Genomic DNA, 72089 nt, shown 5'->3' with positions numbered 1-72089 from the left:
AACACTTTATTATGGAAAATGCGGTGGGCACTATATCCCAAGAGTGTGGCAGGCACTATATCCTAAGAGTGTGACAGGCAATATATCCCAAGAGTATGGAAGCATGTCAGAGAGACGATATCCGGGTTAGCTACCGAGTGTGTCGGGTTTTGGCAAAATAACCAATATGTGAGCTCATGGCCAGTAGAACAGGCATGCATCATATGCATTTGGATGCTTTTTTTTGAGTTTGCAATTGTTTTGGTTTACCTAATAGCTTTGTTGTATTAACTGCTATCTATACTTGTGTTTTCCTTGTCTATTTTGCCTGTGTTTGTTTCTGAGAGATCTCTCATATGGCGGAGGTGTGATGAATGTTGTTCTATATATGGTGGTTAGGAGATGTGAAGGAAACAGAAAGTGAATAGTTATATTATAACTAGAATCCCTAGATAGATTATCAAAGTTTCTGGTTTAGCGTAGAAGTTTGATCTGAGTTGTCGAAGTTCTAAGAATGCCTCTGGCTTTCCCAGGACCTTATATATTATCTATGTGGGTACGTTTACCATGCTGAGAACTCCCGGTTCTCATTCCATACATATTTTATTATTTTTCAGATGCAGGTCGAGAGGTACCTCACTGAGCAATCTGGAGACTCGCAGCTAAAGCGAAGAACTATGTTTTGGGCCTTTACTTTTTGTGTCTAGATTGTGTATATTGTCTAGTTATGTATACTCTGGCCAGTCTTAGCTTTGCAGGTTGAGTCTGAAGCTTGATAATTATATCTTTGGAACTCTGCTCCTTATATATATATATTACTCTTTTCCTTTCGATCTTATTTATCCTTCTACGTTAATTCAAACAAGTATAATGCAATTTTTTGTTTCAGTTTTGTTTAACTTCTTTTTCAAGGTTCCTAGTTATAATTTTTTAACTATATTTATATACGTATTTTTATTTTAGAGGTCATAATATCTCGCCACCTCTAATTTACGACTTAAGCGTAAAGTTTTGTGTGGTAGGTTGTTACATGAGTATTTGACCATATAAAAAGAAATCAATGTAAATTTGTTAACAAGGTAAAATTTGAAATTACATTTTGTAAATAAAGTCAGAATATTATTTAAGAAAACAGAAACAAGGACATTACTAATTATCTAATTCAACTTAACTAACAATACTTGAATTTAGTAAAATTCTATGCAAGCTTTCAACATCAATTTATAACAAAAACCATCTTACACCAGATTAACAAATTTTTTAAACTGCAACTTGAGCTGCTGCAAGCCTTTCAATTGGAACCCTATAAAACTCTTCAAATTTTAGTTTAAAAGTTGAACATTGAAAATTATAATTTATTTTTAAACTAATAATCTGTCCTAAAAGAAGAGTATGAAATAGAATCAAGACCAATTTGAGCAAAGAATGCAATAGAAGATGGCTGATACCATGCTCTCCTCATATTCCAACCTTAAATAAATGAATTGTTAAGGGATAATATGATAATACAAACATCAATATGAACACTTTTTTTGTATTTAAATAACCGACTAAAGCACCCAACTCTATCATGCATCTCATCTTAGTATATAAATATTTATTATCTAACACAATTTAGTTTCTTTCTTCCATCTCATCTTATAACTTGTTGAAAATATTTTTGTTTTGATGGATATACAGTTTTTTTGAGTATTATATTTAAACTGAAATAGAAAAGTAAAATACTATCCATGCTACAAATAAATTTGGAGTTAAAAATATCATAACATTATATTATTATGAATAAATAACGGCAATGCCTTTCGTACATTTTCAAAATGTATGAATGATAAGAAATTAGAGTCCTAAGGGAGGCTTACTTTTAGTGTTGGTTGTGCATTCTATTGGTGAAGAATTGCAAGGAATTAGGCTACCATTTGGTGATATCATTTGCTTTATTTCCAATTGTTCTTCTTGCATCAAGTAAACATTATCGTAGACAGATACTTATAAAGCTTTCGCACAATCCTAGTATGTATAAATCAGAAAAAAGAAATATATTAGATCATAGCTTAAAGTAAGTATTTATCTTAGATCTTTTCTTTTAAGAGGATAGGGAGTACCATTTTGTGAGCCTCACTTTCCTTGTCCACTTATGAGAAGCACAATGTGAATCTAAAAAAATTAAAGAAATTAAAAAGCAAAAAAATAAAAAATAAAAAAATAGATATGAAAAACAGAAAAGTAAAAAAGCAGAACACATAAACCTATTATTTCTAAGTAAATCACACTGATCTAGATAAAAGAGACAACAACATTCAATAATTAGCATGTTACCATTTCAACTTGACCCTTTAACATGGTGTATTTAAAGGAGAAGAGAATGAAATTTGCATATCGAGTTTCAAGCAAACAATGGAATCCATTTTTAGATTTACAAATGTCTAGGAAAATACAAAGAAGTAGTACCTCATCCAACTCAATTATTAAACAAAAAAAGGCCAAAACATATAATTAGTAATCACAATTACAGGATTGACGCAATCAATTTTTTGAACAAAATGCACAACAACCACGATAACTAACACTCACAAATTTAATCAAAGGTATTAATAAGGCAATTATTAATCTTTTACCTATTATATATTAAAAAAATACAAATCCACAGATGGCAAAAATAACGTGATCACCATCTGAAACTTGTTATGTGTCTAGTTCATTCATCACTATATTCATTGTCACAAGAGAAATTCAGTGAATTTCCTAGACAAGATTTTACCTCTTAGTTACCTGCTACGACTGCAAAAAAATAAGATCATATAAAGTTCCTAAATGCAATGTAACTTTTAGATCTATAAAAACACAGCCGAGGATAGGGTATCAAAGCTCTCCATTGGTGTCGTCAACTTGCTGCCAGCTGCTCCTTCTTTATTAACGGCAGCAACACCGTTTCTCCTTGCTGCTACATCAACGGCCACCATTACCACTGGCTTATTATTCAAAATCTCTACTGCTCGACGAAGACCAATTCTGAACCTCTACCGCCACTCTACCATATCTGTCAGTTACTGCTTCCATCACCAGTGAGCTCCTTCTTCTTTCTTGCCAGTGATATCCTTATGTATTTTGAACCGCCACTCCATTTGTCCCTCAATCAGAGAGAGATGGAGCTTTCAAGAAAGAAAAAACAGAAAGAGAGATAGAGAAAGCCGAGGAAAGAAACAACTTTTAATTTCTTGAATTTAAATCTGTTTCCTCAAATACTGATTTTAAAATGGTTTAGATATAAACATTTGAATTTTGATCCAAAAAGAGAAAGATTGCGCTCAAAATCAATTCTTCCTTGTTTTAAAAGTTGAACTCTTACTTTAATTTTCTACTGTGCCACTTGACAAATAGACTGAACATTTGTCGATTAAATAAACTTTACACTTGTCGAAATAATAGATAAAGCACTAGTTGCTTATTGTATATTAATAGATTTTCAGATCTATGAAAACACAGCCAATGATAGGATATCAAAGCTCTCCATTGGTGTCGTCAACTTGCTGCCAGCTGCTCTTTCTTTATTGACAGCAGTAACACCACCTACTACTGTCACTGTTCTTTCTCCTTGCTACTGCATCAACGGCCACTGTCACTACTGGCTTGTTGTTTAGAATCTTTGTTGCTCAACGAAGACTGATTCAAAACCTCTGCCACTATCTGCTGCACCGACTACTGCCACTCTACCTTCTTTGCCAGTTAATGCCTCCATCACCAGCGAGCTCCTTCTTCTTTCTCGCCGGTGATATCTCTATGTATTTTGAACAGTCACTCCATTTGTACTTCAATCAAGAGAGAGAGAGGGAGTGCTTTCAAGAAAGAAAGAACAGAAAAAGAGATAGAGAAGCTAAGGAAAGAAATGATTTTTAATTTCCTAAATTTTAATATGTTTTCTCAAACACTAATTTCAAAATGGTTCAAATATACACAGCTAAATTTTGATCCAAAATGAGAAAGATTGCGCTTAAAATCAATCTTCCTTGGTTTGAAATTTGAACTCTTACTTTACTTTTCTATTGTGCCACTTGTTATACAAACAGACTAAACACTTGTCGAACAATGGATCAAACACTAGTTGTTTATTATAAATTAATAGATTTTTGGTTTTCTCTTATTTACTTAACACAATAAAGTATAAAATATTAACATGTGACATGTGACATTGCTAGTTACATAATGTGTTTTGCTAAGTATGATTTTAGTGTAGCTGTATGATAAATATAGGAGTTAATCAAACTAGCCTTCTCCAAAGTTAGGTTATATTACGATGCACTTTGAGTTTTAAAACCATACACCAGCCTCTGTTGAAATTTAATAGATACTTTATTCAATACTTTCATATTTTGCAAAGTTGGACAGTGGCCTCCCTTTTGGATATATAACACTAACCTCCCCTGTAAACATAACATTGAGGGAGGTTAGTGTAAACCTAACAAATCAAGGAATGTCTAAGTGTAATACTACATAACCTTAAGGGAATTTTGATATAATTTAGGCTAAACATAATACCGGCCATTAATGCCAATTATTCTTGCCTTTAATATAATTGCCTTTTGATTTAATCAATTATTGTCTGCATATCTACACATTAATCATATTTCAGTTCTTAAATTTTTTGTTCCTTGGTAAGCAAGTAATCGGTAATTTGGGTATTCAATACTTGCCTATTGGTTATACAGGTGTTTTTGAGCTCCTCATTCGTTACTATGATTTTTCCAGAAGACCTAGTGAAGCCACTTGTTATATGGCCTGCATCGATTCAGAGATTTCCAAGAGCATAGCATCTTCAAAAAGGGATAAATTAAACTCTATATTGATACCACGTATTGCCTGGGTATAAAAATATAAAGGAGGATGCAGAAGAAAAGGAAGATAGAATGTGGTTTAGATGACAATAGAATCTTGCCATTGGATTTTGTAAGTGGTAACATGTGTAAGACCCCAAACTTTTGAAAATTAAGTAATAATATATTTATGATTTATTTTATTTATTCAAGATATTATTTTCAGAGACTTTTATATTAAATGAATATTTTTTATGATTGATTTAAAGCTTTAGTGGTTGAGAAATAATGAGGATTTTATATGCTCTAAGTTTGAATAATTAGATTTTGAACATTATTTTATAATTTAAAGGAAATTAATTTGATTATCTTTAATTCTTGGATTAGAGTATTTATTTAAAACTAATTTGTAAATTGATGAACAAATAGTATTTTTATATATAAGTATTGTTGGATTAAAATTGATTTTTTAATTACTATATTATTCCTATTTTATTAGAAATTACTAACCTACCCTTACCCCTTTTTTTCCCAAATCAAAACCTTTATCCTAATACATCCACACACTCACCCACTTCATCTAACCTAGCGCCGTTACCACTCACCATTTCCCCTTATCAATGCAAACACAAACACACACGGCCCCATTCACACTCACTGAAGAAAGGGAGAACGAAGAGAGAGAACTGAGGGAGAAGAAGAGAAGTCGCGCCACCACTGCAACGCCACAATGCCATCGCCACCATTCCATTGAGTTGCCACTGTCATCGTGCGAGAGAGAAGAAGAAGCTGCTGAGGTGTCGTCGTTGCTGTTGTCCCTGAGAGGGAGGTGGTGCACGAATCCTCACACCTTCGTACAGCTGTACCAATAAGTATACTGGGTCGTCTAAGTAATACCTGAGCGAGTCAGGGTCGATCCCACGAGGATTGTGGTTTGAAGCAAGCTATGGTTATCTTGCAGGTCTTAGTCAGGCAAAATTAGAAGGTTGTTGGATTGAGGCTTAATTGCATTAAAGGAATATTGTATAAATTACTTTTTATATCAGTAATAGGAATATGGTTAAGGATTGGAGTTGCTTTGTCTTTCTGAATTAACTCTGGTATTATTGTCTTCTTTGCTTGTGAATGGTTTCTTCAATGGCAGACTGTATGTGATCAATGCCTCTATTGAAAGGTCGTCAATACTCCTCCGAATCTGAACCCCAGGGTTAGTGTGGATCCAGTATGCCTGAGGGTGAAGCTCGTACAGTCCATTCTCCTTAATGATCCTACTCAAAGCGCCACAGACAAGGTCGGATCTTCAAGATCAGAGAATGCTGTATTTTTTGGTTCTAGCCTCTACCACCGAGACCCTAATCTCCCCAAAAATCGGCTGAACTGGTGTCTCGAGAAGTCCCCAATGAAGTCATGGATGAGCTGTCTGAGAGATATATAATCAAGTTGGCAGTTCAATGCTTTCCACAGAAGTATTCACACGAACCCAACTAGACACAGGTGTTTGTTAGGAACGTTTGTCTTAGTATGATAAACAGATCTGATTGTCACTGATCATCCTATTCACCATGTTGAAGAACGAATATACATCGTAGAATTAATCAAACACGCATTGAAGAGAAACAGTAATACTTTTATTAATTCATAAGACTCAGCAGGGTTCCTCCCCTCAACCTAGGAGGTTTAGAAACTCATACTGAAAGAAAAATACAAAGATAAAAATGAAAATACGGCTGAAGATTGTCAAAAAGGTTTGAATAACATAAATCAAATCCCTTAAATACTAAACAAATGACTAGTAAGGATAAAATAGTCTTTTTAGTGCTAAAATCCACTTCTGTGGCCCACTTGGTCAGTGTTTGGGCTAAGCTTTGATGAGATCCATGTGCTATAAGGCTCCTAGGGCATTGAACACTGGCTAGGGGATCCTTTCTGGGCGTTTGGACGCTGGGCTCTACTCTTTGGGCGCTGGATGTTTGGAAGGGGGCAGGAAGCTGGCGTTGGACACTAGTTTTGGGCCTTCTAATCTAAAGCAAAGTATGGACTATTATACATTTCTAGAATGCTCTAAAAGTTAGCTTTTCATAGCCATTAATAATGCTCCATTTGGACTTTTTTAACTCCCGAAAAGCTCTTCCGAGTGCAAGGAGGTTAGATCCAGACAGCATCTGCAGTGCTTTCCCTGTCTCTGAATCAGCCTTTTGCTCCAAGTCCTCAATTTCAGCTAGAAATTACTTGAAATCGCATAAAAATACAAAACTCATAGTAGAATCCAAAAATGTGAATTTAACACTGAAACCTATAAAAACTTAATAAAAACTAAACAAAACACACTAAAAACTACAAGAAAATGATGCCAAAAAGCGTATAAAATATTCGCTCATCACAACACCAAACTTAAACTATTGCTTGTCCCCAACTAACTAAAAATACAGTAGGATAGAAAAGAAAATTAAGATACAATAAATTTCTAAGTTTCCAATGAAGCCCAGTTACAATTAGATGAGTGGGACTTAGTAGCTTTTTTGCTTCTGAATAGTTTTGGCATCTCACTATCCATTGAAACTTAGAATGGTTGGCATTTTTAGGAACTTAGAATCCAGATGATATTATTGACTCTGCTAGTTAAGTTCTTTTTTATTCTTGAACACAACTTTTCAGAGTCTTGTCCGTGACCCTAAGCATTTTATTTTCCAGTATTACCACCGGATACATTCATGCCACAGACACTTTAACTGGGTGAACCTTTTCAGATTGTGATTCAGCTTTGCTAGAATCCCCAGATAGAGGTGCCCAGAGTTCTTAAGCACACTCTTTTTGCTTTGGACCATGACTTCAACCACTCAGTCTCAAGCTTTTCACTTGACACCTTCACGCCACAAGCACATGGTTAGGGACAGCTTGTTTGAGCCGCTTAGGCCATAATTTTATTCCTTTAGGCCCTCCTATCAATTAATGCTCAAAGCCTGGGATCCCTTTACCCTTTCCTTTAGGTTTAAAGGATTATTGGCTTTTTCAATCTGCCCTCTTTTTCCTGCATTTTTGGGCAGTAATGGATTTTTCTGCTTTTTATTATTTTTTTCACCATTCTTTTGCAACATGCTTTTGCTTTTTCTTATGCGGCTTTTTCTTGCTTCAAGAATCAATTTTTGGATTTTTCAAATTATCAATAATATTTTTCCTTTTTCTTTATTCTTTCAAGAGCCAACATTCTAAAATTTCAACTTCAAATATGCACTATTTAATCATACATTCAGAAAATAAAAGTAAATGACACCACATCAACATAATTAAACTATTCTTATTATAAACTCAAAATTCATGTATCTCTCAATTCTTTTCAAGTAAAAAAAAATTCTTTTAAGCAAGGTGAGAGATATATGGCACATTTTACATCTTTAAGTCATCAATGCAAATGATCATGCAACAAGAACAAGAGAACAGACAAAACATAACAGAAAACAGAAAATAATAAAAGGAAAGGGAGTAAAAGAGAACGATTCCACCTTTAATAGTGGCAGCTAGTGCTCCCCCTTGAGGATCCAATGTGATGCTTGATCTCTTCAATGTCACTCCTTTGTCTTTGTTGTTCTTCCCTTATAGCCCTTTGGTCTTCCCTTTTGGCTCTTTGATCTTCTCTTATTTTATTGAGGGTTATGGAGTGCTCCTAATGCTCCACCCTCAATTGCTCCATGTTAGTGCTTAGTTCTCCAAGAGAAGTCTGCCATTGATCCCAATAGTTTTTAGGAGGAAAATATATCCCTTGAGGTATCTCAGGGATTTCATGTTGAGGCGGCTGCACAGGCTCTTATGCATGCTTTCTAGTTTGCTCTATCCTCTTCTTGGTGATGGGCTTGTCCTCCCCAATGGAGATATCTCCTTCTATGACAATTCCAGCTGAATTGTATAGATGACAGATGAGGTGTGGAAATGCCAACCTTGCATTGGTGGAAGGCTTCTCAGCTATCTTGTATAATTATTGAGAAATCACCTCATGTACTTCCACCTCACTTCCAATCATGATGCAATGGATCATGATGGCTCTGTCAATAGTCACTTCTGACCGGTTGCTAGAGGGAATGATGGAACGTTGGATAAATTCTAACCATCCTCTAGCTCTGGGCTTTAGGTCAAGCCTTCTTAGTTGAATGGGCTTGCCTTGAGAATCCCTTTTCCACTATGTTCCTTCCACACAGATATCTGAGAGCACTTGATCCGATCTCTGATCAAAGTTAACTCTCTTAGTGTAAAGATTAGGATCTCCTTGCATAAGAGGCAAGTTGAACGCCAACCTTGATGTGTGGAAAACGATCCAACACAAAACTCACCGGCAAGTGTACCGGGTCGCATCAAGTAATAATAACTCACATGAGTGAGGTCGATCCCACAGGGATTGAAGGATTGAGCAATTTTAGTTCAGTGGGTGATTTAGTCAAGCGAATCAAGTTTTGGTCGAGTGATTTGTGTTTAACAGAAAGTAAATGACAGTGAATGTAAAGGGGAGAGGGAAAATTGCAGTAAATTGAAGAACAGAATGGTAAATGTGCAGAATCTTAAAGAGCAAGAAAGTAAATTACTGAAACTTAAAGTGCAAGAAACTTAAATTGCAGTAACTTAAATGGCAAGAAAGATAAATTGCAAGAAAGTAAAAGGGAATTGAGGAGTGGGATTGCAAGATCTAGACAAAGAAGAAGTAAATTGCAGTAGTTGCTTGAGCAGAATTTAAATCAGAACAATAAGCATTCAAACAGAAAGAGAATAAAATGCATCAATGGTTCACAGAAGAACCAAGAGTGAATTATGATCTCAGGATCCCGAGGGCTTAGGTAGCAGAGCCTAAAACCCAATTTCCTTCCCAGATCTGAAATTACTAAGCAATTGACAGAAAATTAAAGAAGAAGCAGTTGAAGAACAGAATTTGAATTCAATTATGCAGAAAGAAAAGTGTCAAGAGCTTGAATGGGAATTGGGACAGAATTTCCCCAATTTCACACACCCAACACTCAGAAAACAGAAGAGTAGAACTGCCTAAGAGAAGTGAGGAAGGAGATCAATCGATTCTCCTTTGATCCTCTTGGTACTTGGGCAAATCTCTCAAGGAAGCTCAAAGGCAAAATTCTAAAGCTCAAGCAGAAATTCAAATGCTTAAAGTAAAGGTCGCTAAAGGTCCTAATTACATCAAACTAAGTCCTATTTATACACTTTCTATTCTTGGATAATGGGATTTGGATGGGCTTTTGGATTGGTGAAGAAATGAATTCAAAATAATTTTTAATTTGAATTTTGGCCCAAAATCCACTCCCAGGAGGCTGCCCTGCCCTTGTGGAGGGCAGGGCAGAAAATTGATGCTTGGTGCGGCCATGTGCGATTCTGGTGCGAGTTGGTGCGCGTCTGGCATGAGATTGGTGCGCCAGAGGCTGCCCTGCCCGCGCCAAGGGCAGGGCGGGAAGGTTGGTGCGCCAGAACGTGAAGCTTGCGTGCGCTTGGTGCTGCCAGATGAGGAGTGCGCGCGTACGCGCGATGCACGTTGGTGCGTGGGACACTGCCCTGCCCGCGCCAAGGGCAGGGCAGGAACGGGTTGATGCGCCAGGGAGTGTTGAGCGCTCGGATGGTGCTGCCAGGGGGCGTTTGGTGCGTGTGGTTGGTGCTTCTTGATGCGCACACTCACCATTCTGCCCTGCCCGCGCCAAGGGCAGGGCAATGATCCTTCCTTCATGGCCCGTGTTCGAAACTGGGCGGAGGCATGCACGCTAATTATTTTCTTGGTTTCTTGGCACGCTAGTGTGTCTCAAGGCTTGGCTTCCTCATGGTTCTTGGTTCGAACCTTGTGGCATGCATGGGAGCTATTTTTCCTTGGATTTCTTTCCTTGAGGTGCCCGATCCTGCTCTCCACAAGGGCAGGGCAGAGTTTGCTTCTCTTGGCTCCAAGGCACCATTTTGTGCTCTGCCCTTAGAGTGGGCAGGGCAGGGTTGCCTATGCTTGCTTGGTTACTTGATGCTGCCCTCCTGGAGAGCAGTCTGCCCTTGTGGAGGGCAAGGTTGCTTCTCCATTGTAATGCGGCACGCTTCCCCTTTCCTTTGCCACGCTTTCCTTTTCTTGCGTCACACTTCTTAGGCCACGCTTTTCATTTTCTTTCCTTTTCTTCACCTAAAATAAACCAAACAACCACTCAAAGTATCACTAAATTCAAGAGGCTTATAAATCAATTAAAATGCAATTAAAATTAGCTTAAACCTCATAATTTAACATTAATTTCATAGTGGTTGCTTGATTTAGAGAAGATGTGCATTTTCACTCCAAATCACTTACTTAGGATGCAAGAAAGTGCATAAATGCTAACAAAACAAGTGAAATTAGCTTGAAAAATGGGTATATGATGACTTGTCATCACAACACCAAACTTAAACCTTGCTTGTCCCCAAGCAAGCATCAAAACTAAGAGAAAATGGAATGAATAAGAAAGGTGTATATATCCTTATTATGCAGATAGCAGAACTTGGTCTATGGAGCATTTATGTAGACAATGACACTCATTTATTGTTGCTGCTGCATAATACACATTTTGCATCAAAAGTTTGCTAGACTTGCTGTTATAAGACTCACTTCTTACTCACTCCCTTGATAACTTTTCTTAGCTTACAAAGCTTAAACAAGCTTATTACTCTTTTATAGGTTGGGTGTCAAATGCTGCAGCATAGCCTTTGGCTTTATTTTCTTTTCTTTTGCTCAACATCCTTCCACCACAGACACTTAGCTTGCTTAATGCTCCTTAGGATCATTGATGCCCAGCATCTCTTTGGATCACTAAGTGCTTTGTATCTGAGTTGCTCTTTATTGTGGATTTTCAATTGGCCATCCCAAATCAGTTGATCTAAGTGACCGGGTTTCAAAATACCCCTTAGAATTTACTCATCCAAGCAGATCTCAGTACAAGAACACCACAGGCATTTGTCCTAAGGTTCAAACCATTGGTGTCCAACCTTTATTCTTTGTTTTTCTTGCCATTTTGGCTTTTTCTTTCCCTTTTTCTTTCTGTTTTTGGTTACCAAGGGTATTTCATTATTAATAGGGATCTCTGTAACAGCAAGGTAACTTACAATTGAATGAGCATGATATTATGCAACACTTATTTCATGAGTTATGCATTTAATCAAACATATGTGCCACCACTAACTTCCCTTCATACTCATGCAACATTGGATATTTTACTTTTCAATTCAAACCAAACTCTTTTATTTAAGCAATTGGGAAACAAAGCAATATTTAAAGTCAAGTGATGGATACAAGCATTATGCAGACTTGACATTTTTCTAGCTATTTATTAACTTAACTAAAATGAAAAGCAAAGAACAGAAAATGCATAGAGTAAATAAATGATGGAGGCATATCATGTTTCAGACATGCATCTCCTTATTAGAGACATGAAAGAGGAAGTATGAAAGAACTTTGCCACCTTCTAATGGTCATGGCTGCTGCTTGATTCTCCCTTCTTCTTTCTCTTCCCTGTCTTGGAGTAATCTTGGATCTCTTCTCCAGGACATCTTCTAGCCCAAACAGAATCTATGAGTCCTTTGAGCCCAAAAGTTTCCAATGTGTTGAAGGTTGACTCAGTGTATTGACGAGATTTTGCTTGTTGCTGGGCTAAGAATTCAGGGCATTGCTCAAATGGCTTGATCTCAGGATTGAGTGTTGGCAAATTGTGGGTCAAGTACTCCAACCTTGCTTGCATATTTTCATCATACTCCATTCTTTGTACATGTCTAACTTCTCCCAAGGTATGATGAACATTCTTCCATTGATAAAGGTTGTGACTGTATTCCGATGCTTTAGCTTGACTGAAATACAGCTTGTCATATGATTCCTTGAATTCTTTGTATTGCTCTTTTTGCCCTTCAAGGATCTGTGCTTGAAATTCTTGCTGCTGAGTCATCATTTGTTGTTGCCATCTCTCTTGTCTTTCCTCCATTTGATGCTGCCAAGCTTCTCGTGCTTCTTTTTCTTTCAAGAACTGCTCCATGAATTCAGGATGGGGCTCTAGATATTTCACTTGGCCCTCTTGATTCTGGCCTAGTTCGGCCTGCATAAGTTGGTTTTGACCTTGTTGAGCCTGCATGAGCTGCTGAGATAATTCATCAATTGATCTTTGCAATTGGCTCATATCAATGGCTTCATAAGCTTGATTTCGTCCTTCCTCTCTTTGTGCTCTTCTTTGTCTAGGAGCTACTACCCCCTCTTGATCTTCTTCTTCATTAATTCCCTCCATGCTCTTCTTGGTAATCCATTTTCCTACCTTCACCTTTGTCGTGTCCTCATCTTCAAAAACGACATGAGCTCTGTTACATAGCCTTAGGATGGTGCTTGGGTGTCCAAGGCCTTTTGACTTGCTTGTGCTATCTGCCATATCTTGAATGCTGTCAGCTATGAGTTGTGCAACATTGATCTCACCCCCATGCAATATGCAGTGTGTCAAGAGAGCTCTTTTGATTGTGACCCAAGAGGCATTTCCAGTAGGGAGAATAGACCTCCTCACTATTTCAAACCATCCTTTAGCCACTGGGGTAAGATTTACCCTCCTTATATGACTTGGAATCCCCTTTGAATCTCTCTCCCAATCTGTATTTTCCATGCATATCCCTTGCAGGATCTCATCAGGATTGTTTTCCCGTTGCAATCTAGCCTCATAGCTAAGCTCTGGATAGGTGATGGTTCTCAACTTGAGAGCTCTTGTGATAGCAGCAGGGCTAAAACTCACTTCAACCCCTCTGACATAGCTTGTGTAAGGAGCACTATTTTTATTTTCTTTGGCAGCATTTGCATAGAACTCCTTGATCATTACTGCACTGATGTCAGTCAGAGGAGCACACAAGAGTTCCCACCTTCTTTCTCTAGTAATTTGCTTCATGATAGGGTAGTCTCCTTCCCTCAAATCAAAGCCTTTCTCATAGATGACATTCTTTGCCACCATGAACCTATGATATCTCCCTTCATGAAATTGGGATCGAAATTTAGTTGCATCAAAGGTTGGGGGTTCGGTTATCATAGGCTCTTTTCCTGGCCTTCTTTGTGAGCTTGAGGAGGCCATTAGAATTAGAGTGAAAAGAAGGAAGAAGTGAGAGTAGAAGAAGAAATATGTGTTGTGTTTGGGGTGAACTTTGGTTCGGTTTAGATATGTGAGGAAAGGAAATTAATTGGTTTTGGAAGTGGAAAAGAATATGGTTTTACTGTGAAAATGGCTTGAATAAAGGAGAGTGTATGCCGTGTTGGTGCAACGGCTATTTATAGGCCATGTTTCCAAACTTTTCAACAAAACCACAATGAATGAGTGAGGAAAGGACCGTGAGTTTTCATGAAGGGCTGAGATTGGTTTGCTCATTCAAAGAATGCATGAAATGAACGGCTTGCATGCATGGTTGAGGCTTGATGAGGATCCTCCTCCCATTGGTTGCATGCACTTCGGTGTCCAATGTTGCATGCATGCAGATTTTGTTCCCCATGAGCACGTTCTCCTAGGCACATGTGACCTCCCTCACATGACTCCTCCTAGCCGTGGCCCTTCCTTGAGCTTTATCTTAATTCTTTTCTCCTGCAAGGATCAAGATAGCTAGCCTTAGATCATTAATATGGCCGTTGGCACTTAATTTGCATTAAAAGAAATATTAATTGTTTATTATTATGAAAAATATTTTTGTGGTTAATTGTGTCCCTTAATTAAAGATGTCAGAGGTTGGTGAACACCAAACTTATCTTTTATTTAGGGGATGGCTTAAACCTTTCTCACAATTGATGCATTTTTAAAACAGATTGATGTATGATCCCTTGTCTATATGGTTTTGAGTTCATGATTGGAAAATGATCCTCTGATTGTGCATACACCAAACTTAGTGTTTGGTCACATGCTTCATCAAAAGACTTATGCATATGCTCTAAAAGATAATACTCTTCTTTGAATAATGAACTTGGGTGTGCCTTAAGGCACACCAAACTTAGAAGTTTGCCATGTGCTTCAAAATGACATATGCATTTACCAGGCATGAAAATTCAAAACCACATTTAGAGGAATCATAGCTTATTACATAGAAGAGAAAACAGAAATCTTAAACCATGGGTTGCCTCCCATGAAGCGCTTTTTTATTGTCATTAGCTTGACATTAACCTCCCTTTAAGGTGGTTGATGTTGGTGATGTCTCAGCTTGTCACCTCTCACTGTCAACTTTCTCTGAGTGCTTTGATGCTCAATTTCCATATGCTCAAGAGAGAGAATTTGGTTGACAGTGTAATAATCTTCTGCTCCCTGCTGTTGGTATATTAATTGCACCTTATCACCCTTAGAGAATCCTTCAGTTGGGATTTTCTTGTTCTTCCACCCTTTGTGAGCCTTTTTCTTGTTCTTCACCTTTTTCTTGCTTGTTGACCTTCCTTTCTTGGCAATCACTTGAGTTGTGATGCTTTCCTTCTTGCTGATCACCCCTGCTTCCTTGTGAATCCCTTTTTCTTCTTGTATTTGTTTGTCTATCTGTTCCACTTCCTTTTCAGTGGATTGCTCTGAAAGAAGGTCATCACTCATTCTGCTTGTTTCTTCATTCCTTTGTGATGCTGGGAAGACTTTCAGGATGATGCTCTCCTCATGCATCCTGAGGGTTAACTCTCCTTACTCTATGTCCACAATGGCTCTAGCAGTGGCCAAAAATGGTCGACCAAGTATTATAGAGTCATTTCCATTCTCTGAAGAATCTAGGATCACAAAGTCTGCCGGATAGATGAACTTGCCAACCTTAACTAAAAGGTTCTCAATCAGCCCCTTAGGATAGATTATTGATTGATCCACCAATTCCAAAGTCATCTTTGTTGGTTTCACCTCCTCTATGCCAAGCTTTTTCACTAGAGAATATGGGATTAGATTTATGCTTGCTCCTAGATCACATATCCCTTTGTTAATGAGCAGGTTCCCAATAGTGCATGGTAAGAAGAAACCTCCAGGGTCCTCAAGCTTGGGAGGGAGTCCCTTTTTTATGAGTGCACTACATTCCTCATTGAGCATCACTGTTTCCTTCTCATTCCAATCCCTTTTCTTGTTGATGAGCTCTTTTAGGAACTTAGCATACAGGGGCATTTGCTCCAAAGCCTCTGCCAAAGGTATGTTAATCTCTAGCTTCTTGAAAGTCTCAAGAAATTTGTGGAAGTGCTGGTCCTTTGTTTCCTTGTGAAATCTTTGTGGATAAGGTAGTGGTGGTGTTGAGCTCTTCACCACTTGATGTTGTTTTGGAGTTGGTTCCTCCATGATGTGCTTGCCTTTCTTTAAATTCTGTGACTTGTTGTCTTCCTCTGTGAGCTTTTCTGAAGCACTCTTGCTTATCTTGTCTTTGTTGATGGTTTCATCCTTCTTTGTTGGCTCAGTGTCATTCTCCATAAGCTTCTTTGTTGCTCCTTGGTTATCATCTGTCAACACCCTTCCGCTTCTTAGTTGCACAACCTTGCATTCTTCCTTTGGGTTGGGAATGGTATCACTAGGTAGTGAACTTGATGGCTTCTCAACAGAGATCTTCTTAGAGATTTGTCCAATCTGCCTCTCTAGGTTCTTCATGGAGGCTTCTTGATTTTTGTTTGTCAATTCTTGGCTTTTCATTAGTTTCTCCATGAGTAATTCTAGATTGGTGATTCTCTGTGAATCTTGTGTGATGGGTTGGTTTTGGGTTGTTGATGGATGAAGATAGGTGTTTTGGTTAGCAGGGTGGTTATTGGTTGGATATTGGTTAGAATTTGGGTAGTTGTTTTGTGGTTTTCTGTAGGAGTTTTGGTTAGTGTTTGGCTGAGGGTTATGGTTTGTGTTTTTCCAATCGTTTTGGCCTGTGTTTCTTTGCCATGGTTGTTGGTTTTGGTTATGGTTGTCTCCCCATCTAAGGTTGGGATGGTTCTTCCAAGATGGATTGTAGGTATCCCCATAGACTTCATTTGTTCCAGGATTTTGGTTGTGCATGTATTGGACTTGCTCTTGCTGTTGCTCTTCTTGAGTTTCTTCACTTTGCACCCAAGTGGTTGGAGGTTGGCTTGTGGTCACTGCTGCCACTTGCAAACCATCAATTCTCTTAGCCATTTGTTCAAATTGTTGTTGAATCTGCTGCTGCATCATCTTGTTTTGAGCTAAGATTGAATCAACTCCTTCCAACTCCATGACTCCTCTTCTCTGTGATGGTTGGCGTTGTCTTTGATGAGCAAAGAAATATTGGTTGTTGGCCACCATCTCAATAAGGTTTTGAGCTTCCTCTGTGGTCTTCATGAGTTGTAAAGAACCTCCGGCAGAGTGATCAAGAGCTTCTTTAGCTTTAAGAGTGAGTCCCTCATAGAAGTTTTGCAACTTATCCCACTCAGTGAACATCTCTGGTGGACACTTCCTCAATAGAGCCTTATATCTCTCCCATGCTTCATATAAGTTCTCGGCCTCCATTTGAGTGAATGTTTGAACCTCTATTTTCAACCTTAGGACTCTTTGAGGGGGGTAGAATTTGGCAAGAAACTTGCTCACTAAGTCATCCCAAGTATTGATGCTTTCTTTTGGAAAAGTCTCTAGCCATTGAGTTGCTTTATCCCTGAGAGAGAATGGGAAGAGTAGCAACTTATAGTTGTCAGGAGGTACACCATTTGTCTTCACTGTGTCACATATTCTCAAGAACGTGGACAAATGTTGGTTTGGATCTTCCAAAGGCCCTCCTCCAAAAGAACAATTGTTTTGCACTAGAGTGATGAGCTGTGGCTTGAGTTCAAAGTTGTTTGCATTGACATTGGGAGGAAGAATGCTACTCCCACAATGCTTGGCATTTGCAAATGTGTATGAAGCCAAGACTCTTCTCTGTTGGTTATTGTTAGCTCCTCCTCCTGGTTGACTAGTATCTCCTTCCATATCTTGGAATTCTTCCTCAGATTCTTCTTCTTCCCCAACAATGAACTTCCCTCTTTCAGCTCTTCTTATTCTCCGAAGAGTCCTTGGATCAATTTCAGAGATGATAGGAGAGGATCTCCCTGTACCTGACATACAAACACACAACAATAAACACACAAACCCAGAAAACCAATGAGACTTCAATCTATTGCTAGAATGAGGTTTCGGTTAGTTTAAGCAAAAATTCAAACAGTTAGTGTGTTAGCAAGAGTTAAAATAACAGAAAAGAAAAATGCTTAATCTAGATCTCCACTTCACTTAATCATTGTCAATCTATTTCAATCCCCGGCAACGGCGCCAAAAACTTGATGTGTGGAAAACGATCCAACACAAAACTCACCGGCAAGTGTATCGGGTCGCATCAAGTAATAATAACTCACATGAGTGAGGTCGATCCCACAGGGATTGAAGGATTGAGCAATTTTAGTTCAGTGGGTGATTTAGTCAAGCGAATCAAGTTTTGGTCGAGTGATTTGTGTTTAACAGAAAGTAAATGACAGTGAATGTAAAGGGGAGAGGGAAAATTGCAGTAAATTGAAGAACAGAATGGTAAATGTGCAGAATCTTAAAGAGCAAGAAAGTAAATTACTGAAACTTAAAGTGCAAGAAACTTAAATTGCAGTAACTTAAATGGCAAGAAAGATAAATTGCAAGAAAGTAAAAGGGAATTGAGGAGTGGGATTGCAAGATCTAGACAAAGAAGAAGTAAATTGCAGTAGTTGCTTGAGCAGAATTTAAATCAGAACAATAAGCATTCAAACAGAAAGAGAATAAAATGCATCAATGGTTCACAGAAGAACCAAGAGTGAATTATGATCTCAGGATCCCGAGGGCTTAGGTAGCAGAGCCTAAAACCCAATTTCCTTCCCAGATCTGAAATTACTAAGCAATTGACAGAAAATTAAAGAAGAAGCAGTTGAAGAACAGAATTTGAATTCAATTATGCAGAAAGAAAAGTGTCAAGAGCTTGAATGGGAATTGGGACAGAATTTCCCCAATTTCACACACCCAACACTCAGAAAACAGAAGAGTAGAATTGCCTAAGAGAAGTGAGGAAGGAGATCAATCGATTCTCCTTTGATCCTCTTGGTACTTGGGCAAATCTCTCAAGGAAGCTCAAAGGCAAAATTCTAAAGCTCAAGCAGAAATTCAAATGCTTAAAGTAAAGGTCGCTAAAGGTCCTAATTACATCAAACTAAGTCCTATTTATACACTTTCTATTCTTGGATAATGGGATTTGGATGGGCTTTTGGATTGGTGAAGAAATGAATTCAAAATAATTTTTAATTTGAATTTTGGCCCAAAATCCACTCCCAGGAGGCTGCCCTGCCCTTGTGGAGGGCAGGGCAGAAAATTGATGCTTGGTGCTTGGAGTTGGTGCGGCCATGTGCGATTCTGGTGCGAGTTGGTGCGCGTCTGGCATGAGATTGGTGCGCCAGAGGCTGCCCTGCCCGCGCCAAGGGCAGGGCGGGAAGGTTGGTGCGCCAGAACGTGAAGCTTGCGTGCGCTTGGTGCTGCCAGATGAGGAGTGCGCGCGTACGCGCGATGCACGTTGGTGCGTGGGACACTGCCCTGCCCGCGCCAAGGGCAGGGCAGGAACGGGTTGATGCGCCAGGGAGCGTTGAGCGCTCGGATGGTGCTGCCAGGGGGCGTTTGGTGCGTGCGGTTGGTGCTTCTTGATGCGCACACTCACCATTCTGCCCTGCCCGCGCCAAGGGCAGGGCAATGATCCTTCCTTCATGGCCCGTGTTCGAAACTGGGCGGAGGCATGCACGCTAATTATTTTCTTGGTTTCTTGGCACGCTAGTGTGTCTCAAGGCTTGGCTTCCTCATGGTTCTTGGTTCGAACCTTGTGGCATGCATGGGAGCTATTTTTCCTTGGATTTCTTTCCTTGAGGTGCCCGATCCTGCTCTCCACAAGGGCAGGGCAGAGTTTGCTTCTCTTGGCTCCATGGCACCATTTTGTGCTCTGCCCTTAGAGTGGGCAAGGCAGGGTTGCCTATGCTTGCTTGGTTACTTGATGCTGCCCTCCTGGAGAGCAGTCTGCCCTTGTGGAGGGCAAGGTTGCTTCTCCATTGTAATGCGGCACGCTTCCCCTTTCCTTTGCCACGCTTTCCTTTTCTTGCGTCACACTTCTTAGGCCACGCTTTTCATTTTCTTTCCTTTTCTTCACCTAAAATAAACCAAACAACCACTCAAAGTATCACTAAATTCAAGAGGCTTATAAATCAATTAAAATGCAATTAAAATTAGCTTAAACCTCATAATTTAACATTAATTTCATAGTGGTTGCTTGATTTAGAGAAGATGTGCATTTTCACTCCAAATCACTTACTTAGGATGCAAGAAAGTGCATAAATGCTAACAAAACAAGTGAAATTAGCTTGAAAAATGGGTATATGATGACTTGTCATCAAACCTCACACTTTCCTGGCTGAAATCTAATATTCTTCTTCGGACCATGGTGCCCTAATTCTTTGGATTTGGGTTCACACTAGTGTCATGGTTTTTAGTAACCCATGCATTATCATAGAACTCTTGCACCATTAGAATCCCTACATCTTGAATTGGATTGGTTAGGACTTCCCAATGCCTTCTCCGGATCTCTCTTTGGATTTCTGGATACTCATTCTTCTTGAGCTTGAAAGGGACCTCAGGGATCACTTTCTTCTCTGCCACTACTTCATAGAAGTGGTCTTGATGGGCTTTGGTGATGAATCTCTCCATCTCCCAAGATTCAGAGGAGGTGACTACTGCATTTCCTTTCCTCTTTCTAGAGGATTCTCCAACCTTGGGTGCCATGAATGGTAATGGAAAGAAAAAAGCTATACTTTTCCAACACCAAACATAAACTTTGCTCGTCCTCGAGCAAAAATAAAAAAAAAGAGAAGAATGTAGTAGAAGAAGAAGAAGAAAATTGAGAAAGATAGAGAGAGAGAGGGCTCAGCCTTGTGGGTGTATGAGTGTATGAGAGGTGTATGTATGAAGGGTTATGAAGAAGGGTATTTATAGAATGGGGGTAGGTTAGGGTTCGGTGATAAGTGGGGTTTGGGTGGGAAATTTGAGTTTAAAGTAGGTGGGGGTTGGTGGGAATTATGATGGATTTGGGGAAGTGGAAGGGATGTGATTGGGCTAGGGTTTATAGGAAAGTGTGTATAGGGAAGTGTGAAGGTGGGTAGGAATAAGTGGGGTAGGTGAAAGATGATGTGGGACCCACTGGTCCTGAGAGGCTAGGGAATCCAGATTCTCTGCTTCTCTGCATTAGCCTTTGAACGCCCAGGGGCTGCTCCCTGGTTGGTGTTCAACGCCAGCAATACTGCCCATTAGGGGCATTGGACGCCCAGCCAGAGCTCCCTGGCTGGCATTCAACTTCAATCAACACTTCATCCAGAGTGTTCTGTTTTCACTGTTGTGAATTCTGTCTATGTTCTGACTGCTGCATATGATTATGACTCTAAAAATAACTGAAAGAAAAATAAAATAAAAGAAAATAAAAATAATTAATTAAGATTGGGTTGCCTCCTAACAAGCGCTTCTTTAACGTCACTAGCTTGACTGTTAGCCCCTTACAGAGGTGAGTATGGGATCAGATTTTTCCCCCTTATAGTGAACTTTCTTCCTGTCTTCTCATGAATGAGCTCTACATGCTCTAAAGATAGAACACGACTCACTGTATGTGGTGTAACTAGATTCTTGGTGAAGACAACTCTCATGCCAAGTGAAAGGCCTTCAGTTGGGACTTTCTTGTCCTTCCAGCCTTTAGGTACTTTCTTCTTAGTACCTTTGTGCTTAGAGCTTGTTAATGGCTGCCCAACACCAAACTTAGAATTAATGTCTGGGGGCTTAGTATAGTTCTACACAAAAAGAGAGGGTTGGAACACTAAGTGTTGCATAGTTATCTCTCTTTTAGAGGGAGAATTGGAATGAGGCATCTTAAACAAGATGGGATCCTCCTCTAGTTGTAGAGTCGATTTTCCCTTATCCACATCTATGATAACATTGGCAGTGGTTAGAAAAGGTTTTCCAAGGATGACAGAGTCATCCTTATTATTGAGCGGATAATTTGTATACTTTTTGGCATTGTTTTTAGTATGTTTTTAGTATGATCTAGTTAGTTTTTAGTATATTTTTATTAGTTTTTAGTTAAAATTCACTTTTCTGGACTTTACTATGAGTTTGTGTGTTTTTCTGTGATTTCAGGTATTTTCTGGCTGAAATTGAGGGTTCTGAGCAAAAATCTGATTCAGAGACTGAAAAGGACTGCAGATGCTGTTGGATTCTGACCTCCCTGCATTCGAAGTGGATTTTCTGGATCTACAGAAGCCCAATTGGCGCGCTCTCAACGGCGTTGGAAAGTAGACATCCTGGGCTTTCCAGCAATATATGATAGTCCATACTTTGCCCAAGATTTGATGGCCCAAACCGGCGTTTAAAGTCACCCTCAGAATTCCCAGCGTTAAACGCCGGAACTGGCACCTAATTGGGAGTTAAACGCCCAAACTGGCATAAAAGCTGGAGTTAAACGCCAAGAAGAGTCTCTACACGAAAAATGCTTCATTGCTCAGCCCAAGCACACACCAAGTGGGCCCGGAAGTGGATTTTTATGTTATTTACTCATCTTTGTACACCATAGGCTACTAGTTTTCTATAAGTAGGATCTTTTACTATTGTATTTTCATCTTTGGATTGTTTTGAGATCCTTTGATCATCTTTGGACATCTAGTTCTTAGATCATTTGAGGGCTGGCCTCACGGCCATGCCTAGACCTCATGCTTATGTATTTTCAACGGTGGAGTTTCTACACACCATAGATTAAGGTGTGGAGCTCTGCTGTACCTCGAGTATTAATGCAATTACTATTGTTCTTCCATTCAATTCCGCTTGTTCTTTATCCAAGATATCACTTGTTCTTCAACTTGATGAAGGTGATGATTGACACTCATCATCATTCTCACCCATGAACAAGGTGACTGACAACCACTCTTGTTCTATAAGCAATCAAGGCTCTAGTGAATATCTCTTGGATTCCTGATTGCACGATGCATGGTTGATCGCCTGACAACCGAGTGCTCGCCTGACAAAAGAGCCAACCATTCCGTGAGATCAGAGTCTTCGTGGTATAGGCAGGACCTGATGGCGGCATTCAAGAGAATCCGGAAGGTCTAAACCTTGTCTGTGGTATTCTGAGTAGGATTCAATGATTGAATGACTGTGACGTGCTTCAAACCTGTAACCTACTGGGCGTTAGTGACAGACGCAAAAGAGTGATTCTATTCCGGTAGGGGAGGGAACCAAACCGGTGATTAGCCGCACTGTGACAGAGTGCATGAGCATTAGTTTTCACTGCGAGGATGGGAGGTAGCTGCTGACAACAGTGAAACCCTACACGAGCTTGCCATGGAAAGGAGTAGGAAGAATTGGATGAAGGCTGTAGGAAAGCAGAGAGACGGAAGGGAAGGCATCTTCATTCGCTTATCTGAAGCTCTCACCAATGATATACATAAGTATCTCTATCTTTATCTTTATGCTTTATTCGATTATCACTATAACCATTTGAGTCTGCCTGACTGAGATTTACAAGGTGACCATAGCTTGCTTCATACCACCAATCTCCGTGGGATCGACCCTTACTCACGTAAGGTATTACTTGGACCCAGTGCAATTGCTGGTTAGTTGTGCGAAGTTGTAGTGATCACAATTTCGCGCACCAAGTTTTTGGCGCCGTTGCCGGGGATTGTTCTTGTGTATGGACAACTGACGGTTCATCTTGTTGCTTAGATTAGGTATTTTTCTTCAGAGTTCTTAAGAATGAATTCTAGTGTTTCAAGGTGATGTTCTTATCATCACCAAAGCTGATTGATCCACATCAATTTAGCTCTTGAATGCAATGTCCTGCTGAAGCTTAGCCGGCCATGTCTAATTCCTTTAGACTAAAGCTTTAGACTAACATTGCATGATTCCTGGAATTCTCATTAAGAATTTTGATACCTTTATTTTCCTTTTCACTTAATTTTCGAAAAAGCACAAAAAAATTACAAAATCATAAAATCCAAAAATATGTCTTGTTTGAGTCTAGAGTCTCAACTTAAGTTTAGTATCAATTGCATGTTTCTGTTCTTATTGCATTCATGCATGTGTCTTCATTAATCTTCAAGTTGTTCTTGATGATTTCCTTGTTTTGATCTTTGAATTCTCTTGACTTGAGTGTTTATGTGTCTCATATGCATTCTCATTAGTGTCAGTAGTATGCAAACTGCTAAGTTTGGTGTCTTGCATGCATTGTTATTTGATTTTAGTTGCATTTTCATTATTAAAAATCCAAAAATATTTTTAATTTGTGTCTTTTCAAGTCAATAATACAGAGAATTGAAGATTCAGAACATACTGCAAAGGAATCACACAGAAAAAGCTGGGCATTCAAAAATGCCCAGTGAAGAAGACAGACTGGCGTTTAAACGCCAGCCAGGGTGCCTGGCTGGGCGTTTAACGCCCAAAAAGGTAGTAGTTTGGGCGTTAAACGCCAGAATGTGCACATTCTGGGCGTTTAACGCCAGGATGGCACAAGGGGGAAGATTTTGTTTTCAAATCAAATTTTTTTCAAGTTTTCAAAGTTTTTCAAAATCAAATCTTTTTCAAATCAAATCTTTTCAATCAAATCTTTTTCAAAATCAATTTCTTTCCTTTTTCAAAGATACTTAATAACAATTAATGATTTGATTGAACATTTTTTGCCTTTTCTGTTGAGGAAGGTTTTATGTTTGATTCATATCTTTTCTTGTTAGGCAAGTCATTAATTTTTAAAATCATATCTTTTCAAAATGTTTTCAAATCATATCTTTTAAAATTGTTTTCAAATCATATCTTCTCAATCACATTTTTTTTAATCAATCATATCTCCTCAATCACATCTTTTTCAAAATAAGTTTTCAATCAAATCTTTTTAATTTCTAATTTCAAAATCTTTTTCAAAAATCAATTGATTCTTTTTCTATTCTTAGTTTTTGAGAATCAATTAGTGTTTTTCAAAATGTTTTCAAAATCTTTTACAAAATTTTCGAAAATTACTTCCCTTCTTCTCACATCCTTCTAATTATGGACTAACACTATCCCTTAATGCAAAATTCGAACTCCATCTTCTTTGATAAGTTCGAATTTTCTACCTCTGTCTTCCATTTTTCTTCCTCTGACATCTCAAGGAATCTCTATACTGTGACATAGAGGATTCCACATTTTCTTGTTCTCTTCTCTTTCATATGAGCAGGAATAAGGACAAAGGCATTCTTGTTGAAGCTGATCCTGAACCTGAAAGGACCTTAAAACGAAAGCTAAGAGAAGCTAAGGCACAACTCTTTGTAGGGGACCTAAACGAATTCTTCAAGGAAGAAGAAGCCATGGCAGCCGAAAACAACAACAATGCAAGGAAGGTGCTGGGTGACTTTACTGCACCTACTCCCGATTTCTATGGGAGAAGCATCTCTATCCCTGCCATTGGAGCAACAACTTTGAGCTTAAGCCTCAATTAGTTTCTCTAATGCAACAGAATTGCAAGTCCCATGGACTTCCACTGGAAGATCCTCATCAATTTTTAGCTGAGTTCTTGCAAATCTGTGACACAGTCAAGACTAATGGGGTTGACCCTGAGGTCTACAGACTGATGCTATTCCCTTTTGTTGTAAAAGACAGAGCTAGGACATGGTTGGACTCACAACCTAAAGAAAGCCTGGACTCTTGGGAAAAGCTAGTCAAGGCCTTCTTGGCAAAGTTCTTTCCACCTCAAAAATTGAGTAAGCTTAGAGTGGAAGTCCAAACCTTCAGACAGAAGGATGGAGAATCCCTCTATGAAGCTTGGGAAAGATACAAACAATTAATCAGAAAATGTCCTTCAGACATGCTTTCTGAATGGAGCATCATAGGTATTTTCTATGATGGTCTCTCTGAACTATCCAAGATGTCTTTGGATAGCTCTGCTGGAGGATCTCTTCATTTGAAGAAGACGCCTACAGAAGCTCAAGAGCTGATTGAAGTGGTTGCAAATAACCAATTCATGTACACTTCTGAAAGGAATCCTGTGAACAATGGGGTAAATCAGAAGAAAGGAGTTCTTGAGATTGATACTCTGAATGCCATATTGGCTCAGAACAAAATATTGACTCAACAAGTCAACATGATTTCTCAAAGTCTGTCTGGAATGCAAAATGCACCAAGCAGTACTAAGGAAGCTTCATCTGAGGAAGAAGCTTATGATCCTGAGAACCCTTCAATAGAGGAGGTGAATTACATGGGAGAACCCTATGGAAACACCTACAATCCTTCATGGAGGAATCATCCAAATCTTTCATGGAAGGATCAACAGAGACCTCAACAAGGTTTCAATAACAATAATGGTGGAAGAAACAGGTTTAATAGCAAGCCTTTTCCATCATCTTCTCAGCAACAGACAGAAAGCTCTAAGCAGAATACCTCTGACTTAGCAACCATGGTCTCTGATCTAATCAAAACCACTCAAAGTTTCATGACTGAAACTAGGTCCTCCATTAGGAATTTGGAAGGACAAGTGGGTCAGCTGAGCAAGAAAATTACTGAACTCCCTCCTAGTACTCTCCCAAGCAATACTGAAGAAAATCCAAAAGGAGAGTGCAAGGCCATCAACATGGCCGAATTTTGGGAGGAAGAAGAGGCAGTGAACGCCACTGAGGAAGTCCTCACTGGACGTCCACTGACCTCCAATGAGTTCCCCAATGAGGAACCATGGGAATCTGAGGCTCAAAATGAGACCATAGAGATTCCATTGGACTTACTTCTGCCATTCATGAGCTCTGATGAGCATTCTTCCTCTGAAGAGGATGAATATGTCACTAAAGAGCAAGTTGCTAAATACCTTGGAGCAATCATGAAGCTGAATGACAAGTTATTTGGAAATGAGACTTGGGAGGATGAATCCCCTTTGCTCACCAAAGAACTGAATGACTTGTCTAGGCAGAGACTGCCTCAAAAGAGGCAAGATCCTGGGAAGTTTTCTATACCTTGTACCATAGGCACCATGACCTTCAAGAAGGCCTTGTGTGACTTAGGGTCAAGTGTAAACCTCATGCCCCTCTCTGTAATGGAGAAGCTAGGGATCCTTGAGGTACAAGCTGCAAGAATCTCACTAGAGATGGCAGACAACTCAAGAAAACAAGCTTATGGACTTGTAGAGGATGTTTTGGTAAAGATTGAAAACCATTACATCCCTACTGATTTCATAGTCCTAGAGACTGGGAAGTGCATGGATGAATCCATCATCCTTGGCAGACCCTTCCTAGCCACAGCAAGGGCTGTGATTGATGTTGATAGAGGAGAGTTGATCATTCAAGTGAATGAAGAATCCTTGATGTTTAAAGCTCAAGGATATCCCTCTGTCATCATGGAGAGGAAGCATGAAGAGCTTCTCTCAAAACAGAGCCAAATTGAGCCCCCACAGTCAAACTCTAAGTTTGGTGTTGGGAGGCCACAACCAAACTCTAAGTTTGGTGTTGAACCCCCACATTCAAACTCTAAGTTTGGTGTTGGGAGGTTCCAACATAGCTCTGAGCATTCTTGAGGCTCCATGAGAGTCCTCTGTCAAGCTAATGACATTAAAGAAGCGCTTGTTGGGAGGCAACCCAATGTTTTATAATTAACTATTTTCTTTTGTTATTTTATGTCTTTTGTAGGTTAATGATCATAAGAAGTCACAAAATCTATGAAAAAAGTAAAAACAGAATGAAAAACAGGAAGAAAAACAGCACACCCTGGAGGAAGATGCTGCTGGCGTTCAAACGCCAGTAAGCCTAGCAGTTGGGCGTTTAACGCCCAGTCTGGCACCCTTCTGGGCGTTTAACGCCAGAAAGGGGCACCAGACTGGCGTTAAACGCCAGAAAAGGGTAAGAACCTGGCGTTAAACGCCAGGAATGGGCATCAGCCCGGCGTTTAACGCCAGAAATGGCTCAAAACGTGAATTTTGATGCCATTTGGTGCAGGGATGACTTTTCCTTGACACCTAAGGATCTGTGGACCCCACAGGATCCCCACCAACCCCACCACCCTCTCCCTTCTTCACCCATTCACCAATCACCTCCACACCTCTTCCCCAAAAACCCCTCACCTATCAAACCCCATCTTTCTCTTCACCACCCACATCCATCCTTCATCTTCTCACACCCTAAACACTACTTCTCCCCCTTTTGACCGAACCACACAACCTCCTCCATATCCTCCTTTTTCTTCTTCTTCTACTCTTTTCTTTCTTCTTTTGCTCGAGGACGAGCAAACCTTTTAAGTTTGGTGTGGTAAAAGCATTGCTTTTTGTTTTTCCATAACCATTTATGGCATCCAAAGCCAGTTCAACTGAGAAGGCATGACCTCAAGCCCATCACTAAGAAAAAAAAAAAAGATGGAGCAAACAAGAGACCCCTCACATCATGAGATCCCTGAGATACCTCAAGGGATGCACTTTCCTCCACAAGACTATTGGGAGCAACTAAACACCTCCCTAGGAGAATTGAGTTCCAACATGGGACAACTAAGGGTGGAGCATCAAGAACACTCCATCATCCTTCATGAGATTAGAGAAGATCAAAGAATTATGAGGGAGGAGCAACAAAGACAAGGAAGAGACATTGAGGAGCCCAAGCACTCCATAGGATCTTCAAGAGCAAGAAAGAGCCGCCATCACTAAGGTGGACCCGTTCCTTGATTTCCTTGTTATTTATTCTTCTGTTTTTCGAATTTTATGCTTATGTTTATCCATGTTTGTGTCTTGTGATCATTAGTGTCTTAGTGTCTATGCCAAAAAGTTATATGAATCCATCACCTTTCTTAAATGAAAACTGTTTTTATTACAAAAGAACAAGAAGTACAGGATTTCAAATTCATCTTTAAAACTAGCTTAATTAGATTGATGTGGTGACAATACTTTTTATTTTCTGAATGTATGCTTAAACAGTGCATATGTCTTTTGAATTTGTGGTTCATGAATGTTAAAATTGTTGGCTCTTGAAAGAATGATGAAAAAGGAGACATGTTACTGAGGATCTGAAAAATCACAAAAATGATTCTTGAAGCAAGAAAAGCAGTGAATACAAAAAAAAAAGAAGAGAGAAGGAGAAAAAGAAAAGAAAGAAATAAAGTTGTGATCCAAGGCAATAAGAGTGTGCTTAAGAACCCTGGACACCTCTAATTGGGGACTTTAGCAAAGCTGAGTCACAATCTGAAAAGGTTCACCCAATTATGTGTCTGTGGCATGTATGTATCCGGTGGTAATACTGGAAGACAGAGTGCTTTGGGCCACAGCCAAGACTCAATAAGTAGCTATGTTCAAGAATCATCATACTTAACTAGGAGAATCAATAACACTATCTGGATTCTGAGTTCCTAAAGAAGCCAATCATTCTGAATTTCAAAGGAAAAAGTGAGATGCCAAAACTGTTCGGAGGCAAAAAGCTACTAGTCCCGCTCATCTAATTTGGAGCTAAGTTTCATTGATAATTTGGAGTCTATAGTATATTCTCTTCTTTTTATCTTATTTGATTTTCAGTTGCTTGGGGACAAGCAACAATTTAAGTTTGGTGTTGTGATGAGCGGATAATTTGTATACTTTTTGGCATTGTTTTTAGTATGTTTTTAGTATGATCTAGTTAGTTTTTAGTATATTTTTATTAGTTTTTAGTTAAAATTCACTTTTCTGGACTTTACTATGAGTTTGTGTGTTTTTCTGTGATTTCAGGTATTTTCTGGCTGAAATTGAGGGTTCTGAGCAAAAATCTGATTCAGAGACTGAAAAGGACTGCAGATGCTGTTGGATTCTGACCTCCCTGCATTCGAAGTGGATTTTCTGGAGCTATAGAAGCCCAATTGGCGCGCTCTCAACGGCGTTGGAAAGTAGACATCCTGGGCTTTCCAGCAATATATGATAGTCCATACTTTGCCCAAGATTTGATGGCACAAACCGGCGTTCAAAGTCACCCTCAGAATTCCCAGCGTTAAACGCCGGAACTGGCACCTAATTGGGAGTTAAACGCCCAAACTGGCATAAAAGCTGGAGTTAAACGCCAAGAAGAGTCTCTACACGAAAAATGCTTCATTGCTCAGCCCAAGCACACACCAAGTGGGCCCGGAAGTGGATTTTTATGTTATTTACTCATCTTTGTACACCCTAGGCTACTAGTTTTCTATAAGTAGGATCTTTTACTATTGTATTTTCATCTTTGGATTGTTTTGAGATCCTTTGATCATCTTTGGACATCTAGTTCTTAGATCATTTGAGGGCTGGCCTCACGGCCATGCCTAGACCTCATGCTTATGTATTTTCAACGGTGGAGTTTCTACACACCATAGATTAAGGTGTGGAGCTCTGCTGTACCTCGAGTATTAATGCAATTACTATTGTTCTTCCATTCAATTCCGCTTGTTCTTTATCCAAGATATCACTTGTTCTTCAACTTGATGAAGGTGATGATTGACACTCATCATCATTCTCACCCATGAACAAGGTGACTGACAACCACTCTTGTTCTATAAGCAATCAAGGCTCTAGTGAATATCTCTTGGATTCCTGATTGCACGATGCATGGTTGATCGCCTGACAACCGAGTGCTCGCCTGACAAACGAGCCAACCATTCCGTGAGATCAGAGTCTTCGTGGTATAGGCAGGACCTGATGGCGGCATTCAAGAGAATCCGGAAGGTCTAAACCTTGTCTGTGGTATTCTGAGTAGGATTCAATGATTGAATGACTGTGACGTGCTTCAAACCTGTAACCTACTGGGCGTTAGTGACAGACGCAAAAGAGTGATTCTATTCCGGTAGGGGAGGGAACCAAACCGGTGATTAGCCGCACTGTGACAGAGTGCATGAGCATTAGTTTTCACTGCGAGGATGGGAGGTAGCTGCTGACAACAGTGAAACCCTACACGAGCTTGCCATGGAAAGGAGTAGGAAGAATTGGATGAAGGCTGTAGGAAAGCAGAGAGACGGAAGGGAAGGCATCTTCATTCGCTTATCTGAAGCTCTCACCAATGATATACATAAGTATCTCTATCTTTATCTTTATGCTTTATTCGATTATCACTATAACCATTTGAGTCTGCCTGACTGAGATTTACAAGGTGACCATAGCTTGCTTCATACCACCAATCTCCGTGGGATCGACCCTTACTCACGTAAGGTATTACTTGGACGACCCAGTGCACTTGCTGGTTAGTTGTGCGAAGTTGTAGTGATCACAATTTCGCGCACCACTTATCCTCTCCAATATCCAAGACAATGAAGTTTACAAGGATGTTGTGGGTTTCAACTTTCACTAAGACATCCTCTACTAAGCCATATGACTTCTTCATTGTCTTGTCTGCCATCTCTAATGAGATGTTTGCAGCTTGCACCTCAAGGATTACCAACTTTTCCATTACATAGAGTGGCATGAGGTTTATACTTGACCCTAGGTCACACAGAGCCTTATCAAAGGTCATGGTGCCTATGGTACAAGGAATCAGAAAGCGTCCAGGATCTGAAAGCTTCTGAGGTAGCTCCTACTGAACCAAAACATTGAGTTCTTTGGAAAGTAGTGAAGGTTCTTCCTCCAAAGACTTTGTACCAAATAACTTGGCATTTAGCTTCATGAGAGCTCCTAGGTACCGAGCAACTTGCTCTTCCCTAGTATCTTCATCCTCATCAGAGGATGAGTATTCATCAGAACTCATGCACTGTAGGAGTGCATTCAAAGGAACCTCTATGGTCTTTACATGAGAATGGGGTTCCTTGAGTTTTGGAATAGAGGGTTCTTGAGTGGAAATTGAGCATTCAGAGGGTGTGCTTTTGCTGGCGTTCAACGCCAGCTCTGTTAGCTCTTTGGGCGTTGAAAGCCCTTCCTGTGCACCCTTACTGGCATTAAATTCCAGTCCCTCTAGTATCTTGGGTGTTGAACGCCCAGCAGGGGTATCCTTGATGGCATTCAACGCCAGCTTTCCTGGGCGTATGGGCGTTGAACGCCCAGTGAGGGGTTCCTCACTGGCGTTCAGTGCCAGAATGGCTGCAAGTTTGGGTGTTGAACGCTCAGCCAGTGCTCTCTGGCTGGCATTCAACGCTAGAGTTCCTGCATGTTTAGGTGTTGAACGCCTAGCCAGTGCTCCCTGGCTGGCGTTCAACGCCAGCTCTGTTGCCAGGATGGGTGTTGAATGCCCAGTGAGGGGTTCTTCACTGGCGGTTAGCGAGTTGAACGCCCAGTGAAGGCTTATTCACTGGTGTTTAATGCCTTTCCATTCTCCTCTTATTCGGCCTCTACCTCCATGGTTATGACCTTGCACTCTTCTCTTGGATTCACCTTAGTGTTACTGGAAAGAGTGTCAGGAGGAGTCTCAGGGATCCTCTTGCTCAGTTGACCAACTTGTACCTCCAAGTTTCTAATAGAGGACCTTGTTTCATTTATGAAACTATAAGTGGTCTTAGAGAGGCTGAAAACCAAAGTGACTAAGTCGGAGAGGCTCTACTTAGAGGTTTCCATGTTCCCTTGAGAATATGGGAATGGTGGTCTATTATTGAACCTATTCTGGTTCCTTCCACCTCTTTGTTATTGAAACCTTACTGAGGTTTCTGTTGATCCTTCCATGAGAAGTTAGGATGATTCTTCCATGATGGATTATTGTAGGTGTTTCCATAGGGTTCTCACATGTAATTCACCTCCTCCATGGTGGGTTGATTAGGATCATAAACTTCTAATTCAGAAGAAGCTTCCTGAGTACTGCCAGTTGCAGTTTACATTCCATTCAAATGCTGAGAGATCATGTTGACCTATTGGGTTAATATCCTGTTCTGAGCCAATATGGCATTCAGAGTATCAACTTCATGAACTCCTTTCTTCTGAGGGATCTCATGGTTCACAGGATTCCTCTCAGAAGTGTACATGAATTGGTTGTTTGTAACCATCTCAATGAGTTCTCTAGCTTCTGCAAGCATTTTTTTAAGTGGAGTGATCCACCTGCAGAGCTGTCCAATAAAATTTTAGACATTTCAGACAGACCATCATAGAACACGCATATGATAGACCATTCTGAGAACATGTCAGGAGGACATCTACTGATCAGTTGCTTGTATCTTTCCCAAGCTTCATAAAGGGATTCACCTTCTCTTTGTCTGAAGGTTTGAACTTCCACTCTAATCTTGCTCATCATTTGAGGAGGAAAGAATTTAGCCAAAAAAGCATTAACCAGCTTTTTCCAAGAGTCTAGGCTCTCTTTTGGTTGAGAATCTAACCATATCTTAGCTCTTCTCTTATAGCAAAGGGAAAGAGCATAAGCTTGTAGACTTCTAGATTTACTCCATTAGTCTTTACAGTATCATAGATATGTAAAAACTCAACTAAAAACTGATGTGGATCTTCCATTGGAAGTCCATGGAATTTACAATTTTGCTGCAAAAGAGAGACTAACTAAGGCTTAAACTCAAAATTGTTAGCTCCAATGGCAGGTATAGAGATGCTTCTGCCATAAAAGTCAAAGGTAGGCATGGTGAAGTCACCAAGAACCTTTCTAGCATCACCTTCAAGTTCGGCCATATTTCCTTTTTCTTGTTCAAAGTTTTCTGAAAGGTTTCTTTTGGAGTGCTGTGCTCTATTTGTTATAAGCTTTTCTTCAGAGTCTTTTCAGGTTCAGGATCAAGATCAAAAAGGGGTTCTTTATCCCTGTTCTTGGTCATAAACAATAAGAGAAGAAAAGAAAGAAAGGAAGAAAGCTTTTTGTGCCAATTGGCAAAGAGCTTCCAGTTAGATGTAAAGAAAGAAGAGAGAAAGAAAAGTGAAAATGGAAGAAGAGAAAGGAGAAGAGTTCGAATAAATAAAAGTAAATAGAAGAAGAGGTATAAATAAATAAGATAAATAAAGATTAAAATATTTTTTTTTTATTTATTAATTATTTTCGAAAATTAAGTTAATAATTTAAAAGGAATTGAAAATTGATTAGTGAATTTTTGAAAATAGAAGAGAGAAAAGAAGAGAGAGTTTCGAAAATTAAGAGAGCAGAGAAGTAGTTAGGAAGTTTTGAAAAAGAAGAGAGAGAAGAGAAGTAATTAGTTAAGAAAATATTTGAATTTAAAATTAGATAAGAGATAAGATAAGAAAAGATTTGAAATTAGAAAGATAAGAAAAGATAAGATGAAAAATTAAAAAGATTTGAAAAAGATGAGGTTTGCAAATTGATTTAGAAAAAGATTAAATTTTGAAATTTGAAAATTGAATTCTTAAATTTTAAAATTGAAAAAGATAAGATTTTTGAAAAAGATGAGATTTTTAATTTTGAAAAGATTTTATTTTTGAAGTTTGAAAACTAAGATAAGATAAAAATTTAAAATTGAAATCTGAATTTTTATTGTTAGTTTTCGAAAATTATGTAAAAATAAAAATAGAAAAGATATTTTTTTAATTTAATGATGAAAGAGAAAAACAAGTAAAAGACAAAACTTAAAATTTTTAGACCTAAAGACACAAAAAAATAAGAACACTTTGAAGGTTAAAAAGAACACTAAGAACAAGACTTAAGAAACTCAAAGAACACAAGAACATATAAAGGACCCCAAACTCAAAATGTTTAGAAAACTAAACACAAATTTTCGAAAATTAAAAGAAAAACACAAGAAGACATCAAACTTAAAAATTTGACACAAGATTTAACTAAAGAAACTATTTTTAAAAAATTTTTTCAAAGAAAGACTCAAAAGGGACGAAAAGTACCAAGAGCAAAAACAAAAAGACTCAAAATAAGAACAAAGATTAAATAAAGAAAATAAAAATATTTTTAAAAAAGCTTTTATTTGAGATTTTTCGAAAAAAAGAAGAAAAAAATAAAAAGAAAAGACTCAAACAAAATAAAAATTACCTGATCTAGGGAGCAAGACAATCCGTCAGTTTGTCCAAACTCGAACAATCTATGACAACGGCGCCAAAGACTTGGTGCACGAATCCCACACCTTTGTAGAGCTGTACTAGCAAGTGCACTGGGTCGTGCAAGTAATACCTGAGCGAGTCAGGGTCGATCCCACGAAAATTGTGGTTTGAAGCAAGCTATAGTTATCTTGCAGATCTTAGTCAGGCGAAATAAGAAGGTTGTTGGATTGAGACTTAATTGCATTAAAGTAATATTGTATAAATTACTTTTTATATCAGTAATAGGAATAGGCTTAAGGATTGGAGTTTGCTTTGTCTTTCTGAATTAACTCTAGTGCTTGTGAATGATTTCTTCAATGGCAGGCTGTATGTGATCAACGCCTTTATTGAGAGTTTGTCAATACTCCTTTGGATCTGAACCCCAGGGTTAGTGTGGATCCAGTCTGCCTGAGGGTGAAGCTCGTACAGTCCATTCTCCTTAATGATCCTACTCAAAGCGCCACCGACAAGGTCGGATCTTCCGAATCAGAGAATGCTGTATCTTTGGGTTCTAGCCTCTACCACAAAGCCCCTAATCTCCCCGAAAATCAGCTAAACTAGTGTCTCGAGTAGTCCCCAACGAAGTCGTGGATTAGCCGTCTAAGAGATGTATAACCAAGCTGGCGGTTCAATGCTTTCCACTGAAGTATTCACACGAACCCAAGTAGACACGGGTGTTTGTCAGGCACGTTTGTCTTAGTATGACGAACAGAGTTGATTGTCACTGATCATTCTATTCATCATGTTGAAGAACGAATATACATCTTAAAATTAATCAAACACAGATCGAAGAGAAATAGTAATACTTTTATCAATTCATAGGACTCAACAGGGCTCCTCCCCTCAACCTAGGAGGTTTAGAAACTCATACTGAAAGCAAAATACAAAGATAAAAACGAACATATGGCTGAAGATTGTCAAAAGGGTTCAAATAACATAAATCTAATCCCTTAAATACTAAACAAATGACTAGTAAGGGTAAAACAGTCTTTTTAGTGCTAAAATCCACTTCTGAGGCCCACTTGGTGAGTGTTTGGGCTGAGCTTTGATGAGATCCACTTCCTAGGGCATTAAACGCTGGCTAGGGGTCCTCTCTGGGCGTTTGGACGCTGGGCTCTGCTCTTTGGGCGCTGGATGCCTGGAAGGGGGCAGGAAGCTGGGGTTGGACATTAGTTTTGGGCCTTCTAATCTGAAGCAAAGTATAAACTATTATACATTACTGGAAAGTTCTGGAAGTCAGCTTTCCATAACCGTTGAGAAAGCTCCATTTTGACTTCTGTAGCTCCAGAAAAGCTCTTTCGAGTGCAAGGAGGTCAGATCTGGACAGCATCTGCAGTGCTTTTGTCTGTCTTTGAATTAGACTTGTGCTCCAGCTCCTCAATTTCAGCCAGAAATTACTTGAAATTGCACAAAAACACATAGTAGAATCCAAAAATGTGAATTTAACACTAAAACCTATAAAAACTTAATAAAAACTAAACAAAATTCACTAAAAACTATATAAAAATGATGCCAAAAAGCGTATAAAATATACGCTCATCAGGAGGACGACGTGCGAGGAAGAGAGAGATGCGGTCAACGTCATCGCTATTTGCGTTTGGCCTTCACCACTATCACGTCCTCCAACGGCGCTGCTGCACGTGAGCTGGAAGAACTCGTCCTCGTCGTTCTACCGCTGGCGAAGCTAGGAGCCATTGCGTCGCCGTCGAGGAATCAGAACCGCAAGAGAGAGGGACCTTGTTGAGCTGTTGGAGGCTGCACCGCCATGCCGCTGGCTGCCGAGAAGCCGCACTGACATTGCCACTCCTCTACCGCCGCCGCTGCCAGAGTTTTTGGTCACTGGATATAGCGTTGTTGTCGCCGAGACCACCGCCGGGGTTGCTGCTGCTTGATTTAATCGTTCTTTCTTTGTTACGGTAAGCGTTTTTGTTCCGGAACCTTTGAAAATCAATATTCTGTTATGTTCAGTTAGAGATTCTAAGGTTTTGGTAATATAGGGTCAAGAACTGGTTATTGCGAGTCGCGATTGAAGTTGCCGCTATTGCGGGCCAGGAGAAAAAGAAGTTTTGTGTCGTGTTGTTATGTCGCGATCGAGGTAGGGGCGTTTTCCTTAAACTTATTTTATTCTAAAGAATTGTTATAAATCGATATTGATAAAAATAATATATTTTTGGTGATTGTGTGAGTCTTATGGATTGAATTGAGTTGTTTTGGATAAATGATTGATTAAATTGATTTTTGAATTGTGATATAATGATTATTGAGCATTTGAACGCGTATTGATAATTAAGGTTGAATTATTGTAGTTTATTGGGTTGGTTGTTCGAATTCTAGGTTTTTGTTGATTTCCTTGAGTTGAGTTGGAGCTGTTGAGATAATGATTTACTGGAAATGATTTGAATGACCGAGAGGTGTTGGTTTGGTTGTTGGGACCTTCGAAGGGTGGCAAAGTCCAAATTTTGGAATGAGATGCTACCGAAATTTTTATAAAACTCTGAGACTTTGTTTGAAGCGTTATTTAAAAGAAAATTTGACTTAAGAATCATATTATTTGATTTCGATTTATTATGGAAAGAATTATGTTTTTAGTTTGATTTATTGAGAAAAGAATTATGTTTTGAGTATGATTTATTAAGAAAAGTATTATGTTTTGAGTTTAATTTATTGAGAAAAAGGACTTTGTTTTGAGTTTGATTTATTAATAAAAGAATTATGATTTGAGTTCGGTTTATTAAGAAAGAATTTTGTTTTGAGTTTAGTTCATTAAGAAAATGATTATGTTCTGAACTCAATTTCATATGAAAAGAACTATGTCCTGAGTTTGATTATTGAATTCCATTTTTAGATATTTTGGTGAATTTACAGTATTTGAATTTGATTAGAAAAAAATGATTAAATGTAATAAGAGATGTGATGATAATGATCATGATAAGGAGAGATATTGATGATTGAGTACGATTATGATTATGAATGAAGTGAAATAAGATTGAGGATGAAATTGATATAAATGGAGTTTGATTGAAGTATAATTGCCTGTGTAGGTGCCGTGGTGTGATTCAACTTGCTCTGGGTTATGGTTTGAGTTTACATGGGTATATGCAGTGGTTCGCCCCCCATTTGCTCCTGGTTGAGAATGATATATGATTTAAAACTTTATCTGAGTCTTGAATTTCCCTGGATAGATGTAGTGGGTTGGCTCCACTTACTCCAGTTGAGATTCGAGATTCTGTTGACCCTTCGTCACAAGATGTGGCCAGACACTTATACCTTTCCAGACGTTCCTCCTTGAAGATGTAAAATTCCTCTTGGTAGATGCGTGCACGTTGGGACAATCCAGGGTTAGCTACCGGACATGTCGGGTTTGACTGTTAACCGATAGATGAGCTCATTGGCCATACGGCAGACATGCATCATTTGCATCTATGTGACATTGTTTTGGTGTGCATATTATACTTGGTTTGCCTTTGTGAATAATTTTTCTTAACTGCTAATTGCTATACTTTCTGTAATTGCTCTTTATTGTGTTTGAATTGCATTACTTATGATTGTGACTGTTGGTTCGGATTATGGTGGTTGAAGTGGGATTTGATTTTGTGTTGGGTCGAAGGCCGTGATGTGATATCGTTTTGGGACGGAGTCCGTGATTTGGTTATGTTTGATGAAATTGCTCCTTTGGTATATGTAGTGAAAGGTTACGAGATATTGTGTTTAATTGGAGTTTTTATAAATTCAAAATATGAATTTAGATTTTGGGTAATTAACTAATGATTTTCGAAAAGGTTTGGCTTTTTGGATGATTAACAGTTGGTTTTCAAAAAGATTCATAAGACGAGCGATGATCACTGCAATCGAAAAACAGTTTTCATTTAAATATTCTCTTATGACAATTCTTAAAACCCCTCTAATGAGAACTAGCGAGGATGATGTTCTCACCCCACCCCCTACAGGTTTTCTTTTTCAGTACAGACGAAGAGTTTAAGGAGTTTCTTTCGAGCATCAGATTGTATTCTATATTAATGTATATACAATTATAGTTTTCCCTCACCTTTTTTATTATATTTTGTAAGAAGGATAGGTGTTGTAATAATATGTATGTATATATATTTGTAAGTTACTTGTATAAGAAGTTTTGTATGTATATATTTATATATGTGCTTGTTTGATTGAATCAAAAAGTACTTTCCGGTTTTTCAAAGAAAACGATGACATGATTTCGAGTTTAAGACTCACATCTTATTATTAAATATAAGGAAGTTCCCGTAACATTCTCACTATCAGAGCGGCGTAGCCGGAAGCGTGACATTCTGACAGTAAAAGTGTTACAAGATACTACCTATGGTGTATCAAGTCGAGTTACCATATGTGGTCAACATTTTTATTTGGTTGTTGTAATCACAAAACAAATTAATCATCATTAATAAATTTGAATATAGTTGTTTACAGAGGATAAATGTCACCTTTACAGTAATGTCAAATGTTGTCTGATTGAGGTTCTCTCTCTCTATTTGAGGTGGTTAGGAACTGAATTATGTGACAAACTTTTAAACTGTTCTAAATAGATTAGGTTGTAGAACTGAATTGTGTGACAAACTTCTAAAGCTGCTCTAAATAGACTAGGTTGTACGTGGGAGGAAAGGTTGGAATTTTTTATTGTTTTTTTCAAAATTTATTGTCATCTGATTATTGGTTTAAGGGTTGTCTTATAATGAACATTAAAATAATCATGGCATGGTTTGTGGTTTTCTTTAAGAAAATTTTTTAGACGTCATAAAAATAAATGTGAGTTTAATTAACAATAGTTTACTGGTATGTAATTGCCATTAATAAACCTGACCAAAATCATTGGTGTATTTGATTTGATCAATATGACTGGATGAATCGAAGGACACTTGAAGAGCTGAAGTTACAATCAAAAAAGACTCTTGGGGTTGTGTAAGGATGATGAAGACTCATTATCATTAGGCAATAATCTAATACTCTAATTAGATGAGGATATCAAAAGACTGCTGTTTAGGCACAAATACTCTAATGACCTTTGTTTTTTGACTTTAATTTTTTCTTTTTTTTCTATCCTTTCTTGGAGTGTAGCTTATCACAATTCTTTTTTTTTTTGGCACGATAAATAAATAAGTTGCCATTGATGACTTTGAAATATAATTAAAAAGATATTTTAAAAAATAACTACCTTGGACATTTGTAAAGATTTTCGATGAATTTGATTAAATTACCATATAAAAGATTTAATTATTTATTGTTATTTATACTTTTATATAATGGAAATATAATATAGATAGTTAGTGTATAAATTTTCCTTTTTAAAATATTATTTATCATATATAATTTATAAAAAAATTCATTTTGTTTATTCTTAAAATTAAATTCATGACTTTTTAGTTTTAGTGTACCATATTTACTATCCTAACTAATCTCAAATTTATTATTATTATTTCATTTATAACAAAATAAATTAATAATCATGTTAATATCTACTAATATATTATATTAATAAATATATTATTTTTATATTGGTTATTAAAAGATTGATGAGATAATTAACTAAAATATTATATTATTATAATATATTTTATTATAAAAAATTATTTTGTAAAAATTAATAATTTTAATATACTGATAATATAATTATTTGATCAAACACCATCGTTAAATCATATCTAATTTTTTTAATAATTGTTAAGATAATTAATTTTGTTCACATAACATTACGTAATTATATATATATATATATATAATTTTTTTACCGACAATATATTAAATTATATTAAAAAGTAATTACTTTTAATTATATCTGTGTGATACTTAAAATTAAATTAAGTTTTATATAAAAATTGAATTTGTGTTGAAATTAATGTTTAGTATATTTATAATATTATCGTTTTATAAAATTTTTATGATTATTTAAATAGTAAGAATAAAAATAATTACTGTTATTTATGTGTGTAATATTTTATCCATTTCTAGTTTTTTTTTTTAATTTGTGTCTCTTTTTTTATATTTATTTTTTGAAAAAGAGTGTCACCTGTTCTGTTTAGTCACCAGAGCGATCTAAATTCTAAACCATAATGTTTGTTGTGTTGTTGGAGAGAAAGAAAGAAAGAAAGAAAGAAAAGAAATGTCTCGAAAAATCATAACGCTTTAGACAGGATAATTAGACAACTAGATCGGTATAAAATTCTGAAAATAACTCTGCTTTAAGCATGACATCAGCAAAAATGACATCTTTAAAGACTTTGTCACTCAGGTCTCATTTCATACCAATTTCCCTTTTCACTCCCTTCTTACAAAATTTTACTATCAAATTATCATTTTTTTTCCTTACCAATTCAAACTGTGGGTTGTTTGTTTCAATATCAATAGCACACAACTTTCAGTTCACATTGGAATCTCATTTCAGTGACTAATAATATCTTTATATGTTGAAATGTTACTTAGTTTAGGTTAGGTTATAACTATAAAAAGGTTTTAAAATAGCAATCGATTGTGACAAAAAAAATTCGTTGTTAAAAGCCACCAATTTAACTACTAATATAATATTTCAAGAACTGAAAAATGTTAGTTGTTAAATCGATTGCTAAATTACAATTAGCGACCATTTTCAAATCGGTCGCTAATAGCTACCAATAAAATTTTTATACTAGTGACCATGCTCACCTTCTCAAGCGGTTACTGAGCTACACTTCTCCCCTTGCACCACGGATGTGACCACCGCCGAAAGCACCGCACAACACAACACCCTCTCCATTAGCGACGTCGTTGTCTGAGCTCGCAGCGCCGCCGTCGTCTTCTGAACTCGCAGCCGTCATCGTCGTCTTCTGAACTCGCAGCGCCGTCGCCGTCGTCTTCTGAGTTTGCAGCACTGTCGCCGTCGTCTTCTTAGATCTCGGTGCCGTCGCCGTCGTCTTCACCAATTTCTTTACTAGTTGATTTGTTCAATTTGTTTACAAGGAGTTCAATTTGTTCCGTTATGACTATCCGATAACCTCCATTTGTTCAATTTGTTAAGGCAGTACTCTATTCCCTAATCCAAATTCCGATCCATTCTGTTAGGGCTTTTTCACCATATCTATTTTGGAATCTTCTGCAACCACAGAAATCTGCTAAAATGACTTACGATAGTTTTTCTGGTTCTTTTTTCTTCTGCAAAAAAACCTTGAATATACCGAGTTATTATGAAGCTTAAATTTGTAATATATCTCTTTGTTAGTTAGCTCCATATTTATCTAGAAGTTAGTTTAGTTAGTGGCAGGAATCAAAGATTGAGATCTCTCTGCGCATAGCAGAATCTTGAAGCTTCTTCTCTGTTCTTTCTATTCTCTCCTCACACATAAGCTCTGTTTTAATTTAGTAATTTATGTATTTGGTATTTAGTGATTTTGTGTCTTGCATGTCATTTTTTAATAACAGAAATTGCTAGCTGTAATAGATGAGGTTGAAGCATTGTGACCTGAATTGAAACTCCTTTGGAACAAATTGAACAATTGGAGGTAAATCCTAGCTGTAATAGCTGTAATATTATTCTACTCTCTTGCTCCTTGGGGCCGTTGCTTCTTTGCTCTGCTCTCTCTTGTTTGTGGTTCTGCTAGGAGAAACCTAAGGCATGCTTATAATTTTATGGTCCTAGTGCAACTTTTTATCAGTACTCTTCTGGTTTTTAATTCTGTCCCTTTGGAAAGCTTTAATTTCTGAATCTTAGATACTTCTTTGCTTCATCAGGGGTCTAGTGCCCTCATGGTATAATTATTGTTAGTGTATATAGTAGTATGTGGCTTCATAATTTGTCCCTTGTTGGATCTTGCTATTTTGTTATCATGATAATTATATTGAGAGAATTAAGGCATCTCTAGATATATATATATATGTTTAAAGCTATTCTGATTTTGACTAATTTGTTAGAATGCGAACTTCTGAATTTGTCTTTAAATTTATTAGCTGTTTAGATGACTCTGAATTCACTGTTGAATTTGTCTGTAAATAGGTGGTTTTGCTGGGTGGAAATTTTTGAAGTATGAGAATGTTGTTTTCCTCTATATTCCATGAACACCCTTCTCCTTTACATGCTTTTTTATTTTAACACTACATTTAGATTTGTGAGATCTTAACTTTAATGATGACATCACTGTTTTCTCTTAATCATCTGCTGAATGCCCGTGTTTAGTGATTAAGATAGGATATTTGCAAGAATATTATTAATTATTAATGTACAGTTCTATTTTGTGTCTACCTAACAAATTTTTTAGTTTGAACCTACCCTTATTTTCACCTCATTTGTGTATCCCCCAAAGTTTCTAAAATTTGTTTTAGATCCAGCACCTTTTTCTGGATTATTAGTTACACACATTGGTAGTTGGTACCTATTTGGGTTTGGAGAAAATTAAGATTTTGACTCAATCCCATTTACCATTTGACAATCCACTTTTGTATAATTCACTGCCCATTTTCTATTTTTCTTCATTCCATGTTTTTATCTCTGGTTTGAACATTGGATTGTGTTCAGTTCTCTTCTGTTCTTCTTTGACTGCAGAATATAGTGACTGAAATCAAAAGGAGGGTATCTGATTTGAACTGCAGAATATAGGGAGTTTCATTTAACAAGTTTCAGTTTTTTGTTCATTGCATCTGACATATTTTTAAGTGTCCCTGTCCTGTTTCACTGACTATTGTTTTCTCTCAGATCTATACTGCAGCTGTATCAGCAAAAAACTGGAAATGGTATGTTCGTATTTATTGTTTTCTTTCCCCATCTGGTTTTTTGGTGTTGGGCAAGAGGGATTGCAGGTTTTGGTCTCCAGTTACTGCTTTCTCATTAACTGATATTTTTACAGATGTACCTATAAAAACTTAACAATGAAAATTAATAAGTAGCACTTTTCTCAATCAAAGAAAGGAAAGGGGCTGGGGGTGGGTTCAGTTATAAAACCCTGTTTGTCTGTTTTTCTTATGATTTTGGCAGAGGATGCTCAGCTGACTCCTGTTTTACGTCTTGGAGCTGGAGCATGTACTGGAATAATTGCCATGTCCGCAACTTACCCAATGGATATGGTTCGAGGCAGGATAACTGTACAGGTACATCTTTGCCTTCATTTTTCTGTTTACCAATTGCTTGGTTTGCAAATCACATAGAGAGAAGATATAACATTGGTTTTCTTCGTGTTCTTTGTGCTCTACTGCTCTTAATATTTATAGTATGCTTTTTGTTGTATTTGCAGACAGAGAAGTCCCCTTACCAGTACAGAGGGATGTTCCATGCTTTGACAACTGTGCTTAGGGAAGAAGGCCCACGTGCTTTATATAAGGGTTGGCTTCCTTCAGTCATTGGAGTTGTGAGTAATCTTTTCATTTTTACTTCTTTACAAAGTTGATGATTACAGTCATGATCATAATGGCAAATATGACAAATCTTAATATTGTGCTTGGGCAATTCATGCAACTGATATAATTAACTCCCTAAAGTTCCCCACCCCCTCCTCTCATGCTGTAGTGGCTGTAATGCTGTTATTAGAATTAATGCTTTCTTATTTTTTAATTGTTTTTCCAGTTTTCCAGGTTCCATATGTAGGTCTAAACTTTGCTGTTTATGAGTCTTTGAAAGATTGGTTAGTTAAATCCAATCCATTTGGTCTAGTGCAAGATTTGAGTTGAGTGTGACAACTCGCCTGACATGTGGTGCTGCAGCTGGAACTGTTGGGCAAACTGTTGCTTATCTCCTTGATGTCATTTGTCGAAGAATGCAGATGGTGGGGTGGAACCATGCTGCCTCTGTTGTACTGGCGATGGAAGGGTAAAGGCCCCACTTGAATATACTGGCATGGTTGATGCATTTAGGAAAACTGTTCGGTATGAAGGAGTTGGTGCATTATACAAGGGTCTGGTGCCCAATTTTGCAAAGGTAAATCTTCATGTTAATATGCTCATGAATCATCTAGTTTTGCAAAATCTGGTTGCTATATCCAACTTGATTGTAGATTTACTTTGTGCTGCTCACTTTGTCACATGATGACTTGGTGTCAGTTGTGTGATTAGCCCATCATTTGTTGGTGTTTCCCCACTGGTTAATACTTCAAACTTAACAAGCTTCTACCCAGTTGCATTGTCTCTACTTATCTGAAGTTTCTGTAGTCTGATTCAAGAAATGATATGTTGGCCTTGGATTTTCCACCCTTATCTACTCACTAGTGCTGTCCTATTTTGAAGAGTCATGAGTTATTTATAACTAATTTGGGTTGCAGTCCGTAGCCACACAAATCAATGAACAAGTGCATAGCAGCCTCTTTGTAGGATGTGATAAACTGAAGAAATTGTAGTATTTCGATTTGTTTAATGCCTTACTAGATGGTTGGTGCTTATGGATGATCTCAATTCTCATTTACACTAGCCAATTTTCGAAGGCCTTAATTTTCCCGTGTTGCTAAAACCATTTTTCAACTCTATATTGCAGGTCGTCCCATCCATAGCAATTGCATTTGTAACATATGAGGTGGTGAAGGACGTTTTAGGAGTGGAGCTCAGAATATCAGACTGAAGGATATATCAGTTTGCTGTTTGGGGGTTTTTGGTAGGCAAGGGGATGCAGAGATGGCAAATTAGGGCTATTTTCTTGTTTTTCATCTCTCTACAGATGAGTTAGGAAGCATTTGAGATAGGGTCTATAAATGAATTCCCTTGTTTCCTATTGGTATTTCCTTGGGAACATCCTGTAGCATTAGCTTCTTATTCATCTTCTCTGGCAATAACTGTTGTGGAAAAACAATACGACGACTGAACGACATATGTGCTTGGCTTTTTCTGCACGAGTGAAGAAAGCATTTTTACTGCTGGAGTTTCGGTCACTGATTACTGGATGCTCCTCCATAGCTCTCCAGAGTGTATTCGTTATTATGACTTGCTTTCTCGTGCGAATTTTTAAGCTGCCAGACTTACACAAACAATAACCCTGGCTTTTTTTTTTCTTTATACTTCATGTTTGGTTTTAGAATAACGTAATATTAGTTTGCTTTTATTAGTAGTTGATTGCAATTGGTGCTTTTTGTTATATTTCTGTAAGTAATCGTCTTGATTCCTCGTTTTGCTCATTCAATATACAAATGGTCCAGGTTTGTTAACTGATTGGGTGGAAGAGTGTTCGAAATGTAAGCTGAATCCTTCCTTCATCGCATTATTGGTTCTAGTGGAAGAAATCTATATACTGCCTTTTGAATCTAAATTGTGGCAATTATTTGTATAGGAGTGGCTATATATGCCTAGAATGTAAACATGATAGAATATATCTTATGTCTACAATACCAATTGTTGGGATCAAAACCGATTACTATGTTCCATTACAGATTTTTGTTACTTTGAGTTTAGTATAAATGTATAATGAACGGCTTATCTGATTCTAGGACTTGGGCAACGTATTACCGTGTATTTGAATGAACTTGGTTTTCATTCAAAGATAATTTATAGTTGTTATAAACCCAACATAGTTTTTAACTTTTACATTTTAGCCGAAAATAACAGAATTAAAACGGTAAGAAGCAGTCTAAGAGAGACTTCTTGTGTGCACAAGAAATGACATCTGGAAAACAATGCAAGGAGACTACCGTTGCCATAGCCTAGGTACAAGACTTCCCTATCTCCTTCATCCATTTTGTGATCAATGGCTTCTAAAACAGACGGTGTTGGTGTTCCTGTACGAATATGTACGAAAGCACTGGCAAAAGTTTTGCGAACGGTTCTCTGTAATCGGAGTTCATTTGTATAAGTGTAATCCACGCCCACGTACAAGTAGAACGATACTTTTCTTCACATTTTTCTTCCATGCCTGAATAAAAGATAACAAACATACCCAGTCTTTGACGTGAATGACTTGATGCTACAATTTCTACGTGTTATAGTACTGAGTTTCCATTTTATTAAATCCCCATAATCCTAGACAAATAATTAGCTTCCTTATTATAATACTCTCATTTTTTGAATATATATATTTGGATTTCATATTCAGATATATTAATTAATAGAAAGGGTGAGAATGGCAGGTACCTGGAGTCTCTAATGGTAGTTTGAAATCTTGATGGAAAGGATCTCCTGCCAAGCTTAGGATCATTTCTCTTGTCTTGTATTCTTGATAGGGTGCATGCCTTGGCCACAGGAACCTGCTCCCTTTCCCTTCTGATGTGCGTGCTTTCCTTGTCTTCGTCTTCCTCTCCTTCTCCTTCTTCAATGCACTCATCGGTTGAAATGTATATTAAGGAAAGGAATACAAGCAGCATGTTCAGCTCCGCTAGGGACGTGTTTGGCTGCTGCTGCGTTTGTGTTTGTGAATGTGAATGGAACTCTCCATCTTTCTCTTCTTCCATCCCATAATCTTCCTCGGTAATCACTCTTTCTTTCTCTGCCTCTCCCATGTTTACAATTTGTTTTACTATATGCAATTGTTACTTATTATTGTAACGTGTGCTTTATAACGTTCATGCCTAATTCAAACTTGTTTTCTTTTGGAATAAACAGGTCATGATACAACAATGCATGCCCACCAAAAGGCAGATCCTAAATTGAGTTACAAGAAATATGGATAAATTTCTTTCTCAAATCCATGGTTCCGATTTTATATTCTCCTATTTCAGAATGTGAGGTACTTATCAATCACTTCCTTTGGTTCATAATAATCCAACACAAACGAGGGGGAAAAACGGGGCAACAAAACAGCTAAACTACTCGATTTTTTATTTTTATATTAATACTTTGGATTTTTTATTTAAATTAAAAATATATACTATTTACTGATTTAAATAAATGTACAACTATTTACTAAAATACATTTTGAGTCACATTCGGATGCAGTAGGAAAAACCACACTAAAAGGCGTATCACGGTTGCATTACTACCATGTTGTGACACGCCACATGCTAGTCATATCTCGGATGCACTCGAGATATGAACAAAACTATATCTCGGATCCGGTGCATCCGTGATATGACCAAAATTAGTTTTTACCCATTGCATCCGAGATATGCATAATTAGAGTGATCAGGGACTGAAAAAAATTAATTTTTCTAACAGAATTATCGACGGATTCTCTTTTCCGTCTGTAATTTATGCTAATCCATTTTTTTTGTTTTTCGACAAAAAATTCCTCTGAAATTCCCTCTGTATTTCAGTGGGATAAAATCAGTCGGAAATATCCGTCTGTAATAACTAGTTTTCTAGTAGTGTGTACGGAGTGTGGGGATTCGTGCACCAAGATTTTGGTGCCGTTGCCGGGGACTGTTCGAGTTTGGACAACTGACGGATTATCTTGTTTCCTAGATCAGGTAATTTTTTTATTTTATTTGAGTCTTTTATTTTTATTTTCTTCTTTATTTTCGGGAAAAATCCAAAAAAAAATTTCAAAAATATTTTCCTTTTCTTTGTTTAATCTTTGTTCGTGGTTTGAGTCATTTTGTTTTTATTCTTAGTAATTTTCAAATTTTCTTGTGTCTTTTTCTAAAAATTTTCAAAATTTATATCTTTTGTTTAAATCTTGTGTCAATCTTTAAGTTTGGTGTCTTCTTGTGTTTTTCTTTTATATTTTTCGAAAATTTTGTATTTGGTTTTCAAAATTTTGAAGTTTGGTGTCTTTTACATGTTCTTATGTTCTTTAGGTTTTTTGAGTTTTGTTCTTGGTGCCTACTCAATCTTCAAAGTGTTCTTATGTTTTCTTTTTATTTTGATCTTAAAAATTTTTAAGTTTGGTGTCCCTTGGTGTTTTTCTTTAAATTTTTGTCTTAGATCCAAAAATTTTAAGTTTTGTGTCTTTTACTTGTTTTTCTCTTTCTTCATTAAATTCAAAAATAAAAAATATCTTTTCTATCTTAAAATTTACTTAATTTTTGAAACTTTCATTGAAAATTCAGATTTTAATCCTTAGATTTTTATCTTATATTATCTTAGTTTTCAATTTTCAAAAATCAAATCTTTTCAAAAAAAAAATCACATCTTTTTCAAAAATCTTATCTTATCTTTTTTTTTTCAAAATTCAAAAAAATCTTATCTTATCTTTTTCAAAATTTAAAATTTAAGAATTCAAATGTCAAATTTTAAAATTAAATTGTTTAAAAAATCAATTTCAAATCTCATGTTTCTCAATTCTTTTCGAATTCTTATCTTATCTTTTATAATCTCAAATTTTAAAATCAAATCTTTTTCAAATCTTTTTAATTTCTTATCTTACCTTTTCTTATCTTTTTTTATTTCAAATTTTTAAATTGAAATCTTTTCTTTTCTTATCTTATCTCTTATCTGAGTCTATTTTCAAATCTTTCTTAATGAATTACTTATCTTCTCTCTCTTCTTTTTCAAAACTTCTTAACTAACTCTTCTCTCTCTTCTAATTTTCGAAAATTCTCTTCTTCTTCTTCTTCTTCTTCTCTCTCGTTTATTTTCAAAAATCAATAACTAACTTTCAATTCTTTTTTAATTAATTAACCTTAATTTTCAAATTGCATTATTAAATAAAATAAAACAAAAATATTTTAATTCTTGTTTATCTTTTCTATTTATATTTCTTCTCATATTTACTTCTATTTATTCGAACTCCTCTTCTCCTATCTTCCAAGTATTCTTCTTCCCCTTCTTCTTCTTTCTTTACATCTCACAGGGAGTCCTTTGTTCTTGAATATAGAACTCCCATTTGGCTTTATTTTTGTCGTCTTTCTTCATTTCTTACTTATGACCAGGAACAGGGATAAAGAACCTCTCTTTAATCCTGATCCTAAACATGAAAGGACTTTAAAGAAAAGCTTACAACAAGCTAGAGCACAACACTCCAGAAGAAACCTTTCAGAAAATATTGAACAAGAGATTGAGGACATGGCCGAACTTGAAAGATATGCCAGAAAGGTTCTTGGTTACTTCACGATGCCTACCTCTGACTTTTATGGTAGAAGTATCTCTATTTCTACCATTGTAGCTAACAATTTTGAGCTTAAGCCGAAGTTAGTTTCTCTTTTGCAATAGAATTTCAAGTTGCCTGGACTTCCATTGGAAATCCACATCAGTTCTTAGATGATTTCTTGCAGATCAATGATACTGTTAAGACCAATGGAGTAAATCCTGAAGTCTACAAGCTTATGCTTTTTCCCTTTGCTGTAAGAGACAAAGCTAAGATATGGTTGGATTCTCAACCAAAAGAGAGCTTAGACTCTTAAGAAAAGCTGGTTAATGCGTTTCTGGCTAAATTCTTTCCTTCTCAAAGGATGAGCAAGATTAGAGTGGAAGTTTAAACCTTCAGACAAAAAGAAAGTGAATCTCTCTATGAAGCTTGGGAAAGATAGAAGCAACTAATCAGGAGATGTCCTCCTGACATGCTCTCAGAATGGTCTATCATAGGTGTGTTCTATGATGTTCTATCTGAGATGTCCAAAATCTCATTGGACAGCTCTGCAGGTGGATCACTCCTCTTGAAAAAAAATGCCTGCAAAAGCAAGAAAACTCATTGAGATGGTTGCAAACAATCAATTCATGTATACTTCTGAAAGAAATACTCTAAACCATGGGACCACCTCAGAAGAAAAGGAGTTTTTGATGTTGATACTCTGAATTTCATATTGGCTTAGAACAAGATCTTGACCCAACAGGTCAATATCATCTCTCAGCATCTGACTGGGATGTAAACTACAGATGGCAGTACCCAAGGAATATATCCTGATGTGGATGCTTATGATCCTGATCAACCCACCATGGAGGAGGTGAATTACATGGGAGAATCCTATGGAAAAACCTACAACTCTTTATGGAGGAATCATCCTAACCTCTCGTGGAAAGATCAACAGAAGTCTCAATAAGGATTCAATAATAATCAAGGTGGAAGGAACCAAAATAGGTTCACCAACAGACCACTTTTTCCATCTTCTCTAGGGAACATAGAAGCCTCTAAGCAGAGCCTTTCTGACTTAGTTACTCTGGTTTTCAACCTCTCTAAGACCACTCATAGTTTTATGAATGAAACAAGGTCCTCCATTAGAAATATGGAGGTACAAGTTGGTCAACTGAGCAAGAGGATCCCTGAGACTCCTTCTGACACTCTTCCCAGTAACACTGAAGTAAACCCAAGAGAAGAGTGCAAGGCTATCACCATGGAGGCAGAGGCTGAATATGGGGAGAATGGGAAGGCATTGAACGCCAGTGAGGAAGCCCTCACTGGGCATTTAACATCCACAATGGCAGCAAGCCTGGCGCTGAACGCCAGTGAGGAACCCCTCGCTGGGCATTCAACACCCATCTAAGCAGCAGAGCTGGTGTTCAACGCCAGCCAGTGAGCACTGGCTAGGCATTCAATCCCCAAACCGGCAGAAACTCTTGCATTGAATGCCAGTGAGGAACCTGATAAACCCATATTTTATGATATATTTTGTGCTTAATCTGAGTGATTTATTCAATCCTTCACCCACTTATTCATATTAATTGTATGGTTTTACTTTTCCTTCCTTATTATGTGATGTATGTGAAAAACATATTTTCTATGCTTTAAAATTAATTATTTTAATTACCTTTATTTCTATTCGGTGCCGTGATTAGTGTGTTGAGTAGTTTCAGATCTTCTAAGGCAGAATGACTTAAAGGATGGAAAAGGAAATGTACAAAAATGAAAGGAAAGTACAAAACTGAGTTTTGAAGAAACTGGCATCCACGTGATCGCATGGACGACGCAATCGCGTGCCAAGAGCGAAGAAGCATCGACACGGCTGCATGACTGCCGCGACCGCGCGACTTGAGTGAATCGCATACAAAGCGGACGCGTGACCCACGCGACCGCGTGATAAGAAGAACTGCATGTGACGCGGTCACGCGGACGCGTGACCCATGCGGACGCGTGACAGAGGCCACGCACCAGAAATTGCAGAAAATGCTCATAGCGGATTCTGAAGCCCTTTTTGGCCCAAATCCAAGTCCAGAAGTCATAGACCAGAGGTTATGAAGTGGAGGAATGCATCCATTGAGGGAGTCCCAGAATTTTTAGTCACTTTCCATGATTTAGGTTTAGTCTTGAGAGAGGTTCTCTCCTCTCTCTCTCTTTAGGATTTAGGATTTAGGACTTCTCTTAGTTTTAGGAGTAACTCTCGATCCCAGGTTCAATATTCCTTTTACTAATTAATTTCTCTTCTATTTTTGTTTACTCTGAAGCTTTTATTGTGTTTGATTGATGTTGCCTAATTGGCTGTTGATATTGTCCATGTTAGAATTGACATTTTTATTTAATGATATTTGATGTATTTCAGTTTATGATTGTTCCTTTTTATTATCCCCAATTTGAAGACAATTTTTATTCCAGTAGATTTAACTTCTTTTCCTTTTGGTCTTGGTTGAGAAATCAGTAACTCAGTAGTTATGTCAGCTTAATAATTGATAATTGTTATCTTTGCTAATTGGACTGAACTTCAATAATCCCAACCTTTTCTTAGGAAATAAATAGGATTCGAAGGTCAACTAATTTATCCCTTGACTTTGAAAAAAAGCAAAGGTTAACTAAGTGGAATTAAGATTCAACTTTCATTATTATTGCTAAGAATAACAAAGTCTGGACTTCCAATTTCTCATATCTTGCCAAAGGTTTGCTTTATAGTATTTATTTATTTTAATTGTCATTTAAATTATTTGCCATACTTATTCCTCATTCTCAAAACCCCAATTTTACCTTTTTCATAGCCAATAATAAGAACATACCTCCCTACAATTCCTTGAGAAGACGACCCGAGGTTTAAATACTCGGTTATCAATTTTAAAAGGGGTTTGTTACTTGTGACAACCAAAACGTTTGTACGAAGGGATTTCTGTTGGTTTAGAATCTATATCTACAACGCGAATATTTTTATAAAATTCTTTACTAGCAAAAATCCTAACGTCAAATGGTGCTGTTGCCGGGGAATTGCAAACGTGTGCCTTATTATTGGTTATTGTAAATATTTAAAATATATATATATATATATTTCTTTTACTTGTTTATTTGTTTTCTCTCTTCCCCCTTATTTCTGATAACTACTATGAATTCTCACTCCTCTCGCTTTGAGTTTGGTTCTAACTTTGTTGAAGGAAATAGAAACCACTGTAGGAATATGCATCAAGGTCAGACCAATCAAGGATGGATGGAGTCAAGAGGATCTAATCAACCCTTTAGACAACAACACCCTCCAAGATATCATGGACAACGACCATTCTACAATGCATACCCAGCTGAAAGATATGATGGACAACCTTGTAACTACCAACAAGCCCCACCCCGTGCCTATAGACCATCCTCTCAACATAACCTCGAACCACCACACTCACAAGCTTCTTTTCACCTTTCGCCACCATACGATCCTTATCTGCCCCAACACCAATCCAATTACTCCCAAGAATCACCACTCCCCCATACACTATACCCATATCAATCAAAGCCAGAATCACAGGTTCACCTTGAAGAATCAATGAAACAATTTATTGCAACCATTCATCAACTGGAGCAAGCAATAGTGGAGGAGTTAAAGCAATTATCTTCCAGACGTTCAGCCCCTCAACAGACCCCCATGGCTTTATGTGGAGAATCCAATGAAGAACGCAATACAAAGAAGACGTTAGAAGCTCTAGTGAGCAGCATAGAGCATAACTTCATACTGGAACAAGTAGAGGAAGCTGTCATTGCAGAAGAAGAAGAGTTGGTTGAAGATTTAGGAGATACCAAACCGCCACTTGAACCCAGAGTTGTGGAGAACTCCGTCAAGGATGTTACAATTGATGCTAAGGAGGATTTTGCACCGCCTCCACTGCAACTATCTTATGAAGAACTGAACGGAATAACCCAGGACACAGGCTTCCTTGATGATGATGATCACGAGTCCTGTTCTCTTAGTGACGACCTTGCATCCACAAGTGATTTCTCTGAGACAGAAGAATCTTTCCTGAGTGAACATGAAGATGATGCTGAGGTAGATTTTTCTCAACTTCCAATTTATGACTCGAGCGATGATGAGGGAGAAATTGAAGACTCTGATCAAGATATGGTTGAAGTGGAAGAATTTACAGAAGATTATAAGGGAGTAGAACTTATAGAACCACTGGAAACACCTATCCCAAGGCCATTACCGCCCAACACAAACTACAAGTGGGTAACACCTTTGCCTTTTATCTTTACTTTTCCACTTGAATATGGTTTACTTGAAACAGATGGCCAGCTTAGAGCTCTCTGCGGTTTTAAGAGGAAAAGGGATATGACTCACACTCAGCGCTGGTATGAATGATTCAATAAGGGTTCGCACTTCAACTTGAGGTGCAAGAATTGGTGTCAAGCTCAATTTAAAGGATCTCGAAAGCCGTTTGGTCACTGCAGTGAGAATTCGGATTACTCATCACCCGACTGGACCAATGTAGATCAAGACAAAGATGGGTGTAGAAGAAAAGTTTGGGATCCTGGAGTCTATTCTGACATTCAATACTCCAGGAGCCTGCAAGCTTGTTTGAACTCACACAAGGGCTTTACGTACTTTATTTAGGACCCCGGAGGATGCTGGCATTCCAAACACTGGTGGAGATTTCTGGACAAATTCAAACATAAGCCACCATAGCAGGAAGCTCATCCAATGTCCAACTTAAGGACTTTAACTAAAAGTGCTAGGTGGGAGACAACCCACCATGGTATGATCGTCCCTTTTTCAATTTCCACTTTTGTCTATTTTGTTTGTCCTTGAGTTTTGATTGAACCTGGAAACTTACATAACATTCATTGCATCTGCATTCATATTAGCATTGCATTTTGCATTCCTACATAAAAAAAATGGTACACGACGCAACCGCATGCCCCATGCGATCGCGTCAAATCGCGGAAAATACTACGCATGCGACCGCATCACCCACGCGGCCGCGTGCCCTGGAGATCAGTGTATAAACCCAACGTCCAGAAAGTTGGGCTGGAATCGTGCGGCCCTTGTGCATTTTGCACAAAATGGCCCACGCGATTGCATGCCCCATGCGTTCGCATCACATGCACATAACCAATCCCACGCGACCGCGTGAACGACGCGATCGCGTCGCATGGATTGCACAAATCCCAAAAGGAGACAGAGAGTTACACTGAAATGACGTTGGAATTGTGCGTCTAGCACAAATTCCAGCGACGCGATCGCACGACCCACGCGATCGCGTCATCCCCTCTTCTACCCCTCCCATGCGATCGCGCGACCCACGCGATCGCGTCATTCCCATTTTCTTAAACAAATGCTTGCCATGCTTGTTCTGTTTCCAAAAATAAAAGAAAAGTTTGAACAAAAGTAACTTGGCTCAATTAGTGACAAATCAAGTAGAATTAAGTGGTGGTATGCATGCTTGATTGTTTAGTCAGCTCACTGGAAATTGAGTGTAGAATTGTCATTTTTGTGTAGAAGTTTGAATACTGTCTATGGATCTTGATGAATAAATGTCTTTGGCCATGAAAAAGAAAGAAAAAGAAGAAGAAAAAGCCACTGAAAAAGGGCAACCAAAAAGAAAAAAAAATTGAGAAAATAAGCTAGGCACCAATGGTTTGAACTTCTGAGACAAATGCCTGTGGTGTTTATGTATTAAGGATATGCTTGGATGAATAGGTTCTGAGGAGTGTTTCAACACTTGGTAACTTGGGTTAACTAACCCGGGATTATCAACCAAAAGTCCATTATCAAGAGCAACCTAATTACAAAACATTTAGTCACACAAAGAGGTGCTGGGCACCAATGTCACAAGAAGAAATGTGAACTAAAATGCCTGTAGTGGATATGTGTAATGCACTGATAAGAAAAAGAAAATGCCAAAGGCTTGTGCAACACATGACACTGAGCAAATAAGGAGCAAAGGAGCTCTAAGAAAAAGAAAAACAAAGAAGGGAAAAGTGCCAAGGACATAAGAATAACAAGAGGCCATAGCAGTGTTTGATGAATGCAATGAAAAAGTGATAATCTTACCTGATAAGAATGAAAAAGTGATGCTGCAACTTTCTGCATAAAACCCTTCTGATGAACTTCAAATGCTTGCTAATATAGCCAATGTAATTGCTTTGTGTTTCATACTTTCTTCTCAAATAACTCAGGACTTGCTTAGGGACAAGCAAGTATTAAGTTTGGTGTTGTGATGCCAAGGCATCTTAGGCTAGTTTCACTAGCATTTTTCTGTTAGTTTTAGTTGTTTTATGCATTTTCTTGAGCTTAAAGTAACCAAGAATGGTTAAATGAACAACAAAGCAATGAATAATCCAAACAGTATGATTTTGATGCAAATTCCATGAGTTTTTAGTTATATTACTTGAATGCTATGAATGGAAGATTTCTCATGAAATTTTGCAAGACTTTGATGCAGTTGTTTGGATGATTTCAGGGAAGAAGAGGCTAGGCAAGGAAGCAACAAAATCAATAAAGGAAGCTTGAATATCACATGTGGAGTTTAAGTTCCAGTTTAAGCTTAAACTGGAACTTAAACTACCAAACCATATAATGCTGAAAGTGGCGTTTAAGCTCTAGTTTAAGCTTAAACTGGAGCTTAAACGCCAGAATCATGAAAGCTGAGAAAAGATGAAACTGGCGTTTAACCTCCAGTTTAACCTTAAACTGAAAGTTAAACGCCAGAATGAGAATGGCACCAGGGACCATTTCCATGTTTAAGCTCCAGTTTAACCTTAAACTGGAGCTTAAACGTGTTCGACCCAAATTATGCACCAGGAAGCCATTTCTACGTTTAAGCTCCAGTTTAAGCTTAAACTGGAGCTTAAACGTGTTCGGCGTTTTTGCTCCTCCAGGGTTGCCTTCTCATTTCCACGTTTAAGCTCCAGTTTAACCTTAAACTGGAGCTTAAACGTGTTCGACCAGAATTTGCCTCCAGGGTTGCAATCTTCATTTCCACGTTTAAGCTTCAGTTTAACCTTAAACTGAAGCTTAAACGTGTTCGATTATTTACCCTCCAGGATTGCTTTCTTCCATTTCCATGTTTAAGCTTCAGTTTAATCTTAAACTGAAGCTTAAACTACAACTTAAACGCCACCTTTTGAAAGGGTTTCTGGGCCAAATATATTGAAGTTTAAGTTAGCATTTGAGCACAAACATTAACTTAAACATACTCTGGTATGAAACCCAATTGAATATCATGGTTTATGGGATTGGGCCTGAAGAATTGATGAGTCTGGAACTTCAATTTGTTGAGTCATGTGTCATTACTTGATTATCACTAAATTGGCTCAATGAATGTTACAGAATTGGATCAGCAGCCTCATCAGGATTATGGATCATAAACCCAAAGCAAAAGGAAATCAAGGAAAGGCCTCAAAGCCCAAGAAACACAACAGAAGCTCAATTTAGAAAGTGTATAAATAGGATAGAATTTAAGTTAGACAGAACCTTTGGAATTTTTACTTTTGGAACTTTCACACTTTTGTAATTGAATTCAGAGCTATGACTCACTAAACCCCTTTCATTGGGTTAGGGAGCTCTATTGTAATTCAATGAATCAATAATAGTTTTTATCTTCTTCTTCATTCTTTTCTCTTGAATTTTGTTAGAAAGCTTCTCGATCTAATTCCATTGGTTAGTTGTCTTGGGAAAGAAACTTATCCATAATTGGAATCCTTCGGAACCTTGGGAAAGGAATGGAGGATTCATGCTAGAGAAGCTTTCTCACAGTGAATTGGATTGGGGTTTGGATGGATATTGTGACATGTAATCCTACCAAATTGTGGTTCATGAAACTGTGTGGTATAATCAGTGATCGAGCATCATCTCTTCTTATGAACATTTAAACCAAGGGATTGGGAATTTGTTTGTTTTTAGAGAGAATTGGTGAGCCAAGGGATTGGGATCCAATCATATAAGATTGCCAAGCAAAATTCAATGAATGCATTGGTTGAGGAAGAGATAAAAATGTCTTGATTCGGAGATCTCAATATCTCCTGAAACCCAATGAATCCCCCATTTCTGATCTACACTTTCTCTTTACATTCTGCAATTAAATTCATGCAATCACCCGATCCCCTTTTAATTTCAGCACTTTAACTTCTCGCTCTTAAATTCATGCAATTTAAGATTCCGCAATTCTCATCTAAATCTTGATTCCGCTCAACTAGAACAAACTTCTAATCCGAATTGCTCATTCAACCAATCCTTGTGGGATTCGACCTCACTCTATTGTGAGTTTTTACTTGACGATAACCGGTGCACTTGCCGGAAGGAATTTTTGCCGATTGTGCAATTTCCTAAAATCGTAGCTATCAAGTTTATGGCTAGATCAAGTTTATGGCGCCGTTGCCGGGGATTGGTTTTCGATTGACAATTCTCAAATTGGAAGTTAACTAGATTGAGCATTTTTCTTGTTTTGTTAATTTAGTTCAAGTTACTTGTTGAATTTTAAATTTCTGCACTCTGTTATTTGCTTTCTTTCTTTATGGCCTTAAATTCAAGCAACTAACTCACTGACCCACTAACTATTTGAATTAATTCCTCAACTGCTCTAACCATACTCTTCCATTAACCAAGAGTATTTCACTTGCTTGTTGCCTATGCTGTGTTCTTGTATGACAGGTAGGAGAGGAAAGACATCAACTCCTCCATATACCGAACCAGAGAGGACCCTTCATAAACTTAGAAGGGAAGCAAGAGGGAAGAGAGTACTGAGAGAAGAAGAATCTGAAGGAGAATCTGAGGACAATTTTGAGGAAGCTCTAGATCTCAACATGGATAGAGAAGTTCACAACCATGAGAGAGCTGATGGAAACAATGCCATTCCCGAGAGGAGGGTTCTTGGTTCGTACATAAACCCAACCTTTGGGAATTATGGTAGCAGCATTCAGAAACCACCCATTCAGGCCAACAATTTTGAACTCACACCACAGCTAATATCACTGGTGGAGGATCATTGTTCATTTGGTGGGAGTGCTAATGAAGATCCAAACCAACATCTCACAAAATTCCTGAGAATTTGCGACACTGTGAAGTCCAATGGAGTCCAGGAAGATGCCTATAAACTGCTCTTGTTCCCATTTTCACTTAGGGACAAGGCAGCTAAGTGGCTAGAATCATTCCCAAGGGGGAGCCTAACAACCTGGGATGAGGTGGAAAGCAAGTTTCTGGCACGTTTCTAACCCCCACAAAAGGTCAATAGGCTTCGATCAGAGGTTCAGACTTTTAGACAACAAGAGGGTGAAACTCTCTACGAGGCATGGGAGAGATTCAAGGATTTGACAAGGAAATGCCCACCAGACATGTTCCATGACTGGGTGCAATTGCATATTTTCTATGATGGACTTTCTTATGAATCTAGGAAGGCTGTAGACCATTCATCAGGAGGTTCATTGAACAGGAAAAAGACTGTGGAAGAAGCCATTGAAGTGATTGAGACAGTGGCTGAGAATGAGTACTACTATGCTTCAGAGAGACACAACACTAAGGGAGTCATGGAGCTGAACCATGTTGATACAATTTTAGCCCAAAACAAGGTGTTTGCCAAGCAACTAGCAGAGCTCACCAGGAACTTAAAAACAAATCAAGTGGCCGCAATACACGCACAAGATCAAGAGGAAGTAAGCAATGAAGGAGGTGATTGGGAAGAGGCCAACTATGTGGGAAATCAACAAAGGCAACCATATGATCCACATTCCAACACTTACAACCCAGGCTGGAAAAACCACCCAAACTTTGGGTGGGGAAACCAGCAAACCCAACCACAAAACCACAAACCTTACAACCCCAACCAACATAACAATTCCACATACCAAAACTTCAACCAAAGATCATACCAAACCACACAAAACACTTACTCCCAACCACCATATCATGGCCAAAATAATCAACCTGCCCAACCTAATCCGAACCAACAATTTCAAGATCAATTAAACAGGATAGAAGGAATGCTTGCAAACATGGGTCAGGACATAAGTGAGTTGAAAAGCTTTAGGGATGATGTGAGATCTACCTTAAGCAACCATGGTGAAAAACTCAAGAGGATGGAGTCTCGAGTAGGAGAGCTATCTCAACAGGCCCCCAAGTCAACTGCAGTGTACCCTAGTGACACAGAAAAGAATCCTAAAGGGGAACAAAAGGGAGTGAGATGGGAAGAATGCAAGGCCATCACCATATTGAAGGAAGTCTCAGAAGAAGAAGGAATCAGACCCTCAGAACAGGAGCCAGAAATCTTGAAGGAAGGTGTGGAAGAAGCTAAGCAGGAAAGTGAAACTGAGCAAGCCAAAGAACTGCAAAATAAAGGCATGCTGGAAACATACCAACCAAAAGCACCATTTCCTCAGAGGTTAGGAGGAGGTGAAAAAAGGAAAACATATTCAAGGTTTTTAGAGACATTTAAGTCTCTCCATATCAATATTCCCTTCCTTGAGATTCTCCAGCAGATGCCTACACATATCAAGTATTTGAAGGAATTGCTGAGCAAGAAAAGAGTTTTGAAGGGAGGACAAACTGTAATAATGAACAAAGAATGCAGTGCACTCATCAAGAAGGACATAGTCTCTAAGAAAACAGACCCAGGAAGTTTTCATATCCCCTGCATCATAGGGGAAACAAAAATTGATAGAGGATTCTGTGATCTAGGAGCTAGCATAAATGTGATGCCTCTGACTCTTATGAAGAGGCTACAACTGAATGAGGTGAGATCCACTGATGTAATCATACAATTGGCTGACAAAACTCAAAAGCAAGCTGAAGGGGTAGTTGAGAATGTGCTGGTGAAAGTGGGAAATTATTTCTTCCCCACAGACTTTGTCATTTTGGACATGGAGAAAAGTTACCTACACCCTATCATTCTGGGAAGGCCATTTCTAGCCACTGCTAGAGCACTCATAAATATAGAACAAGGAGAGCTAATTTTGAGAGTACATGATGAACAGCTCATTTTCCATGTTTTCAAACCTACATCTGAGCCTGAACCAGAACCTGAAAAGCCTAAGGATGATAGTAGCCATCTGTGTTTGGAGGAAAGCAATCCAGCAGCTAAAACTTTGAAACAGTCCTTGGAAGGCAAACAAGAATTGCAAGAGTTAAAGCCACAAGAATCAATAGAAACAAATTAGAAGGATCCTCCTGGCATAAGGGTCAATGAAGAAATCCTCAAGAGAGAGGGAAGAATTGTAAAGAAATTGCCAAGAGGGTGGAGGAACAAGAAAATTCCCACTGAAGGTTTCTCTCCGGGAGATAAAGTGATACCAAGTCATTATCTGCCAATCCCACCTGGCCTCAAACCCATTCCTTCCCAGCTCCCTCAAGTGTTCACAATTAGGAAAGTTCTTTCTATGGAACATTTGGAAATTATGAAGGAATCAAATGGGGACGTTTTCATAATGAGAGGAGAGGACATCAAGCACTACAATCCACCCTAACAAGGGACAACCGTCAAGCTAGTGACGTTAAAGAAGCGCTTGTTGGGAGGCAACCCAACCTGAGGTAATACTCCTTTGCTGTTTCTTTCATTTGTTTCAATAAAAAGGTGAAGTAGTTTCTGTGCATTGCAAAGAATTAAGTTTGGTGTTTCACACCAAACAATGAATTCGTGGATCAATAATTCAAAGGGGAATGTGTGACTCTAAGTTTGGTGTTCCACCATACGGATCAACTGAACACAATAACCTTTGAATTATATGAAAGGAACAACCATTCTAAGCAATCACAGAAATGCTTAAAATCCTTAGCAGCAACTTCATTCCAAGGAGAATTCAAGGATTCAAAGAGCAGAGGAGTAAGTAGGAGACTAAGTTTGGTGTTCACACACCAACTTAAGACTCAGACACTTGCCCATACATAGTTGAGCTAACCACTCAAGTGCTTGAGAAGCAAGCAACTTCATCACTCTTTGCAGGAAAGGAAACAAGGATCTTAGAAAGAACATAAAGCAACAACTAGGAGAAGAAGGAGAAATCAAATTGTTTCCTAGCAACAAAGAGAAAACAAGAAATTTCACAAGGTGGTGTTGTTCCTTGACCATTCTTTAAAAGGCAAACAAAAGCATGCTTGTTCTGGTTTAAACTGTAATTGTTGAATCTTTCTGGAATGTGAAGTTTCTAGTATGTTTGTCTGTTTACTGCTTTGAATAAAGTGAATGCCTAGATGTTTGGATATAACTTCACCTTCTTAAACAAATGCTTGCCATGCTTGTTCTGTTTCCAAAAATAAAAGAAAAGTTTGAACAAAAGTAACTTGGCTCAATTAGTGACAAATCAAGTAGAATTAAGTGGTGGTATGCATGCTTGATTGTTTAGTCAGCTCACTGGAAATTGAGTGTAGAATTGTCATTTTTGTGTAGAAGTTTGAATACTGTCTATGGATCTTGATGAATAAATGTCTTTGGCCATGAAAAAGAAAGAAAAAGAAGAAGAAAAAGCCACTGAAAAAGGGCAACCAAAAAGAAAAAAAAATTGAGAAAATAAGCTAGGCACCAATGGTTTGAACTTCTGAGACAAATGCCTGTGGTGTTTATGTATTAAGGATATGCTTGGATGAATAGGTTCTGAGGAGTGTTTCAACACTTGGTAACTTGGGTTAACTAACCCGGGATTATCAACCAAAAGTCCATTATCAAGAGCAACCTAATTACAAAACATTTAGTCACACAAAGAGGTGCTGGGCACCAATGTCACAAGAAGAAATGTGAACTAAAATGCCTGTAGTGGATATGTGTAATGCACTGATAAGAAAAAGAAAATGCCAAAGGCTTGTGCAACACATGACACTGAGCAAATAAGGAGCAAAGGAGCTCTAAGAAAAAGAAAAACAAAGAAGGGAAAAGTGCCAAGGACATAAGAATAACAAGAGGCCATAGCAGTGTTTGATGAATGCAATGAAAAAGTGATAATCTTACCTGATAAGAATGAAAAAGTGATGCTGCAACTTTCTGCATAAAACCCTTCTGATGAACTTCAAATGCTTGCTAATATAGCCAATGTAATTGCTTTGTGTTTCATACTTTCTTCTCAAATAACTCAGGACTTGCTTAGGGACAAGCAAGTATTAAGTTTGGTGTTGTGATGCCAAGGCATCTTAGGCTAGTTTCACTAGCATTTTTCTGTTAGTTTTAGTTGTTTTATGCATTTTCTTGAGCTTAAAGTAACCAAGAATGGTTAAATGAACAACAAAGCAATGAATAATCCAAACAGTATGATTTTGATGCAAATTCCATGAGTTTTTAGTTATATTACTTGAATGCTATGAATGGAAGATTTCTCATGAAATTTTGCAAGACTTTGATGCAGTTGTTTGGATGATTTCAGGGAAGAAGAGGCTAGGCAAGGAAGCAACAAAATCAATAAAGGAAGCTTGAATATCACATGTGGAGTTTAAGTTCCAGTTTAAGCTTAAACTGGAACTTAAACTACCAAACCATATAATGCTGAAAGTGGCGTTTAAGCTCCAGTTTAAGCTTAAACTGGAGCTTAAACGCCAGAATCATGAAAGCTGAGAAAAGATGAAACTGGCGTTTAACCTCCAGTTTAACCTTAAACTGAAAGTTAAACGCCAGAATGAGAATGGCACCAGGGACCATTTCCACGTTTAAGCTCCAGTTTAACCTTAAACTAGAGCTTAAACGTGTTCGACCCAAATTATGCACCAGGAAGCCATTTCTACGTTTAAGCTCCAGTTTAAGCTTAAACTGGAGCTTAAACGTGTTCGGCGTTTTTGCTCCTCCAGGGTTGCCTTCTCATTTCCACGTTTAAGCTCCAGTTTAACCTTAAACTGGAGCTTAAACGTGTTCGACCAGAATTTGCCTCCAGGGTTGCAATCTTCATTTCCACGTTTAAGCTTCAGTTTAACCTTAAACTGAAGCTTAAACGTGTTCGATTATTTACCCTCCAGGATTGCTTTCTTCCATTTCCACGTTTAAGCTTCAGTTTAATCTTAAACTGAAGCTTAAACTACAACTTAAACGCCACCTTTTGAAAGGGTTTCTGGGCCAAATATATTGAAGTTTAAGTTAGCATTTGAGCACAAACATTAACTTAAACATACTCTGGTATGAAACCCAATTGAATATCATGGTTTATGGGATTGGGCCTGAAGAATTGATGAGTCTGGAACTTCAATTTGTTGAGTCATGTGTCATTACTTGATTATCACTAAATTGGCTCAATGAATGTTACAGAATTGGATCAGCAGCCTCATCAGGATTATGGATCATAAACCCAAAGCAAAAGGAAATCAAGGAAAGGCCTCAAAGCCCAAGAAACACAACAGAAGCTCAATTTAGAAAGTGTATAAATAGGATAGAATTTAAGTTAGACAGAACCTTTGGAATTTTTACTTTTGGAACTTTCACACTTTTGTAATTGAATTCAGAGCTATGACTCACTAAACCCCTTTCATTGGGTTAGGGAGCTCTATTGTAATTCAATGAATCAATAATAGTTTTTATCTTCTTCTTCATTCTTTTCTCTTGAATTTTGTTAGAAAGCTTCTCGATCTAATTCCATTGGTTAGTTGTCTTGGGAAAGAAACTTATCCATAATTGGAATCCTTCGGAACCTTGGGAAAGGAATGGAGGATTCATGCTAGAGAAGCTTTCTCACAGTGAATTGGATTGGGGTTTGGATGGATATTGTGACATGTAATCCTACCAAATTGTGGTTCATGAAACTGTGTGGTATAATCAGTGATCGAGCATCATCTCTTCTTATGAACATTTAACCCAAGGGATTGGGAATTTGTTTGTTTTTAGAGAGAATTGGTGAGCCAAGGGATTGGGATCCAATCATATAAGATTGCCAAGCAAAATTCAATGAATGCATTGGTTGAGGAAGAGATAAAAATGTCTTGATTCGGAGATCTCAATATCTCCTGAAACCCAATGAATCCCCCATTTCTGATCTACACTTTCTCTTTACATTCTGCAATTAAATTCATGCAATCACCCCATCCCCTTTTAATTTCAGCACTTTAACTTCTCGCTCTTAAATTCATGCAATTTAAGATTCCGCAATTCTCATCTAAATCTTGATTCCGCTCAACTAGAACAAACTTCTAATCCGAATTGCTCATTCAACCAATCCTTGTGGGATTCGACCTCACTCTATTGTGAGTTTTTACTTGACGATAACTGGTGCACTTGCCGGAAGGAATTTTTGCCGATTGTGCAATTTCCTAAAATCGTAGCTATCAAGTTTATGGCTAGATCACGCTGCCCCCCACCCCTCCGCGATTGCCGCCACCACGCCGCCACAGCAGCCGCGCCACCTCCAACCACCACCACCCTCACCCCGTCCCAACCCCCTACCCCCTACCCCTACCTGTCCCGAAGACCCTGCCCCCTAACCCGCCGCCACCCCCAGCTGCCTCTCTGCCCCATTCTCCTTCTTAGCCTACCAGGTTCTGCATCACGTCCCATTCTATCCATTCGTAGTTCGTTCATATTTTTTTTTCTGTTTTTGTTCATCATTTGAATAGATAGATATGCATGCTGTAGTGGATTTTTAGGTTGTTAGGTAGCTTAGGCTGTGGTTAGTGAATTTAGGTCTGTTTACTTGCACCGTTCGTGTTTCTTGCTTTATGTTTTTGCAATCCTGCTGCTGCTCTGATGTTAGTTCATATGCTGCAAATTCTTATTTCATGCCGCTCTTTACACTGAATTGTCATGCTTATATTTCTTATATGTAATTGCAAGCTTTAATTTTAATTCATATGAACTATTTGATTGCTGTTTATTTTTCGGGAATATCCAATTTTAGCCGGAATGCTGCCCAAATTTCTGTAAAATGTTCTCATTCATGTTTTGGTTTGGCATTTTGAACTCTCTTTTCCTTTGCTTTACCCAAACCATTTCTTGAATGCCAAGGCAAGCTTCCTTATCCTTTTTTGACTTCCTGGTTCATAAAATGCACCTGTGATGTTTGATTCCAATTTTTACTTCCTTTATATCTACTTGAATCAGCATCAACCTATTTTCCTTGTTTGGTTATGAGTTACTTATAGTTCCTACCTGTGAATACTTGTTACTTGGAATTTTTCATTATGTCACTTACCTTAAACCAATTTTTTATCCCACTAACTTACTAATTCTAATTTCCTGAACTCTTTTTCAACATTAACCAAACTACCCTTTTACAACATTTTCTCTAGCTTTTCACTTTCTTTTAACGTTCTAACCATGGCATAATGATATTTTTCTATTTAACATGAATTTAATTACATTTTGGATTGTGAATTTTTTCTTTCGAACTTTTCACTCCTATACAATCCTTAATGCACATTTAATAAACTCATTTTCCTTATTTTATTTCTCCCTTGCCACTTTATGTTTTCTTTGACTATATGCCTATTTACTTTCCTATTTTTATATATCCTGGTTTTCCATTTTTCAGGATGTCTGCCTCCCAGAGGAAAGGAAAAGGCAAGGCTACTACTAGCAAGCATAAAAGAGGAGTATCCTCCATGTCCATCATCGATCTGATGCATGACTCCTCCTGGAGGGAGAAGAACTTTACCTAACAGGAGAAAGCTGACCAGCTGCTCCTTGCCAATGATCCAGTGAAATTTGCAAACCGGTACTGTGAGCTGAAGTATCCGGTGTTTGCAACCTCCAAGAACCTATACCTGGAGAGGACTCTGAAGATCCCAGGAGAACTTCAACAATACACCACTGAGCAAATCAAACAAAGAGGCTGGTTCTTTCTGGAGAGAAATTTGGCTGAGGTGAACACATCTTGGGTAAAGGAATTCTACTGCAACTACTTCTTGACTTTCCTGGATGCAGTACACCTAAGGGGAAAGCAGATTCTGGTCACTGAAGAGGCCATAGAGGACATTCTACCGGTCCCACCTAAGTCCGATAAGCTTGATGGCTACAAAAAGGCTGAGGAGGACATGCGCCTGATGAAGTTTGATTGGGATGCTGTTAAGGCAAGGATAGCCTTGGACCCGACTGTTCCTTGGGAGATGGGTCAGGACACCACCTTGCCCAAGGGAATCAAGAGGTCATACTTAAATGATGAGGCTCGGTTATGGCAACAGATCCTGAGTAATTATGTGATGCCAAATACTCATGAGATAGAGATTCCAGCTGCTATGATCACCCTCCTATGGTTTGTGATGGAGGGTAAGGACCTGTACTTGCCACGATTTATCCGGACCTACATGGCCAGGGTCCACTGATGGTATTTTTGTGGAAACAAATTTCTAACACACATAACTAACCGGCAAGTGTACCGGGTCGCATCAAGTAGTAAAACTCACTTAGAGTGAGGTCGATCCCACAGGGATTGATGGATCAAGCAACTTTAGTGGGTGATTAGTTTAGTCAAGCTAACATTGAGTGAATTGTGTGAAATGTGCCCAACAGAAAGTAAATTGCAAGGAATTTAAAAGATGCAGAAAGTAAAATTGCAAGTAACTTAAAGAACAAGAAAGTAAAATGGCTGAAACTTAAATTACAAGAAATGTAAATTGCATTAAATGTAAAGGGGAGTGGGTGCTGGAAATTAAAGAAAGCAATAGATCAAGCAACTGGAAATTTAAATTGCAGGAAAGTATAAATGTGCAGGAAATTAAACCAAGCTAAATGTGAATAGAAATGTGAAATTGCAAAATGCAGGAGAGGAAATTGAAGAGGAATGAAACAGAAAGTAAAATTACTTGAAGAATTAAAAACAGAAAATGACTGGTGCTAAATTGCAGCAATTTAAAAGAATGTTGAAGATCTCACGAGTGGAAGAGACTAGAAAAGAAGTCTAGATCTCAAATCCTTCCTTGATCCAACAAGAACAATTGCAAAATGAAAATGGAAAAGTAGATTGCAGAAGAAGAACAAGAGAAGTTGCAGATAGAGAATGAAAACAGAATTCATTCCACTCTCAATCCAAGATTTAAAACAGAAATGAAAATTAAAGAGAGAGTTCTCTAATCCTACTACTCCCTAGTGGAACTAGCCTACCAATGCTCTCTATTAGAGCCAACTTTCCTAACAAAGATGAAAATGGTGCCTTATATAGGCTTTTTACAAAATGAAATTGAAATGAAAAATAAATTAAATGAAAATCCTAATTCTAGCTTGTTCTTGTGCCTTTGAGTGATGATGTGGGCTTTGCTTGCTTTGGATTTGAGGAGAAATGGGTTTGGTTGGCCTTGATTCAATTTGGAGAGAAATTGAATTTAAATGGAATTTTTATTCAATTTTTGGGCCCAAGGGTGTTGCTCCTAGGGCAATGCTCTGCTCTCACCAAGAGCGGAGCATCCAAGCCTTGCCAAGTCTTGTGCGTGCAACATTGCTCCCTGGCCGTGTCATGTAATGCTCAGCTCTTCAATGTAGCGCTCAGCTCTCCAAGTGAGCGCAGCATCCTTGCTTCCTTGGTGAGGTATCCGTGTTCAAGCCTTGAGGGTTGCACTCTTGCCCAATTTCCTTGCATTTTATTTAGGAGAGAGCACGACAATGCTCTTCAAGAGAGCGCTGTGCTCTCCAAGTGAGCGCCACTTTGCTTTGGAGCGAGGCTCCAGCTTCGAGCCTTGGTGGAAGCATTGGCTGATTTTTTTGCTTGTTTTTGGCCCTTAAAGATACATTTCATTTGTGCCATAATTTCATGCCAAATATGGATTTCCATACATCGTTGGAAAGCTCTGAATGTCAGCTTTCCAAAGCAACTAGAAGCACATCAATCGGACATCTGTAGCTCAAGTTATAGCCCTTTGAAGGAGGCATGGTCATTGTGTGAGCGCCCAGATTTTAACTTAGCCAAAATTTTGCTTCCAAGCTTATCTTTGCATCAGGGTAATGCTCTGCTCTTGGCAAGAGCGGAGCATTGTATGCTGATTGCCTATTCTCCTTTAATTTTGTCATGGGCCACGCTTTTAAAAGCGTGGCCTAAGCCTCCAAAGTGTTCTCCAACTTCAAAGTGTTCCCCAAAGCTCTTTCTTTTCTCCTTTTTAGCTTATTTTGTGCTTCTTTGCTTCTTTTTCTTCTTATTTCCTACAAAATTTATAAAATCAAAAGATCAAGGAAATATACCATTTAAGTACAAAAGCATTCATTATTCAAGCACAAATCATCAATTTCTTGTATGAATAAGCATAGAAAAACATGACATGGTGACATGTCATCACAACACCAAACTTAAACCTTGCTTGTCCCCAAGCAAGAAAAGAATCATGCATTAAAGATTGACAATCCAAGGTAAGAAGAATAGCAACTCAATGTTCATGGTTAGCTAGTTTTCTAAGCATGCTACAATCACAAAAGAGATGTAAATGATTGATGCTTCTATCTAGCTCAATTTATGAAATCTTTCTCTTATATTTCTTCCTTGAAACAAGCTTTTGATTTCTCTTATTAGCTTCTCCTTTTGGGTGCTTTGCCTCCATGAGTTAATAACAAAGCTATGATTCTAAATGCTTTGTTTTCAAGTATTACCACTTGATACATAAGCACCACAAGCATTTGAATTAGAGGACTTCATTAAGTTCATTTTTCTTTTCTTTTCTTGACTCTCTAATCATTGATGCTTAGAACCTTGAGCTTTGAGGGAGTGATTTTGCACTTGAGCCTAGCCTTGACTTCTAAGTGTTTTGTTTTCAAGCATTTGGCTTGATACATAAACACCACAAGTACTTAACAAATAAATTGCCATTGGTACTCAGAGCCTTCAGCTTTCTCATTCTTTCCCTTTTTCTTTCTTGCTTTAAATGTATTTGCTTTTTCAAGGTTTTCACGATTTCAAAAGATTTCACAAAATGTACTATATGAAGACTTCAAATAAATAAAATCTAATGCAATTGAGCAACAATTAATCATACTAGCTTTCCAATACTTGTATGCACAGAGAACAAAAATAAAAAAATGCTTAATCTAGACTTCTCACACACTTAATCATTGTTGATCTAAATCAATCCCCGGCAACGGCGCCAAAAACTTGATGTGTGGAAAATGATCCAATCACAAAACTCACCGGCAAGTGTACCGGGTCACATCAAGTAGTAAAACTCACTTAGAGTGAGGTTGATCCCACAGGGATTGATGGATCAAGCAACTTTAGTGGGTGATTAGTTTAGTCAAGCTAACATTGAGTGAATTGTGTGAAATGTGCCCAACAGAAAGTAAATTGCAAGGAATTTAAAAGATGCAGAAAGTAAAATTGCAAGTAACTTAAAGAACAAGAAAGTAAAATGGCTGAAACTTAAATTGCAAGAAATGTAAATTGCATTAAATGTAAAGGGGAGTGGGTGCTGGAAATTAAATAAAAAAATAGATCAAGCAACTGGAAATTTAAATTGCAGGAAAGTATAAATGTGCAGGAAATTAAACCAAGCTAAATGTGAACAGAAATGTGAAATTGCAAAATGCAGGAGAGGAAATTGAAGAGGAATGAAACAGAAAGTAAAATTGCTTGAAGAATTAAAAATAGAAAATGACTGGTGCTAAATTGCAGCAATTTAAAAGAATGTTGAAGATCTCACGAGTGGAAGAGACTAAAAAAGAAGTCTAGATCTCAAATCCTTCCTTGATCTAACAAGAACAATTGCAAAATGAAAATGGAAAAGTAGATTACAGAAGAAGAACAAGAGAAGTTGCAGATAGAGAATGAAAACAGAATTCATTCCACTCTCAATCCAAGATTTAAAATAGAAATGAAAATTAAAGAGCGAGTTCTCTAATCCTACTACTCCCTAGTGGAACTAGCCTACCAATGCTCTCTATTAGAGCCAAATCTCCTAACAAAGATGAAAATGGTATATTTCCTAACAAAAGCATTCATTATTCAAGCACAAATAATCAATTTCTTGTATGAATAAGCATAGAAAAACATGACATGGTGACATGTCATCATCCACGTCCGAGGCACTCTTCCCTTTCCCTATTTGGTTACACAGATGGGCCATCGAGCTGACGTGCCATGGGAGGATGCCGATGAGAGACCACCAGCTGTGGACTGTAGGAAGATCATTCCTCACAGTAGGAACTTCCTAGCTTTGGGCTACAGACCACCACCCTTCACTGCTACTAATGTGACAGCCCCATCGTCCGCCGGACCCTCTTCCTTCACAGCTGCCCCTACTGCCACCACTGCTCCTCTACCTACCTCAGAGCCAGTGTACCGCCTCGTGCACCACTTGTTTCGACAGCTAGATTAGATGGAGCGCCGTAACCGGCACCGGTATGAGAGATCGGAGCGTCGCAGCAAGCGACGCTATGAGCATCTGAAGCTGATGATCCGACAGGGTAGTGACATCCCCTCCGAGCCTGACTCACCATCAATGCCATCAGAGGAGGAGGCGGTTGAGCACGAAGAGGAGACTCATTCCCAGGAGGAGACCCATCCGCAGGCAGGCATAGAGCAGGCTACTCCCCAGGCAGAGGTTCCACATCAGATTGAGGCTGCAGATCCTGAGATTCCGATCCAGTCAGCACCTCCTCTACAGTAGCCAGATCCTCAGCCCACCACCATCGAGACTCCAGCTACCATTCCTACCAGTGATGACACCCCTTCACACCCAGCTTGAGTGTGCATCGAGGACGATGCTTTATTTTAAGTGTGGGGAGGTCGCCATCTCTGGCGTATTATCTTGGTGAACCACTACAGACTCTTTTCTTTTATGTTGGATATTTTTCTGTATTTTTCTCTTTATTTTTATTTTTCTTTTATTTTCTGAGTACTTATACATTGCTACTTTCATGTATTTTTACTCTATTTCTGCATTTTGCACTTTAGTTCATATTTTAGCCATTTAGTTTAGTTTGCAGTTCTAATTTATTAGCTATAGAGTAGGTGGATTAATTAGTATAGTTTACCCTTTTTAGTATATTATAGTTGACTTAATTGAAAAATAAAAAGGAAGTAAGCTAGAGACTTTAACAAAGCTATAAACAATCCACACCTTGTATATATAGCATTACATGTTAGTTTGTTAACAGCATTTCATCAAGGAGAAACATTAAAACCTTAAAGGCCACCTAAAACAATTTTTTATGAGAATAATGGGAAATTTTAACTAAACCTGCATGACATATATGAATGATATATGATTTATGAGTTTGAGAACATACAGCCTGTGAGTTTTGAGTTTAATTGTATGGTTACATTTAAACCATAATATTTTATTCCTGTGTGTTCCACTCTTCTTTTTTATTCTGGTGTTCTTTGCTTTGTTTTAATCTATATGTCCAGTTATAGAATATAGATACATACCAAGAGAGTGATTGAGGCCTTGTTTGATTTTTAACTCACTATCCCAAATAAAGCCTACCTTTTATGCCATCCTTGTTAGCCCCCTTTGAACCTTTTAATCCCCTCTTGTTCTATAACCACATTACTAGTCTTAAGCCGAAAAAAACAAATAAAAAATCCCAAGTTGAATCCTTGGTTAGCTTAAGATAGAAATTGTGTAATTAATTAAGTGTGGGGAAACTTTATGGGAACATGGATGACAAAAACAAGGGTAGAAAATTGAAAAGAAATTAAGAATTTTTAGGGAAACATGCTCATGTGAAATTAAAATAATTAATTACCATGTG

General features: G+C 38.0%; 1 long non-coding RNA gene, 2 other non-coding genes and 1 pseudogene across 3 annotated transcripts; 1 reads left to right on the top strand and 3 right to left on the bottom strand.

Annotated features, from left to right (window-relative positions):
* Nucleotides 1-25502: 25502 nt before the first annotated feature.
* LOC112799473 (small nucleolar RNA R71) lies at nucleotides 25503-25610 on the bottom strand. The gene has a single exon (XR_003201052.1). It is a non-coding gene; the product is annotated as a small nucleolar RNA R71 (small nucleolar RNA).
* Nucleotides 25611-43332: 17722 nt separating this feature from the next.
* Nucleotides 43333-45760, top strand: LOC112796863 (mitochondrial adenine nucleotide transporter ADNT1-like; annotated as a pseudogene).
* Nucleotides 45761-46079: 319 nt separating this feature from the next.
* Nucleotides 46080-47213, bottom strand: LOC112796864 (uncharacterized). The gene is made up of 2 exons (XR_011881183.1): nucleotides 46680-47213; nucleotides 46080-46461 (listed from the first exon to the last, which is right to left on the bottom strand). It is a non-coding gene; the product is annotated as an uncharacterized lncRNA (long non-coding RNA).
* Nucleotides 47214-58761: 11548 nt separating this feature from the next.
* LOC112798705 (small nucleolar RNA R71) lies at nucleotides 58762-58865 on the bottom strand. The gene has a single exon (XR_003200304.1). It is a non-coding gene; the product is annotated as a small nucleolar RNA R71 (small nucleolar RNA).
* Between the last annotated feature and the right edge of the window lie 13224 nt (nucleotides 58866-72089).

This window comes from Arachis hypogaea, chromosome 4, assembly GCF_003086295.3.
Source record: "Arachis hypogaea cultivar Tifrunner chromosome 4, arahy.Tifrunner.gnm2.J5K5, whole genome shotgun sequence".
Classification (NCBI taxonomy): Eukaryota; Viridiplantae; Streptophyta; class Magnoliopsida; order Fabales; family Fabaceae; genus Arachis; species Arachis hypogaea.
The sequence above is the reverse complement of the archived record's forward strand: the minus strand, read 5'-3'. Positions and strand labels throughout refer to the sequence as shown.